Source organism: Sciurus vulgaris, assembly GCF_902686455.1.
Source record: "Sciurus vulgaris genome assembly, chromosome: 2".
In the NCBI taxonomy this organism is placed as follows: domain Eukaryota; kingdom Metazoa; phylum Chordata; class Mammalia; order Rodentia; family Sciuridae; genus Sciurus; species Sciurus vulgaris.
In genome coordinates this window covers 67905605-67977693 of record NC_136462.1, presented here as the reverse complement: position 1 = coordinate 67977693, position 72089 = coordinate 67905605, and the positions used below count along the sequence as shown (strand labels likewise).

At 40.6% G+C, this 72089-nt stretch overlaps 1 protein-coding gene across 1 annotated transcript; it reads right to left on the bottom strand.

The window, feature by feature from the left end:
- Nucleotides 1–12830: 12830 nt before the first annotated feature.
- EGLN3 (egl-9 family hypoxia inducible factor 3) lies at nt 12831–40994 on the bottom strand. The gene is made up of 5 exons (XM_079128665.1): nt 40324–40994; nt 19126–19245; nt 17425–17561; nt 15302–15375; nt 12831–14432 (listed from the first exon to the last, which is right to left on the bottom strand). The coding sequence occupies exons 1-5, from the start codon at nt 40678–40680 to the stop codon at nt 14401–14403; spliced, it is 720 nt and encodes a 239-aa protein (XP_078984791.1). The 5' UTR covers nt 40681–40994; the 3' UTR covers nt 12831–14400.
- Between the last annotated feature and the right edge of the window lie 31095 nt (nt 40995–72089).

Sequence of the window (72089 nt, the reverse complement as noted above, 5' to 3'; positions counted from 1 at the left end):
AAAAACAAAGGTTGGGGGCTGGGGTTGTGGCTCAGTGGTAGAGTGCTTGCCTAGCATGCATGAGATCCTAGGTTCAATCCTAAGTACCACATAAAAATAAAATAAAGATATTATGTCCACCCATGACTAAAGCAAAATATTTTAAAAAACAAAGGTCGTTATTAAAAAATTCAACTATATGCAATCTCTAAGAGCCACATTTAAACATAGGATATGAACCAAGTGTGCTGGCATTCATCTATAATCCCAGGAACTCAGGAGGCTGAGGTAGGAGAATCACAAGTTCAAGGTCAAACTCAGTAACTTAGCAAGAACCTATCTCAAAATAAAAGTAAAAAGGACTAGGGATGTAGCACAGAGGCAAAGCACCCCGGGTTCAAGTCCTACTACCAAAAAAAAAAGAAGAAGAAGAAGAAGAAAGAAAGAAAGAAAGAAAAGGAAAAGAGAGGAAAAAAAAAAAAACTGAGTGGTTCTATAAATATCAAACAAGAAAGATTTTAATGATGGTATGTGCCTGTAATCCCTGTACCCAGCAACTCAGGAGCCTAAGGTAGGAGGATTTCAAGTTTGAGGCCAGCCTTCACAATTTAGCCAGACCCTGTCTCGAAACAAAAAATGAAAAGGGCTGGGGATATAGCTCAGTGATAGAGGACCCCTGGGTTTAATCCCTAGTATGGTGGGGAAAAAGAGAGAGAAAGAAAGAAGGAAGGAAGAAAAGTTTTCAAACAAAAAGCATTATCAGAAAGAATTATAATTTTTCAAAAAGTTCAATTTACAAAGGTCCAAAAATCCTAAAAACATATGTCTAATAAGATAGCTCTAATATATAAATAAAAAGAGTTACAACTATAAGAAGAAAAGAAAAACCTACACATATAGTGAAAGATTTTAACTTAAATCTCAATTAAGCATAAACCAGGCAGCCAAGGTAGCATTCAGACAAGAAGAGGATAATCCAAACATACAGGAACCTGAAGTTTGGCACCAACAGATACCTTCTGAAATATCGTTATATAATGTTCTCTCATTAAGGAAAAAAACAAAAACAAAAACATGAACCCAGAAGGAAGACATGAAATATAAAAAGCCATGACAATCAAGAAGGCAGTAAAGCATCCTTTAAAAATTATTTATTATAGAAAATAATCCCAGAATTGAAATCTTGAAAGATTATCTAAGATTATCTGTACGTGAGGAGTGAATGGGATACAGAAAAAAGGAACTGAAAGCAGGCAAACATTCTTGCTTCATGCAGGAAGAACCCATATCTTTTGATTAAATCTACAACACAGGAAAAAATGTTTAGATACATGTCAAAATTTTAAGATTACTAGTAAAACATAAGGTATTCTTCCTTTTTTCTTTTTAGGATATTGTTTTGAACCAACTAGAGTTCAAAACAAGAACAAGAATAAAAGTAAACAACAAAAATCTGATCATTGACAGGAAAGAAGCAAAACAAATAAGAAAACAAGAAACATAATAAGACATGGCCTATCGATCAAACACATCAGCGACTACAACCCAAGCTTATGCAAAGGGAAGTAAAGCTTTGGGTTATTTACGAGAAATTGTCCTAACATGAAATAGTGCATAAAAGTTGAAAATAAATGCATGAAAAAATACCAGGAAAAAAATGGTAAAAAGTTGAGTATAATATTAATAGTTGCTTAAACTCTTTTTTTGTTGCTATCACTAGGAGAAAACAAAGAGGGATATTTTTTAAATTACAATCCACAAAAATAATAAGTCACAAAGTAGCTTCAAAGTACATAAAGCAAAAGGCCTTATAAAAACATAAGGAGGAGAAAATATCCGCAGTAGGCCTAACTCTTGGAATTCACTCACATATATATATTCCACAAGTTCTTTCTGACATATTAGCAACGTCCTGCAATTCATTTAGTGTCTAAGTTATTCCTTTCCAGGTCATAATTTCTACCTGTCTCTAGAATAGACTGAGAATTGGCTCCAGCTATAGGAGAAAGAGGAACAAGGGATGGTTATGGTGGGTCTTTAGAAGAACTAGCATCCCCATTCAATGCATCTGCTCCAACTGGGGTTATCATGGGGTTTTCATTCATAGGAAAGTTAGACTCTTCAGACACCAGAGGTGAGGTACTCCCACTGTCAAAGAAAGGTTGGGGTGACCTGGGGTTTCAAGGTTGTTAATTTTATCAGAATCTAACCAGATATTTCAAGTTTCTGAACCCCATTCTTTCCTATTCAACATCCTAACTTTTAATGTGAGAAACTTGAAACACTGAATTTAATATTGTGATTCAACAACCTACACAATTAAATTTTGTATCTTATTTTCAGCAAGATCAGCTCTCTGGCCACAAGGAATAATCCTTGTGGGGCTGACGAAGGAGCTCTTTGGTTCTCAGACCATGACTTGAGCTGAGCATTAAAGGATCAGGCCTTGTTATTTTCTCTCTGTAAAATACTCTAGTAATCTCTGAAAAATCTGCCCCATGTCACAATCATCACCACTGCCCTAACAGTCAGGTCAAGCTGTTGCTTGGGATCCCAAGGAATCTGCATCCATAGGTCACAATTAGCCACAGGTGAGAACTTAATTGTGATGCCACTATGTGCTGTTGATGGTCAGCATCCTGTTTCCCATTGGCAAGCAGTGGAGCACTGCACTTAAGCCCAACAAATCCCCAAAACACCATTTGCATGTATGGGCACCCAGGCAGGACCTACCTATCTTTTGGGACTATATCAGTCAAGGTCCAGACAGGAGACAGAAACTAACTAGTAATTTGAACAGGGAAGGTTCACCATGAAGAACTATGTCTGGAGAGTGTATACTGATGTTTAAGAACATCCTAGGGTTGGGGAAGTGTAGCCAAGGAAGAAACTTTGAAGGGCACCCTCCTTCACAAGACTGGAATGAAGATCTTTTGGGAGAGGATGAGGCTGAGGCTGAGTTCACTCAATGGTGGTCCAAAGCTGATCCAAGCTCCTCCTGCTAAGTCTGGATGGTGGAGGCAGGCAGAGCACATAGGATTGGGTACTGGCAATAAACATTGCTGAACTGGTTAGCGAAACCGGGAATCCTACATACCAGCCACTGGCAAGCACACAGCAACCAGAAATAGATGCATTCAGAAAAAGGTAGCGGCCCCTTCCTCCTGCAATGACCCTCTAGCGCCCTCTACTGACAAAGTTTAACGTTGCATCCATCCATGGCAAAGGAGAAAAGTTCAGAATCCAGCTCTATAACCAAAGCAATGAGAAGGGTGGATTTAAAGTTGAAAAGAAGTAAATTAATAACTATTTAACTTACTGCCCATTTCACCCCTTTTTCTTGGACCAACTACACAGCTTTCCACGGTTCTTCACCTGGAACAGTAACCAGAACCCTCATTCCCAATAGGGTGGAGCCCTGGGCAGCTTTACTAGAGCAATTAACCTTTCTAAACCGGTTATGAGGCTGGACCCCGTGCAAAGCCCTGGTATCTTTCACTCCCATTCCTCTGAGTCCTCTTTTGGCACCAATGCCCTTAACTCTCCCTTGATAATTTCATCAACCAATGCAGTGATTGCCCATTTACGTTGCACTGACTCCTGAAGCTATGACTGGGTATTGGTTCTCTCAACCACCAAACTCAGTGGCAGTATCACTGTGCCTCTGGGCAGAACCATTTTTCCTTTGGCACTAAAACCCTTAAACTAGCTGAGACCTGTTTCATGGGAACAAGAATCACTTTGTAATTGGGTTATCCTGTAATCACTAGAAGGAACAGAGACGTGGTTATAGAGGAGGAAACGGAGGCACAGAGATTTGATCACTCACAGTTTGCAGAGTTAGAAACAGCTGACCTAGAGTTTAAAACCAGGCTTGGCTCCAAAGTCCCAGTTGTTTCCTATACAGCATATTGCTTCCTACGATCTACCAAGCTGCCATGGAGTATTGGTGATTAATTAAGACAATGACAGACACAAACATCCAGTGCTCTGCCCCTTGACATCTAGGAGAATCACATATTCAATATCCTAATTTTTTTGTTTGTTTGTTTGTTACAGGGGATTGAACCTAGGGGTGCTTCATCACTGAGCCACATCTCTGGCCCTTTGTTTTATTGTATTTAGAGGCAGCGTCTGAGTTACTTAAAGCCTCACTAAGTTGCTGAGGCTGGCTTTGAACTCAAATCCTCCTGCTTCAACCTCCCAAGCCACTGGGATTATAGGCGTGTGCCACTGCGCTCATTGCCCAATATTCTGAATTTTTAAGTGAGAAACTTGAAACATCTCACAAGACACACAACACTGATAGTGGTGCTAAGCTGCCCTAGAACATCCCCACCCATACGTGTTGTTCACCATGGGGCGGCACATTTAGCCAAAGATGTCAAAACCGAGTGTCTCAATTGCATGGCTAGAGCATCCTTAGCTTATGATGGAGCTGAACCTTTTCCAGCAGACTCTTGGAATCCTGCAGCAAGAACAAGTCCATGGGTCCAGAGGCTTGGCAGTTATTACCTCACCTGTCCCACAGGTAGTAGACACTCAACCAGTTTGGCTTAAGGGTGGTGATCACAGTTTTACAGAAAAAGGTGCAGCTGGTCATAGGAGGGAGGGAGTCGAGTTTCTCGAGGGGAAGCACATGCACCTTTAAGGATGCTTCAAGCCTGGGCTCAGATATTTATTCAGAACAGGATAGCAGCTGCAAAGGCGCTGAGCCCTTTCCGATAGTTAAATGTCACCTACACCTCTCTTTCACAGCTTTAAAATTGCTGTTTTGTGATGATCTCTATTTTTGTGGCACACTAATGGGGGCAGGGGGGCAAACACATGGCTGGAATCTGGGGAGAATTCAGACCTCCAGTAAATGCAGGATCCTTTTTTTTTTTTTTTTTTTTTTTAACAAGGCAGCTGGCCATAATTTAATAGGCAAAGAAATGGCCATGATGTAATTGTTCTCCCTGAAGATGAAACTTCATAACAACATTACTTTCATTTGTATAGGTCATCACCGAGCCCAGGCTCCCATGTGGGTTTAGAGACTTGATGGGATTTGTTAGTTCTAAGTGCTTAAGTGGGACAGGTATTATTCAGCTACTCAGTCCCCCAGTGAGCCAGCAGAGGTCAAGAAGCACAGCCCACCTTGGGAAATAAGAAAAAGTGCCTTTCAGCTGCTGCCACCCGGCAGCGAGGCCCCTTCTCCTCCACCCCTTGGTCCAAACTCCCTGGGCCCAGGCCTTATCCAGCTGTGACTGGCACTGACTAAACACATTACCTACATCCCGAACCCTCAGAGCCTAGGTATCAAGGGATGAATCTGATTCACCAACCAGAGCACGTGCAAAGAGGCAAGAAGGTGTTTCCTCCATGTGAGTCTTTGGAGAGAAGACATTCACTTTTTCTACCATGACAGTAGTTATCATAGTTATATATTTATATAACAAACATGAATGTGGCACCTGACATGGCAATGTGACTGGCACTGTTACAAATATTCATTCACTAAACCTTAAAAAAGCCTTTAGAAAATATATTCTACTATTTGCCTGATTCTACAGGCAAGGAAACTGGGGCACAGAGAGGGTAAGGAATTTACTCAAGGCCACACAGCTAGTAAGTTAAGGCCTTGTTTCAAAAGTTCAGTACTCTCACTTATACCAACACATACCAATGGCATTTACCATCTGACATCCTCAGAATGGCAAGTCTGTTCTGTATTTACAATTAGAGAAAAGGCCCCTATTATAAAGAGATAGAAAAGATGTTTGGGCAGAAACCAAATAAGGGGGTATTGTTTCCTTAGAAGGTAGGCCTTTCTCTTTTGTTTATTTTGTTCCAAATTAGCAGTGACAGCAGTCAACCTCAGATTGCTCCTGTCTTCTGCAGTCAGCCAATACCACCATCTTCTCTTGCTTGCTACGAATAAGCAAGCTGGAACTAATCATACCTAAGATTTTTATCCAACCAGTTCAATACAAACTAGAAACCTGACCCAAGGGATGAGGCTGGTAAGAGGTGGAAAGCCCAGAGTGTGGATCTGCCTGGCTCCTCCCCTGGGCCTCTCCCTGGGCTCCTTCCCCTTTGCATTCTGCAAGAGACAGCAGAGCCCAGTGACAAGAGAAGAGGGGAACTCATGGAAGTGGATCCTCTGCTGAGGCCTCCGTGAGCTGCATGACAGACTGTCTTCATCAAAGTGAAGTGTTCATATATTTAGCAAAACTGAGCCATTCACCTATTAGGAGTAATTGGAGCTACTTCACTGCCCTTTTGAACAGTGAAAGTACCTGCTAGAGTTTGGATATGGTTTATCACCCAACGGTTGATGTGTTGGAAGCCTGGTTCCTAGTGCGGTGACGTGGGAAGTGATGGAAACTTCAGAGGTGGGGCCTAGTGGGAGGTCCTTAGGTCCTTTGGGGCACTGCCCTCAGACAGACGGGAATGCTGGTCTCCTGGAATGAGTTCTTGAATGAGTGGTTATAAAAGGGAGCCTGATTCGAGTGGCTCTCTGGCTTCCTGTATGGGGATGTGATCTCTTGCACTCCTGTGCAAACCCACCATGATGCCGTCTCTGTTAAACCCTCACCAGAGGTAGAGCCAATAGGGCCTCCAAATCTTGAACTTTTGGCCTCCAGAACTATGAGCCAAGAAAACCTCCCTTCTTCATAAACTCAATCACTTCAGGTCTTTCATTATAGTAATGAAAAATGGACTAAGACAATGTTCTTTGTTATCTGGAGAGGGTGAAATAAGTGTATATACTAAGACTTGAACCCAACCCTTGAATTGCTAATGACTCTGACGTCCATGAATAAACATACTAGCCATCCCCTGATTAAAAACAGAGGTCAGGTACTGCCATGAAGGACTAGCAAGATATTTGGGGAACAAATAGGATTCTTGAAACTCCTTTTGTGGGGATAAGAGACAGTGCTGTTGATCCAGCCCAGGGCTTTGTGCATGCTAGGCAAGTGCTCTGAGCTACAACCCCAGCCCTCGAAACTCCTTTATCTGCCTCACCACTGTGTAGAGCCCTAGAACAGTAATACCTATCAATTTTCTGACCTGCCCACATCCGCTTCAGAGAAACAGACCTCAATAGCCCAATAGGCTACCACTGATTCTTCCCATCCACTCTGTTGATGTACTGTGACAAGGGTGCACATCTTAAGTCATTTGATAAGAACCTTCCTTCCTGTGAAGTTGTATTACAGATGTTTTCTTTCTTAACTGTTGCTTCCAAGTGCCTATTACAATGTTACAGAAAATGCTTTGTGATCATATAGATGATGCATGACAGAATTGAGTGAGACTTGAGAAGCGACTGGTCCAATGAGAGCAAAGTGAAGTTGGAGACCGTGAAGTTCAAGTCCCAGGCAGCATTCTTATGGACGTCCCTCCCTGGGGAACCCAGACATTCACTGCAAACCCCAGCCCCCTTTTCAGGTTAAAAACTTCCTCCTCACTCTAGTGTTAGTTGGAAACGGTTCAGTCATAACCATATTTAGTCATATTCAGAGAGGGGGAGTGGCAGGTCAAAGGCTAAAAAGAAAAAAAGAATGTATATATACTTAAGTAGCTGAGATAAGTTTATTCCCAACATACTTGTCTGGAAAAGCCATGGACGGAGGTCATATGACTACAAAACAAAACAAAACCAAAGCCCTTTGCCTCCACTTGGGTGAAAACTGGCTACTTTGATTAAATCTCAATCCAAACATCATGTAAATTCACGGTGGTTGTTAGACCCTGGAAGTCCTAGTGGCTACAAGGCCATGCTAATCACTGCAAGTCACAGCTGTCATGGTTTTGTTAAAGCGGGTGTCCTTCATCAAGATAACATAAATTGACTGACAAAAGGAAATTTACAGACAGCCCAGAGGGGAAGCAGGAGGTAAGGGTGAATGGCCTGGTTAAAAACAACACAGTATGTGCAGAAGAAAGTTCTCTGGCCTTGGAAACCACACCAGGTTCTCAGCGCCCTGGCCAGCTGCTCCATCAGAAAAACTCTGGCACAAAAAAGCATAACCAGACGTTTCACTCACACCTTCTGAGAAAGCCAGAGAAGGCAGAGAAGTGTGTGAGCCTATGAAAATCAGAAGCAAAAAGGAAAGGATGTAAGGGTTGGTTAAAAATAAAACTTATCAGATGAGAATTAAGTCCTGAGAATGTTATCTCTCCCCGCAGGAGGGTGGAAAAAAAAAAATAGGCATGTCAAGGAGAACACAGGCCACAGGATGAATAAGCATAAAAATAGGAGGAAATGACCAAGCAAACGTGCCAAACGTGCTGGAGGAGGACCTTTGGAGGTACAGACTTTCCAGGATCACTCAGCTCCACCCAGAGGAGGAGCCACTGAAAATTAGAGAATTAAGAGAAGCAAAACCCCTGCAGGAATAGGAAGAAAGTGCCAGAGGCATTGTTTTGGGGGAGGGGGGGAGAGATTTCTTTCTTTCTTTTTTTTTTTTTTTCCATCTACGCCTTTCCAAATTGTATTCTTTTTCCTATGTGCTTGCATTACTTTCTCAAAAGAATAAATGTCTATAGAAAGTCCTGGGGAAATTTCTACTCACCAGCATCTTATGGCAGGTAACCTGGTCCCCAATAAATTTTTCAAAATCCAGAGTTGGTGAATACTTAAGTTCTTTCCCAGCTGCTTGCTTCTCCCCTCATCTGCCCAGGGCCATGGCCTAGCCCTGAAGGGAAGAGACTTGCTGGGAACAGCCTTCCCCACACTCTGAGACCTGTGAACCTGAGCTATTCCCAGAAGACCCTTCAAGCATGCACACCACACCATGACTTGTTCTCTCTTAAATCCCATTTCCCTGCAGCTCTTGAATGATAAATATTCCTTCCTTTCCTTAATCCCAGCTGGGTGCAGTGGTATACACTGGTAATTCCAGCGATTTGGGAGGAGAAACCAGAGGATCACAAATTCTAGGTCAGCCTCAGCAATTTAGCGAGACACGTCCCCAAATTGGAGAAAGAAAAAAAAAAAAAAAAAACTGAGGGCGTAACTCAGTGGTAAAGCACCCTTGGGTTTAATCGCCAGTACCAAAAAAAAAGACATTCCTTAATCCAAAGTCCCTTTTGCTCCTTCACACATCACACATAGGTCATAAGGGATGTGGTTTCCCATTAAGAAAAGGCACAAAACAGACCACCCATTAAATTAATTGTCAATGAATTAATTTATCCACTTCTAAAATAATTTCTCTTCACAGCTATTAAATCTACTTACAAAACTGAGACAATAAACAGCCATCCTCTGAGATGTTTCTCTAATTTTAAAAAAAGATCACAAAAATAGCCAGGTGTGGCAGTGTACAAAATCCCAACGACTAGAGGATCACAAGTTCAAGGCCAGCCTAGGCAACTTCGGAGAACTTATCTCAAAATGAAAAATAAAATGGACTGGGATGTAGCTCACTGGTAAAGCACCCTGGGACTCAATTTCCACTATGGAAAAAAAAAATCGCAAATGTCCCTTTATAAATGTTGAGAAATTTTAGCACTCAGTAACATTAAGGAGCAACTACTTCCATAAAAAATGTCTTTCCTAAGTGCTAAGTTTATCAAAGATCAAACAAATAAGATCTAAGGATGAAATGTGGCCCCTTTCCAATACCCCTTCTTTCCCAATACATAAGCCAAAGAGCAGTTTCAAAGAATTTAAGAAGACATCCTTCTACATATCACCTTAAAATAATTAGGTAAATAACCCAAGTACCTTTGAGAATTAAAAATATTTGTAAATCTGCACTCACTGTCATCAGAGGTGTATTGCATTTTCTTATCAGATGGCGAACTGTCAGCAACAGAACCCACCAAGCTCTGCCTCAAGGCCAGAGTGGGCGGTTAGGTGTGCCAAACAGAGGCAACGCTTCCTTTCCTCTTCACAAAATGCATCTGACATGAGGGCAGCAGCTGTACACTTGCCTCATTGCCCTAGTGCTGTGGCCTAATGGGAGGTCTTCAAACTGCACCCAGGAGTCCCAGTGTTTCCTGTTCTAATGTCCCTGTTGCTTAACTGATATTAGGATGGGGCACACACCAAAGAGCTTATGCAGAGCATCAACTTAAGGGGCAATGTTGAATGTAAACCCAAAGCTCCTCCATGATCCTATGAGGCTTGTGGGGAAGATCCCATTTCAAAGTCAAAAGAAAATTCAACCATGAAGCTACTTTTTATGTTTTGTTTGCAGTGCTGGGGACTGAACCCAGGGATGAGCTACCATGGATTAAATTTTTTTATTTTGAAACAGATTGTTGCTAAGCTGCCCAGGCAGACCTCAAGACCTGTGATCCTCCTGTCTCAGCCTCCTGAGTGGCTGGGATTACAGGCATGTGCCACCGTGCCCTGTCATGATGCTAATGTTTTCTTCTTGTGTGATTGTTATCAAAGAACTAACACTCCTTTCAGATGCTGGACATGACACTCTTAGTAACAAACATAATTTTGGCTATTGTCATTATTATTATGTAAAAATATCAAATAAGCATTTAAAGCTCTACCTCTCTGAACTGCACTCAGTCCTGCTCTTTTGTCTCACATCTGCTCTGCAGGAAGGAGATGCCAAAGACAACAAATACTGAGGAGCTGGAAGTCTTGAGTCAAATGCTGGTGCGCTAGTCCATCGCCATGTAACCTTGGATGAGCCACCTAGCCACTCTGAGCACACTTCCTCAGCTGTGAAAGAGGAAGAGCTGTCCCACAGTGGTTGCAAAGAATAAACATGCAAGAGCACGTAGCACAGGCCCGTGGCATAGGTATCCGAGCACTGAGTCAACCTACCCATTGTTCTCAGCTTCTGTACATCATGACTCTTTCACCTCTAACCCTGGCCTTGCAACGTGAAGGAGATAAACCATGGTAAGTCCCGCCTCTCTCTCTCTCATTCTTCTATTTTTTGCAGTCCTGTGAACTGAACTCAGAGGTGACTCTACCGCCAAGCCATAGCCCCAGTCTTTTTTATTTTATTATTATCATTATATTATTATTAACCATTTATTTATTTGATACCGGGGATTGGACCCAGAGGTGCTTTACAACACTGAGCAATAGCCCCAAATGGTTTTATTTTGCATTTTGGGACAGGTTCTCACTAAGTTGCTGACACTGATCATGAATTTGCAATCCTTCTGCCTCAGCCTCCCAAATTGCTGGGATTATAGGCATGTGCCCCCAAGCCCAGTCAAATCCAACCTTTCAAAGGACCTAAACTATTATCAGTGAAAAGCAACATAGTAAAAATTATGGTTAGATGAGGGTGACTGGGTAGTCTCAGTCTTTAATATAAACCAGTATATATCATCCAAGAGAGTTTAACTACAAATAGCTTCATCAGGAACTGTTGATTGACAGTCTGTTCTAATAAATCTGTAACTACCTCACCAAAAAAACATGGTATTCTTTTCATGCCATTCAAAAAAATTCAAGACAGAAGCTAAGTCAATTTTATATTCTTTTTATTTAAAATGACTTTACTAAGAATATTCTTTTTGCTTGTCCTGATAGTTGATAGAATGTAAAAGTACCTGACATGTCAACTCCTGTCTCACACAAACTGCTGACCCAGCATGGCATTTCCCATCATGACTTTCTATAACAACACAGGAAACTTCAAGACTGAATGGCCAAAAGAAAGTAGCCTCTAAAAAACCTGAGTTATTTAAAGATAAAAAATAAAATCATGCCTGAATGGATAATTCATGATTCAGACAGCCCAGACTATAATTGGTATTAACTACTCTACTAAAGATCTATTTAATGCACTTAGGTAAGACTTTTTATTTCCATGAAATTGAATCTTTGGTTCAAAATTTAATCTCCTACCAATGACTCTGTACAATATAGATGATGTAACGGTGAGGTAGGCTCTTAACATTTCATTGCCAGGAATATAAATGAAATTGATCAGATTATTTGCCAAATAATGTTTCTTTAGCAGAGCTAAGTCCTCCCCTAAGTGGGCTGTCAAAGAGAAGAGCAAAAAGCAGACATTAGGTATTAAACTTGTATTTTTCAGCTTAATCGTGCAGGACTCAAATTCAGCCATGAAAAATCAGTGTGCACGATAAACTGATTTGTTGTATAGTTTATTAGTTTGTAGAACGTATGTCTGGAGGCAATAAGCAAAGCCTGGGGTCAGATCTTTTGGCAAGTCAAAATATCAACTAAAATGAAGATTAAAAAAATAGAAGGCATACTATTGGAACTACATAACGCTCCTTCAGAACCATTCACTATCATTCTCATGACATTCATAATCATAGAGAAAATACAGTAACAATTTTACAGAATGTAAAATTTCCTAATAAACAAGCTTCTTTCTTTCTCTTTTTGGTACCAAAGATTGAACCCAGGGTCACTTGACCATTGCATCACATCCCCAGCCCTTCTTATTTTTTATTTTGAGACAGGGTCTTGCTAAGTTGTTTAGGGCCTCACTAAGTTACTGAGGCTGTCCTCGAACTTGCGATCCTCCTGCCTCTATCTCCCAAGTTGCTGGGATTACAGGTATGTGGCACCACATCTAGCTCTTTCTTTCTCTCTTAATTTTTTAAAATTGGTCCAGAGGCGGAATGTACTCTGTCCCATCTGAAGCTACTCTGCTGTTACTCCTACAATCCCAAGATACAAAAGGGGAGAAATGCTATTTGCTGAGTTTTCAGATTCATAGTGATCAATGAGTGACCCATTTGGAGATAAACAAATAGAAAATGACACTATGAAAAAGCATTAGAAAACTCTTAACCTACATTTATAAGTCAACAGTGACGGAAAGATGAGTGTAAAAATATTTGTGAGCCCTTCCTGCAAAAAATGGAGAAAATGAATCAAACCATTACAAAACTAACAGAGGAAACTGAGTTTATTCAACATGTATTTACTGAGCCCTTACTATGCACCAGGCACTATCTTAGGTGCTGGAGATATATTGCATTGATTAAAAACATACAAAATCCCTGTCTTCATTGTGCTTACACTCTAAAGGAAGGATACAAGACAATGAACGTAATAAATAAGTATATTACATTGTAAGTTAGAAGGTGATAAGTACTATGATAAAGCAAAATAGAGCATTTGTAAGAATGAGTGACAAATCTTATCTGGAAATTTTCCAAAACCATAGAAGGAAAAAATTAACTTCTTTCTTGAAAAGTCTAGATATCCATGCATGACCAAAGGAAAATTTCTGAGTCTTTAATGTTTACAAAATTTTCAAGCAAGAAATTAATGGGCTTTTAAAAATATGAAAGTCGAATTGAAAACTAGGAAGGGTGACTTTCAAAAAGTAGGTGCTCCACACAGAGTTCCCGAAACACTACCAACCACAGTGGGTCTGAGGAGTCAAGCTGGCTAAAGAAAGTCCAGTAGGGACAAATAATATAAATAACTCAAATAGCTTTGAGATTTTTTAAAAATTTCCATTTCCTCTTGAAAATACAGTACCCTATCCTTTTGTATTTTGTTAAAGAAGGGTGAGCTCATTAAAAAGGAATATGGGGAAAAAAAGAGACAACACCCATATTTCCAACTCCATCTTCCCTCTCCAACAACTGTTCACAATGCACACATGTTCACTGTCTATCAGCAGACCTAGCTCTTTCCACACTGTTTTCAGAGGCTAACACTAAACTACCAGGTAGACTTTTGTCAAATCCCCATTCCAACAAAACCACCAAAACAATGTCTAGTTTGGACTTCTGGGTTAGTGGCATCTCCCAAGTAAAAGGAGAAAATAAAGAATGAGTGGTGATGTCATCTTCAATCAGAAAATCATGATTTTCAGCAAAATAGGGTAGAGGCATAAAGTCCAAATTGTAGAACCAGGAAAAAGGAGTGTCCGCACCATGGGATGCTTATAAATTGATCACTATGACAGCAGCCCTTTCTAGAGGTAATATTTCATCGGGTTGTAGTAATTCTCCAGAAACCCTAACAGCTCTGGATTAACAACATCCGGAAATGGTTCAGATGACACCAATTTCTGTCTCCTGCTGTTAAGGCTTCAGTGATGTCTCTCTGTGGCATCTGTCACAAATTTCTTTCTTTGCAACCCTCCTCCTTTCAAATCAGGAAATGTACATAAAGTGCAAGTAAAATTCATTTCTGTGCTCCCAGGCTCTTGTTTACATAGCCAGTATCGCCAAATCTATCAGTTAAACCGCTGGCCAGCGAGGATGTCTGTAGGTCTTTCTGGAGTTAGCAAATGAGTTCATCTGGAGAAGACAGTATTTAAAGGTCAATGAAGTCCTGGCAAGAAAACACGAAGTACCACATACAAGACAGGGATGTGAACGATACAAGCAGTAGAAGGGAACTTATGGTCAATGAAGAGGTCATCTTTGGATCTCAACTCTTAGAAGAGAATTCTGGAACCATTACTAAAATGAACAAGGCCAGCAGATTTCAGAGCACAGTCAGTCTTCAGTGAGAGCAGATTCAGTTTTCCCTGGGTTGGGGACAGAAAAGAGAACAAAAAGGCAGGGTGTCAAATCTGTTGAGTTTAATATCACAAAAATGTTCCAGTAAATACTTCCCATTTTATAAAGCAAATGAAGCCCTAATAGAGCTTTACTAAAAAAAGAAAAAAAAAAAAAAAAAAAAAAAAAAAAAAGGCAGTCTTCTTTGGTGTTTGATGGAGTCCAAATGGGTTGCAAGCTAGGCAACATTACACACATTTCTTTATTATAAGACTTCTTAAGAGTCTTTGTTTAATATGCAATAAATTTCATCACTCTTCAAGAAAGGAATACAAGTATATAGTCATTTGTCATATTTGGGGGGCCAGAAATTTACCTTTTCATAAATCAACTTGTCAGGATTTAGTGTTTTAACACACCGTATTTGGGGGAATGCTACCTTACAATACTGGTTAGAGGAGACAGGAATGGTGTTGTCATGTTCAATTTATATTACATAGATCCTGCTTTTAAATTGAGTCACAGTGCCACACTAACATAATAAATTAACCATTTAGCTGGGTTCTATTACATTTTCTTTGCACTATATCAAAATCATGGCAAAAATTTAGTATTACCCATGACTAGTTAACACTGACAAAAGTTAATTATTTCCATCGATTATAAGCCATCACAGAATTGGTAGGCAATCTCAGGGGATGCCCTTTGCATTTTTCTGATTTTTCAAAGAGTGCTAAAGCCAATGTTTCAGGATTAAACCCAACAAGATGCCATTATTTATGAAGCTAAACCACAACTGAGATTAAACAGAGTACATTACAAAATATATAAAAAATAAAATCAAGGATTGACTTGATCAAAAGTCATAGAAAATTGTCAAACATGTACTACCACATACTAGTTAAATTCCTGAATTTCTTTTTGGCTTCTGCCCTTTCTTCAGCATCAAAGTACCAAACAGTCATAGCATATCTGTAAAAGATAAACAGGTATAAGAAAAAAACCACTTCCAAAAAAAAAAAAAACAAGCTTACTATAAATTTCACATTAAAGTCACTTACAAAACCAACAGGTAAAGGTTTACCTATTATTAGAAATCCACTCTACTTTTAATTTAAAATTAATTTATCTGGTTTCAATTCTGTTTAAATGTTTTAATGAGACACATAAGGATGCCAGGTATGGTAGTGAACACCTGTGATCTCAGCTACTTGGGAGGCTGAGGCAGGAGGATTCCAAGTTTGAGGTCAGTCTCAGCAACATAGCAAGATTCCATTTCAAGGACTGGGGATATAGCAAAGTACTACTGGATTCTATCTCCAGTATGGGGTGTTAGAATTGGGGCTGGGGGTTCTGTCAACAGATCTTCTTTCTCATGGATTTCAGACTCTAGCTTGAAAGACAGGGATTAAATAGGTAACAATATGGAAATGTGACCTATAAGGAAAAGACTGGAAAGGAGTCATCCTGCTAAAGACTGGGAGACTCAAGCTGGTGGGGAAAGAATAAAGAAAAGGAGATAACAATTGAGTAAAGCTTTGAAGAATAACTTATTTAAATCATAGGACGAGAAATTCTTGGCTTGCTTTCTTTAGTTTGGGACACTGAGGCAGAGATGCAATTGAGTAATGATGCCCTCCAGCTTTCTACTGCATTCCAATTAATTTGCTTTATCCTGTCCATGAGATAGATTGCAATAGAAGCCATTTCATGCTTGGGATTTTTTAAAAGTTTCCTTTTGTAATTATTATTCGCCACAGCAATTTCTATAGCACTTGATTTGTTTTCAAGGGTTTCTCATCCACATTTGCTAATGTCCCTGTGAAGTTAGTCACCGTGGGACTGGGAATAACCAGAGAACTCTGCCACAGAACACAGGGCTCAATTAACATACACCATAAAACAAGACCCAAGCAGATTTCTGGGGTAGACGTGGTTACCTGCTTATATAGAGCTCTATCCAAGGTGGCATTTAACATGTAACTCTGGGGCTCAGCAGGTGACTTCTGAGGGGAAATGCATGTTTTCTCTGTATTAGGCTTGTTAAGGTTTAGTTTCTGCCCTTACCCAAACTCTCTGCCCCTGCCCTCATCTGTTATTCCCAGCATAGGCTACACCCACATCACTTTCATACTGCCTGATTTTTAGCTTTGACCATAAATCAAAGACAAATGAGAGACAGAATCAGGAATTAGATTTTCATCAAGAATTCCTAGGTTAATACTAAACAATACAAAGTTGCTCAGTTACGCTGAAAATCCTCACATCCATGTACTAATAAAAAAGATTTTATAACATCTAACTGTTGAGACATGGATACAGCTAGCCCAACAAGCCAATTTTGTGTTACAGAAAGGGTAAAAAAGGAAAGAAGTCAGAACAAATTACTCTTTCTTTTCTAAGTCTCTGCTTGCAAATGGCAACTTGTAAACTCATCCAAGATAATCACATAGAACTGCTGATATGTGATAGACAATACTCTCTAGGGGTAGTTCAACATTAAACTCTTTTGTAGGGGAGAGGTCCTGGGGATTTAATTCAGGGGTACTTTGCCACTAGCCACATCCCCAGCCCTTTTTATTTTTTTATTTTAACACAGGGTCTTACTAACTTGCTTAGAGCCTCACTAAATTGCTGAAGCTGGCCTTGAACTTGTGATCCTCCTGTCTAAACCTCCCCAAAACACTGGGATTACAGGCATATGCCACCACACCAGCAACATTTAAGTTTTAAAAAGGGGAGGAAAAAAGGAGAAACGACAAAGACAGTGAGAAATCTGGAATCCTATGTGCACATCTAACAGCAAATAATTTCTTAATATTTATTTCAAACCAAAGTTTGATTTGTGTACTATAGAACCCAAAGTTTCTCCTTTAATTTTTATCTCTCCAAATAAGTTTACCCATCAGCTTTGGGGTGTGTTCTATCCCCAGATGCACAGGGCATAAGTTTAGAGAGTTCACTGGGAACTGGGCTTTGTATGACAAGCCCCAGAAGAGGAATCAAGGCCCTGGCTATTACCTGGTAGCATAAGAAGGCTGGACTTCATGTGGGTTCCTACGATCTGACCAGAAGAACAGGAGTCTGTCAAAAATGGGCTCCACATCAGCTATGAATGATTTCCCTTCTGGAAATATCCGCAGGATCCCACCATGTAGCTGAGGACCACAAGAAGGTAGGTTATTTCCTGGCTGTGTGAATAGTTTATCAATTTAGCCCCATCTGGAAACAATGTCACTTTCTAACCTCCATTCCAAATATGTCTTATCCCCCAATTTTTACTTTATCGAATTTTATTCCAAACTTAGCTAGAGAGATCTTATTCACTTCGTAACTAAGCCTTCCAACCTCCACAACCATAAAGCCCATGGACACAAAATAGGGTACTATTAGATCTCATTATACAGAATTGCCACTATATGTTTTTGACCTACCCAAGCACCCTAGCAACTTTATCTGGTTCCATCTAATATTAACAGCTTCCTAAGATATTCATCACATGTAACTTCCCCTTCAATAAGAATTTATGGTTTTCTTCTCTGTACTCCTCACTCCTATCTGACCTCGTTAGTTGAATGTAACATACTCTTTTTTCTGTACTCTCAGACAACCTTATCTGTACTTTTATGACATACATCACTCTCTTGAACTGCTTTTTCTTTTTTCTCATGTACACCCAATCTATCGTACTAGAAAAACCATATTCTAGGTTTAATGCAGGCCTCCCACATCAATGTTTCCCCACAGCACCATGCCTGACACTAGTAGAAACGCAAATATTTGATAGCTTCATACTTTGCAATTTACTATTATTGACCTGGTAACTTTATCCATAACAGCACCCCTGAAGGTTCTGAAAAAAGAGAGCTAATGGATATAGTCCTGTCGTGTTAATAAATAGGGAGGATAAGCCTTTTCACTGATTCACTTGTTTCCCAGGTTTCATTTTTCTGACTCTCAGATAAAATATCACTGCTTTATGACAGCCAGAGTCTGCCCTAATGAACAGGAAATGGAGATGCAGAAGGTTCAAAAGCCAAATAAGCTTGAAAAGTTCTCTGACTTCCCAGACTCCTAAATCATGCTCAACTTTCAGGGAGCATACAAAGTCCAGACAAGTGATTATAAGTGTGGAACCAGAATTCATATCTCTATCTATATGGTCTAAAATACAAAAATAAGCCACAAAGCCTTGGCATTCCCAAACCATAGTAAGCCATGGCAAGCGGCCACCAAATGAGACATATCACCCAGCAAAAGAGGATTGTGTGGGAAATCTCTCTTGGGGATCCAACAGTTCTATTTTTGTGGAATTCTCTCAGTGTTGCTGCTGGAAGGGAAAAGTATGTATCTTACTCTGTTTTGAGAGACATATGTCTGAATTAGATGAAAAAAACTGATTCAAAATCTTCATATTAAATTACCTTCCCTTCATCAACCACCCTGCCACGTCAATAATCACCCCACAAAATTAACTTCATATCCATTATTTTTATGTCATCAACTGTTAACACTAATTCCAAAGGTGGGGGAAGGGAAAGCATAAAGCAGAAAAGATTCAGGAGGAGATAGGGCTATTAGGAACTCAAAACTCTCCCCTGAGTTACCTGAATTCTCTTCCTAGTTGGAAGTTATATGCTCTTTTTTCTGAATTCTTAGACCACCTTATCTGCATCTTTTGTGACATAAAACCCCACAGGCACTACCACTGTTCTGAAGTACCTTCGCATCCCAATTCTTGTTCAGATAGTAGATGCAGGTGATGCAGCGGCCGTCACCATTGGGGTTGTCCACATGGCGAACATAACCTGTTCCGTTGCCTGGATAGCAAGCGACCATTGCCTATGGAGAAATTTCAAGGACATGGTTAACAAAGCTGAAACAATCCTCTCCTCCTACTGATAGACAAGTAGCAGCCTCCTTAGATGCTATGTGACATTTACAGTGGTCACTAGCTTCTTAATTGCATGTACAGTACATAAATTCAGATTACAAACAGAAGATTAACATAAATTAATCTTCAGCATGTAAGATTAGCAGGGAGTCACGCCCAGTAGAAGGTGGTCCAATAACACTCTTACAGTTCAAGAATGTTTTAAAAACCTTTCTGAAAGTAACCCATCTACCTTATCATGAGGATGACCCATCCTTCTTTAATATTCCTTAATGAAAATCCAGGTTCCGGGTTCCCATCCTCAACCCACAAAATCAGAATCACAGGTGTGGAGCTTAGGGATCATGCCTGGTGAGTGAGGGCTGCTGAATGGCAGACTCATGCTGTCTTGTTTACAAATAGACAAACACAAAGGAGGAAAAGGGCAGGCTTACTCAATACAACCTTAGATCAGAGGAAGGCAGAAGGGTCAAGAGGAAGCTATGCCCTAACTTAGCAAAATCAACTCAGGGAGATCCCTTTCAGGAAAAAACTACACATATTCTTTTTTTCAACTTTGGGGGTGGTACTGGGGATTGAACCCGGGGACACTCATCACTGAGCTACACCTACAGCCCCTTTCTATTTTTTATTTTGAGACAGGGTCTCAGTAAGTTACCAAGGCTGGCCTGGAATTTGCAATCCTCCTGCCTTATTGGGATTGCAGGTACGCCCCACCATGTCCAGCAACACACGTATCTTAATACGTGCTTCTTAGTGCTTCCATTCTTCCTTCTCATAATTATCAAATCAGGTGATAATCTGAAGTTCTCTTCCTTTGTCTAAGTGCCACCTGCATCAAACCAGATAGGAGAATAAAGCAGAAAGCCATTTCAAAAACCTTACTGAAAATTATTATTTGAGTTACCATCAGAGAGTAATGAACTTCTAATTGTTCCATGGAAAAATTGTAACAGAAAATATGTGGGGGTGAGGGGAAGCAAGGTTCAAAAAGCCTTTTCTTTACAGGACACTGCTGTATTTTAAAAATATATTTATAGGGATTCAATATGTGCAGGGGATTGGTGAACTGGTAACATAATATAAGGGCAGAGAATTTTCTTCCTATTCACTGATGTATTCTTGGCACCTAGGACAGTGCCTGACACATAGATGGTGCCCATTTAAAATTTGAAGAATAAATCAATGATTTAGTGAGTGGTTCTTTCCCTCAAGAGTAAGTTCACATTCTACCTAGATTGATAGCTCTTTCTGCCTTTTAAAAAAACCTACCTTTAAACATAAATGTGGTGAAACAGGTCATAATACTCCCTGATAAATGGCAGGCTTGCTTCATTGGTAAAACAACCAGCTGGGAAGAGCCCCAAACTGATGCACTAATGGTTCAATGAATCAGCTTCAATGCAGCTACCAGGTCATTCCCAGTAGTTGTTTGCAAACAAGGAACTAGGCATCTCACCCATTATGTACTAGAATAATAAGGCTGAATGGTAATCTGGCTTTACAATGCTCTTAAAGCTTAAATCACCATATCCCTCACACGTCGTATCCTCATGCAGCTAGCCATCCCCATATCTTGCCTTTGAACCTTGAAAATGTCAACGCCATGTCTTCCTTACAGCTGAAGTTAGACTGTAGGCTTAACATCTTTCCAAAGATGGGATTTTGAGGAGACTGCAATAAAGATTTAATAAATGATGGTACCTCCAAGTAAAGGATGGCTGAAAGGGAACTGGAGCAGACAGAAACGATAGGCCCAGTTGGAAAGGAAGAGATAAATGAAGTCATCCGTAATGAGTAGGGAATTACCCATCCCTGGAAGCAACTATTAGGATTATAAGAGCCACGACTGAGCCAATAATGAAAGTCACTTAGGCCACAAACAATTACTGGCTAAATTCCCTATCATCTCAGCCTCCCCCACTATGTCTGTCTGAAAAGAAAAAGTACTCCATCAGTGCTATAATCTTATATTCTTAAACAGCTCTACTCTAAGGAAAAGGTCAGTGGTCTGGATGTCTGCCATCTAGTTCACTCTGCAACTAATTGTGTGATCCCAGGCTCAGTTGCTTTCCTATAAAGAGGGGCTTAGCTGGGCACCATGGTGCACGCCTGTGATCCCAGCGACTTAGGAGGCTCAGGCAAGACAATTGCAAGTTTGAGACCAATCACAACAACTTGGTGAGGCCCTAGGCAACTTAGCAAGATCCTGTCTCAAAATAAAAAATTTAAAAGGTCCAGGGATTAGCTTAGTGGTAAAGTGCCCCTGAGGTCAACTCCCAGTACCCCTGCTCCTCTCCCCAAAAAAGAAAGACTTGGGTCACATGGCCTTCAAAGTCCAAAAAAAGCTAAGACTTGATCTAAGCATCAGCCCCAAGAAAAGTAAGAGTTCTTCAGGGTATTTTGAAATGCTTAGTGGCCTCAGAATTCAGTTTAGATTGAAATGCTAAAAAAAAGAAAAGAAAAAAAAAAGGGCATTAAAGTACATCCGCAACTAATTGCTGCACGTATAAAACATACATAGATAAAGAGCCAACACAAATCTAAAGGACTTATTATTAGGACAAAACCCTTAACTGTAAGCAAACACTCTGCTTAAGAGAGACGAAGAGACCATTTTTCTGGCCACAGTGAATATTCACCCTCTCTCCTGGTTCAAGAAGCCACATGTTTGAACAATAGAAGGAAATCATCGTGAGCCTCAGTGGGCCTGTTGAAACTACACTAGCCAATTGTATCAGTGAGTTTTCTGGATGAGTGCCATAGAAGATGGGTCGTACCTTGGGCGCATTCCCAACTACCTGCTGGTCTCTGACAAGGTCTAAAACTGCCAGGCAAAGGATGCACTAAGAAGCAAACCTCACTTAATAAATAACTAGTCATTGGCTTCTGTGCCAATTTGTGCACGGGGCAGTAACAAACTCCGGAAGTTGGGAAGCTTAAGTGAGTTACTATCTAAACCTGATCAAGCCTGGGAATGGACCTAAAGTGTATAATGGAAGAAGAAAGTTTTAAGGTTTTATTGTTAAAAGAACGGAGCAGGATCACAGAAGATATACAACCAATGAGCAAAAATATGAAAAAATGTTCAACATCTCTACTAATTACAGAAATGCAAATTAAAACTACTCTAAGATATCATCTCACTTCAGTCAGAATGGCAATTATCAAGAATACAAGCAACAGTAAGTGTTGGCAAGGATGTGGGGGGAAAGGTACATCATACTTTGCTGGTGGGACTGCAAGTTAGTACAACCACCCTGGAAAACAATATGGAGATTCCTTAGAAATGGTGGAATGGAACCACCATTTGACCCAGCTAGCCCACTCCTTGGTCTGTACCCAAAAGCCTTAAAATCTGCATACTACAGTGATGCACCCACATCAATGTTTATAGCAGCTCAATTCACAATAGCTCAGCTATGAAACCAACCTAGATGCCCTTTAATAGATGAGTGGATCAAGAAACTGTGGTAGATATATATATATATATACAATGGAATATTATTCAGACTTAAAGGAGAATAAAATTATGGCATCTGCAGGTAAATGGATGGAGTGGGAGAATATCATGCTAAGTGAAATAAGCCAATCCCAAAAAGCGGAAGGCCAAATGTTTTCTCTGATATGTAGATGCTGATCCATAATGGGGGAGGGGGTGTGAATGGAGGAACTCTGGATTGTGCAGAGGGGAGTGAGGGGCAGGAAGTGGGCAGGGGAGTGGAAAAGATAGTGGAATGAGATTGACATCATTAACCTAGGAATTTATATGATCACACAAATGGTATGGACTCTACATCATGTACAACCAGAGAAAAGAATAATTGTGCTCCATTCATGTACAATGAATCAAAGTGCATTCTGCTGTCATGCATTAACTAATTATAACAAATAAAAATTAAAATTTAAAAAAAAGAAGGAAACAGGAGTAATTTAATGATTATATAACAAACATGCCAAGCACTAACATTGACATACACTAGGAGGATGCCTTATTACAGGCTTTTCATTTACTAAAACTTCCTGACCAGATTAATATTTGAAATTTGTAAGAAGGTAATAACATATTAGTGTCACCTACAGTAGCACATTCAGTGTAGTCCATTAGATCTAATTCTTGGAAGTTCAGGTTAATCTACTGATCCCCTTGTGCATCACCATTCCTTCCTCTGGCTCCTGTTGTACCCACCAGGCCCCCATCCCCAGAGGCCTCTCCATAGCTCTGTACTAACAGGAAATGAGAAAAGGGGTGAACCAGGTATTCCCAGGCAGGCTTCAGACCTCTGAGTTATGTGCTCTAGACATCTACAGAGTCAAGTTCAAGTAGGAAGTATGCATGTGTTCTCTAAAAGATGTATACAGATATAGAAATCATTAACATCCAAATCCAAGTATCAGATTTGCTTCCCAACACCACTGGTGGAAAAGAAAACAGTGATTCTGCTAAGAGTTGCTGTCAGTGAACTGACTTCATAAGAAACTGTATCTCATTCAAGTTCCAAGGTAAAGTTGTAAAATAAAAGTCTAGGTTTCTCATTCCAAGACTGAAACAGAATGTTCCTGAATGCAGTTAGTTACACAGCTTCACTATATATACAAACCACTGAAAAATTAGCATCAGCAATCTCCACTGTCTATTCAGCAATGACAATCATTTTTTCAGACCCACAGGTAGGAAAGGATACATCCACCCTCCAGTTAGACTTATATTTCTCTAATAAATCATACAATCCCCAGCACCACAAATACAAAAACAAAGAAAAAAAATCACACCGTGTATTTTTATGGAAATGTATTGTACAATACCCATGAATTTGGAATCAGATTTGCTAATAGAAATTGATTTTGAACAAGTTATAATAAAGTGGCATTTCATGCAAATTTAACTTAGCAAATTAAAACATTAATTGTCTCACTTTACAAAATTGGCACTAAATGAAAATCCACTGTCTAATATTTGTCAAGAATAGCATAACTTTGGGCTGGGGAGATAGCTCAGTCGGTAGAGTGCTTGCCTTGCATGCACAAGACCCTGGGTTCAATCCCTAGCACCGCCAAAAAAAAAAAAAAAAAAAAAATAGCATAACTTTACATGCATAGTAGCACATGCCTATAATCCTAGTTACTCAGAAGGCTAAGGAGGAGAATCACAAGTTTGAGGCCAGCCTGGACACCTAAGCAAGACCCTTTCTCAAAATAACGGGTTGTGGAGAAATAAAAAAGAGACCATGCACCTTCTTTAGCCTGGAAAAACAGGCAAGCAACTCATCACAGTGGAGAAAGTAATCGCTGAAGTTTTCTAGCCAGACATGAGTCTCATTTATATTCAGGTGCCAACAGGCTAGGTGACAAACTTGCCAATGTTTTCAGTCTGAGGGCAGAGGAGCTGAAGGCTCCACTTCCGGGGACATTTTTCTAGGTGATTTGTGTTTGGCACATCTTGTAACACATATATTGAATGTGGGCAGCAAGCAGGGCAGCCCCATGGTTGCACAGCTATGTCCTGCATTCAGAAAGGTACCCACTGAGCTTCAGGGGTCCACAGGTAACTCATCGAGGTTGGGGAGGGGAACAGAGGCTCTCAATGTGTTACCAGCAGCTCTGAAATTGAAATTGTCCCATTTAAAAAGATAAAAATATAAAGCCCTTCAGGAAAGGTCAGAGTAGAAAAAAAACTGAAGAGGCATGATCTTTGCAAGTTTTGTTCTTTAAAAAAATAAAATAAAAATTAAAGCCAAATTAAGGCCAAATGTCAAATTACCTTATTTTCCATTTGGCTCTGACAAGGAGAACTCCAGAAATCCTTTGCAAATTAATTCCACAGGGCATGAAAAACTAACTGGAATTGCTTTGCTAGCCTTTTGTCGCCTTCCTTGTTCAAGGTTTGTGATCTTCAAAGATACCTTGTGGTATCCACTGTTGTCACTTAGGTAAGTTCCTACAACACAATGGTCACAAGGCTCTTTATAAGATGATAGCAACTATGCAAAGCTTTCTCCAAGGTTCAAAAAAATGTCACCAACACAAAGTTCATACTTGATGCTAGCTGGTCCTGTCCATTATATGAAGTTGAACAAAAGAGCCAGATCTCAATATGATGATCAAATGGCACTACCTTATAAGCATTAAAAAGTGCTTTAGAATTTTTATACTTTCATTCTAATTTCTCCTAGACTGGAAAATAGAAATGAGTTGTAGATAATGTGGGCACTTTAGAGAAAAAGATAGGACACTGCTCAAACTGTCATTACCTATCTTGTCATCTTGCTTGTTATCCATGTTGTTAGTTAAGATTGAGCCTGGCTATTTCCTTCCTTCTAAGGCCTCTAGTTAGAGATGGGTGAAAAAAATAAGAAGGAAATAGGAAATATGGTTTTAGGGTGGTCAATAACATGAGCTATGTCCAGCTACCACATTCCCTCTCCCAATTTTTTAGCACCTGACCAGACAATTTCAAAGATTCAGAACGTCAGTCAAATATCTGTCAGGTTGGTCATTCTTCCAATAAACCCCAAATTATTCACAAATGTGTTTTCTACCATTCTATTTCTACAATGCAAATCACTTCCACCTTCCTCATTTGTCCAAATCCACACTACAAATAATTCCATTCCTTGAATCTACATACCCAGAACACTGCTACAGATTAACCTCACCTCCTAGTGTAGAACAGGGATCACCATGCCCTTACACCTGAATTGTGTAATAATGTGGGAACCTCAGTACTTCTGCAAATGAAATCATAACCAACGCTTGGTTGCCTTGGTGAAGTAGATCTGTCTGATCTTCCTTGTCAGGCAAGAGCCCTGGGCCTAGAAGGGCAGAGAATTTACCATCTTCACTTTAAAACCTGTCTTCAGATGAACTTAGCCCTAGCTTCAGGATCATGCAAACAAGCATCAACAACTCTTCAGACTCTGAAATCTTCAATTTAGTTGTGTTGGGTCAGTGGTGGATAAATTTACCAGGCACCACAGACTCTCTAGGGTCTGAAAAACTAACTGGAATTGCTCCCACACCACCTGCAAGAAATATGCATACCCACCCACCTCCCCCAACCCCTCCCCACCCAACACACACACATACACACAGTCTGCACAAAACTACAGAGGCTTTACGGGTCTGTAAAATCTAACTGTACTAGGTCAAGAATTCTTTCCAGAAGGTCCTGCACTTCATACATGAACTTTTGAGTAAATCACCCTCCCCCAAGCAGCCTCTAAAACTCTGAGAGACTAGGAATTTAAGAGACTATTGTCATTCCTTTCTCAATTAATTCCTCTCCTTGGAGGGGATTCAGCCAGAGCCCTGCAATTAGGCACAGTAAACAGGCCAGGCAACATCGACATATCAATACAGGCTCTTTGGGTTTGGGAAAGCCGCCCTTCCCGTGGAGGCCTGGCTCTGAGCCAGCTGGGTGACGACTGAGTGACAGGGCTACGTGCGCTTCGTGAGGGTGGCAGCCAGCCCACACCCGAGCACACCGCCAGGCAGCCTGAGGAGGGAACGGACACTGGGGAGCCCTCCCTCCTCCCCATCACTACCCCAGTCACCAGAGAAATGTTTTCAACAGGGACTTCCTCACAATTACAAAATCAGCAAAAGTCAGTCAAAGCCAGGGTTGAGGATATTAAATAAGACAGGCATTTAACCATATCCTTCCTGATGCCTTTCACCAAATATTAACAGCTGCCACTTCCTGAGAACCCATGTAGCCTGGTGGCACACATCTCTAATTGCCTGGTTCAAGGAAAGGTGAGCAGCAGCCATGTCCCCTGAGTCACACTGCTCCCAAGTCCTCAGTGGAAGTCATTAACCCTGAAAGTTATTGTACAGATCTAGAAATCACCATTATATAGAAAAGCAAATTCCTGAGTAATCCTTAAGGCAATGTGGGGATAGGGATTCAACAACATTTAACTTTCTTTGATGTGAGAAAACAGCCGAATCAAAAAACAAAACTTCACCTGTAGATCTATAAAGACTTTTGAGCATAATTGAGAAAAGGAATGCTGTGACTGCAGAACTGTCAAAGGATTAAGTGTGGGTCTCTTTACATTTCTCATCTGAAATTATTTCTAAAATACTTGAAGGGATCCACGATAACTTAAACACAACTAGTAAGACAACACTTTATTAGTGGATAATATATAAAAGCATGGTTACCAATCAAAACATGTCATGAAAAATGTCTTGAAGCATACTGTTTAGACAGAAGCAACCTACATTTGCATTTCAGCACTGGGGAAAATATATCTGCTGAATGAAAGAAACGGTCCGTAGCAAGACAAGCATAGACTCAGAATTCATGAAATTCAGCAACCACACTTATATGCTGAACAAACACTTATACAGTGCTTACTGTTTCATGTGCTTCATAAATATTACCTCATTCACTCCATAAGAACACCAAAAGGTGGGAACATTTTCTCCATTTTACAGATGAAGAAGTGGAGGTACAAGGAGGCTGGATGACGTGCCTTTTCAAACCCCATGTGTCTGGCTGAGAAGTGTGAAGCCTGAGTCATTGGGCCATGTTTTACCAAGTTTTGTAGCACCTAACATTAGCCAATTTATTTCTATCCTATTTTTATATTTTTGAGGGAACTAGGACCTCCAGTTCTACCTAAAGTACAGTTATTCTTTAGTAACGCAGGGTTGGTTCCAGGGCACCCTCCCCACCAACTACCACTCCTTGCTCAGATATCAAAACCCACAGATACCCAAAGTCTTTATACAAAACAGCAAAGTATTTGCATATAACCTATTTAAGCCCTCCCCTATACTTTAAATCATCTCTAGATTACTTATAATACCTAATACAATGTAAATGCTTTGCAAATACTTGTTATGCTGAATAACGGTGAACTCTATTCATTTTCAATACAGAGCCAACTTTTAAAAAATACTTTCAATCCACAGTTGGTTGAATCTGAAGATATAAAAAGAGCCTACTATGTTTGATTCACCCTTTCTACAGTGATAGAAAAATCATAAAATGCCAAAAAAATTACAAAAATATGGAAAAATAAGTGGACCTGAAATTTAAACCGTGAACTAAAAGCTCCAAGAGGGATATTTTAACAAGAGCCAGAGGCAAAGGAAATTGACCCTGAATCCTGCAGAAAAGCACTAGTGTTCTACTTCTTGTCTGTCCAACTTATTCCCACTGCAGGGTCAACCTCAATCCCACCATAAAATCTCCACAGCCCCTACTGGGCTCCATCTGCTTCACGTACAGTAGGTCAACAGCCTCCATCTTAAACCCAAGGCCAGGCCACAGACTGAGCTGTTCTTCCCTTTCTGAGGTCCTGTGGCAGGAAGTCAGTCCCTCTCGCTAGGTCCTTCCTTCATTAGGTCAGGTCAACACCAGCCAAGGCTTTCAGACTTGTTTCAAACTCAGAAGATAAATGGCCAAAGTAGAAATAATTTTAAAAGGAAATACAAAAGCATATTTCCCCTAGGAAGAAAAAGAGCAGCACACCTGGTAAAGGAATCCCCAAGATGAGATCAATTTTCCCTGTTCAGGCAGAGCTTATTTAGGAGACATCTTAACTCTACTACTACCAAACTAATTAGAATTCATGGGATACAGAACTTTCTAAAGTCACGTTAATTAGAATTCACTGGATACAGGCTCACTAGCTCAGAGGAGGGCTGAGATCCAGAAGGCCTGTTAGAAGGGTAAAAACTAGAAGACTTTTCAAAGAAATGTCTGAAAATTATTGTGGGGAGTAGAAAAGGGGATTAGAAATAAAGGAATGCCTGGCTTTGAATTTGGGGGTGGTGGTTAATTGTCCCCCTGCTCCTTAAAGGTAGACATAAGCCCCATTATACAAACTTGGAAACTAAAAGAAGTGAGTAATTTATTGGATGGTATAGAACCAAGTAGATGAGCCAAAATTCCAAATCCCATCGTCTTTCCATCACTAAATACTGCTTCTGAAATATCAGGGGAAAAGTCTTATTCAAAAACACGTGTTATTATTTCCAGAAAGACCAAGAATGAAATTGCCTTCTTTCAACTTCAAAATAAGCAAAGATTCCGAGATAATCCCCCTGACTCACCAAACACAGGCTCAAAGCCCTCCATGCCCAAATAGGAAAAGACAAATGGCAGTCACTTAGCCACTTCTACCTAATCATACCTCTGACTCCAATCAAGCTGAATTCAATTTGTTTGTCAAGTCTTCCCCCCAACAGCCCCACAGCTCATCCTTCTCTAGCCTCCTAAGGACAGCCATCTTGCCCTGGAGGGCCAGAGACCACTTCAGACTCCTGTATCATGTTCACAGTTAGCACCTAATAGATGCTCATTAGAGAATCACCTGCTCACAAGGCACTATATTCCAGTCTGTGCTCCTCCAAAGTCACTGTGATTCGTTCTCATTCTTCCTGGGGTCTTCAGCTCACATCCTTTGCAAGACTGTTGGATTCATGCAGCATGTAAAGGAGCAATAACCTGTGGTCACTCACAAAAAAAATTTTCCCCTCCAGTTGGCACAACAGGAGGGAATCAGTTTCCAAATTTTTCACTCCAATTATAGTTCTGGAAAAGTAAGTTTATTGATACAAATAATAGAAACATTGTGTATGTGTATGTTTAACACATGGAGAGATCTTCTGAAAAAATGTCCCAAATAAACTAAAAATACCTTTTTAAAATATTTTCTTATTTTAGCTTTAGCAATGAATAAGTTTAGATCTCATCAACTGAACTCTGATTTTCTTGCTAACAAAGAAGTTATAGGGAAATTTATCACCATCCCTATTTAGCTCCTTCTTACTCAGTGGTTCTCAAACTTGAGCATGTATGAGATCACCTGAAGAACCGGTGCAGTTCTGATTTAGATTTGGAAAGAAGCCCAAGAATTTGCATTTACAGTGTGTTCACAGCTAATAGTGATGCTGCTGGTCTGGCCTCTGAGAACCACAACTATTCTGTGCCAAAACCAGGAGTTGTGTGATGCCTCACCCTAAGTGATAAAAGGTTTTAAAAAAAAAAGTCACCAGTACTAGTTAATTTGGAGAAAGAAAAGCAGGCGGGTAGAGCAGGAAGCAAGAGAAATTTCTAGGGCAGTTTCTGGCAGAGGCTTTGCAGCGTCATTCCTAAAGCTGTCAGGAAACATTCCAATTGCCACTTTCTAGCATCACTGTTTTGTGTTGGGCTCTGCCTCTGGGGATTGCTGTCTTGTCAGTCCTGGGGTCTGACTGTACGTATGTGTTTACTCTCTCCAAGAATCAAATATGAAGCACCGAGAGCACAGATGGAAAATTGGTCTTAATTTTCATTTAATTCCTTATAATCCTGGAAGTAGATATCTTATTGTACCTATGCTGTAGATGAAGAAAGTGGGCTCAGAGAACTGACCTGCTCAAGATCACAGTAAGATGAGATAAAATATAAAAATGTCCATCCTTGTGCCTACTAGTAGGTATTGACCAAATTTAAGTTAAGATGGAAAATAAATAATTAACTCAACTATAAAGAAGTGGAAATTGAGGTCCTGAGATGCCCCTTGCCAGGGCTGAGCCAGGAGCAGAACCTGGAGCTCTAAGCCTCATGGTCTTGGGCTTTTCTTGTTTCTTTGAGTCAGACTTATATATAGAAGCTGCCAGAATCAAGATGTGACACAGGTACTTTCTAGACCACAGCACAGAATTTCAGAACTGAAGAAAAAACTCACAAAGCTAAGATCCTCCTTCAGAATGGTCTCTTACAGTGTGTCAAAATATTTAAACACTCGGCATCCCATTAGAGACCATACTGCAAACTCTACTTCTTTCTCTAACATTTTATGGCTTTTTTTGATACTCTGGCATACAACAAGCATCTTTAGGGTTGGGTTTTAGGGGGTTTTTTTGTTAGTGGAAATTGAACCCAGGGTGCTTTACCTCTGAGCTACATCCCCAGCCCTTAGGATCTTCACTAAGCTGCTAGGGCTGGCTTGATCCAGAGATTCTCCTGCCTCAGTCTGAGTCACTGAGATGACAGGCATGTGCCACATCATCCAGCTAAGGATGTATGAATTTTAAGGCACTAATCTAGGCAGTAAAAGTATATACAGAATGCAACAGTCTCTGCATTCAAGGAACTTCTTCATCTGTGGGGGATAAAGTAAAGTAGCCAAAGAAATAAATGTGCTAGGGCAACCTAGACTGAGCCACCAGAGTTCTAGGGAACAGAAAAACTTCATCAGGTGGGCACTAGAAAGCACTGAAGATGGATTTTGAAGAGTAGAAGGCAGTGGGGAAACTCACCATACCTAGCTAATCATTTTCTAGCATTTCAGGAACCCGGAGGGAAGGAAGGCGGTCAGCAGGAGATTAAGTATAGAAAGGTCAGATGCGGTCAGACGTGGAAAACCTTCAATGTCTCACCAAGAAGTTCACAGCGCTGTACAGCAGACAATGGGGTAAGAGCATGGCCAGTCTGTGTTTTGTTTTTAAGAATGGAGAGTGCATGGTTAGAAGAGGGTCTGGACTTCTACACTCTCACAGAAGCACAGAAGATGTATTACAGAGAGAATGAGAACCAAAGGCAGGTGATTTATGATTAAAGCAAATCTCTTTGAAAAACTTTCTTCCTCAGGGTTTTCTACTAAGAAAGAGAAAACTTAGTTGAAAAGAAAAAGACAAAACTTGAAGTTTCATAGTGAACCTAAAACACAAAACAGTGGAAACAGCACAATGGGCCAGATTTTAACTAATAATACTACATGTTCCTGCCTCAGTGTTCAATACTTTGGGTTTTAAAAGGGTTTTGTTGCTCCACTCCAGTCACTCAAATTAACCCACAAAACGATGAAGATGAAAAAATGCTATCCCAGAACACCTCACTAACTGCATGCGGGGTACTGAGATTTCTGAGTAATAGTTCCCAGGTTTGTCTGGATAGATGAACTGGAGGAGCACAGGTGACAGGTAGAATCTTTGCTCTCCGGAGAGCACAGAGCAAGTCCTTGAAGGTCTACAAACTGTTTAAAGCAACGTTTCTCTACTACATTTCCAAGCAACACTTAAATAGAATATTAACCTGAAAACTTCAAAACGACTTTAATGTCCCTCATTAGAACCAAAAATAGATGGTGCTGACGCCTAGAATTTAGTTTCCCATTTTCGTCTTCTTCCCACTGGCAAATAATCAAGACTACTATCATATTCTTTGATTCTGTGTTTGGAAATTAATTTTATATGGCAATATTCAGTATTTTTGTTTCCAGTACTTGATATGGAACCAGGGACACTACTAACAAGCTACATCCCCAGCTCTTTTTCATTTGCTGGGACAGGTTCCGGCTAAGTTACCCAGACTGGCCTCGAATTTGAGATCCTCCTGCCTCAGCCTTCCAAGTAACTAGGATTACAGGCAAGCACCACCATGCCCAGCGACAGTCAGTATTTTGGCCTCATTTTAAAAGGAAAAAAAAAAAAAATACTTAATATGAGATAGACACATTTCCTCCAAAATTTTGGAAATGTTATCTATCATAGTACCTTCTACAGAATAAAAATGTGTCTTGACTTATAAGGAGGTATTGCCACTGCTTTGAACATATGGGACATTTATAGCAAGCAGGTACCAAATAAATCCAATACGAGATCTGAAAACCTGCATTATACAGCAGCAAACCCATGGGTCTTTAGTTGGGCTAGGGTTGGGTGTAGGGAGTGAAAAATGTGTACATATAATCACTACCAGCTCACTAAAAACAAGAACAGAAAGTCATTACAAATCAATATTGAAAGAAGATGCAAAATTAAAGTAAGTATCATACTGGTTTAAGTTAGAAATAATTGAGAGAAAGGGGATACAAATTCTATGTATAATTAACCAAGCTAACTAATCTAGCTTGGCAAACAGACACTAGAGCTTTGAATTTAAGCCAAATCAATGGTTCCTGGCAATCTGCCAAAGCTGAATTCCTTAGTCTGGCATCACAAAATGATTTGTCTGTTGTATTTACAATTCCAATGCCTCTGGATTCAACTACCCGCTGGGCACCCCTGGCAGATGCCCAGCAGAATACATCTGAACTATCATTACTGTCAGAACATGTGCATTTGACAAACACCAGAGAAAAGTGACATGCATTTCTTAGAACAATATCAGCTAACAGTTACAAAGTGCTGCTACAAAAGAATTATCAAGTCTGTTGCTGTAATAATTAACAAAAAATTAATAGCCTTGTCCGTAGTGTTAACCTGTAAGCTGCTCCCTGGTCGTCAATGGACACAGGTTAAAATGTCATTTACTGGGGCTGGGGCTGTAGCTAAGCGGTAGTGCATTTGCCTCGCATGTATAAGACACTGAATTCCCTCCTCAGCACTACATGAAAAAATAAAGATATTGTGTCCACCTACCACCAAAAAACATTTAAAAAAAATTTTTTTAAATGACATTTATTTATCCAGGGCCACAAAGTTGAACACAAAGCAGAGGCCTTACCAAACCAAACATAACCCACAGGTGAGAAGCCTCTAGGCTTTATCCTGAAGTACACATGACCTGAAAGCTTGGAGATGCTTCTCATAGGAGCTCTGCTCCTCCTGGGTAGTGTGGAACTCCGCCCCACAACCAGCTTCCAGCCTCCTCCAAAATGTCTTCCACATGTGGCATGTCTCAGGATGGGGTCATAAGATGCAAGGGTGTTTGCTATTTATACAATTAGAAGTTCCCCAGCCAGAGTCTGAAATCAGGAAAGAATTCACCAGTTTTGCTTGAATACAGTTAGAAAGTGAAATAATTCCCAACACTGAAAAGCTGAATACAAAAGTAGGCTATAGGGCTGGGGATATAGCTCAGTTGGTAGAGTGCTTGCCTCGCATGCAGGAGGCCCTGGGTTCAATCCCCAGCACCACAAAAAAAAAAAAAAAAAAAAAAAAAGTAGGCTATGTAATTTCCACCTAAGGGTATTTTTCAATATTTAGTCAAAATTCTCAAATAAAATGCTAGCACAGCTAAATTCAGCCTCTGATCCTGGGCCATAGTGCCCCTGACTCATGTAGCAACACAAGTTTGCATAGGCTCTTCTCCATGAAGCACCTGTTCCCAGGCCTGACACATACTCCAGACCCTTCCCAACACCTGCTCAAGGTATTTTCTCTCCAAATATAAAAACAATCAATGAATGATTGAGAGATTGGATGCAGGTGATTTCAGATACCTCTCTGACTCTAACAACCCTTATTATTAAAGTCCTGGCTAGTCCTTGTCACTTATACTGATCATTTAATTTTAAATAATAGAGAAATTAGAGAAAGTCCAAAGAGAAGCAATGACTAATGAGTATAGAAGTGAACTTTTTCACCAGGAAAAAAAAAGGAAAGAAAAGAAAAGAAAAAAAAAAAAAAAGGAAGAAAGAAAAGTTGGTGACAACTATTGTACCACGCTCAGCTCTCGGCTTACTTCTTCAGGGGCTTTATAGTCACTGACCTCCATCCTCCCCCCATCCATGAGCAGGTCTACCACAAGGCACAGCATTTAATGGTGTGTGAATTAAATTGATACCCCCTAATTTCTGGCTTTACTGCAAGCAGATAAGGTTGTGATTGAGTAGTCAGTGGCCCAAAATTGAGCAAAAGGAATATAAATTACACACACACACACACACACACACACACACACACACACACACACACCACTCTCCCTCTTTGTTTCCACTGTCATTCAATAAAGTGGACAAAGAACACTATGAAAACTCGTCCAGCGAAGAGTCTTGCTTCCCTGTCACTGGGGCTGTATTCCACAATTTCCTTGGATTAACTTCCTTCCTTCAAGATAAGGAACCTTTCATAGGAATCCTTCACATCCGTATAGAAAGATGTTCAGAAGTTCAAATAGTGTCCCACTCCCTAAAATACCTTATTCACAGACTTTTAAGATTTGACTTGCAGAAATATGGCTTATGGTGTCCAGACCACAAATTTGAAGCTCTGAGGACTACACCTCTCATAGAGGCTGGCAAACCTATTTGTGACATATGACTAATTGTATGTGCCTCCCACCACCCCAACCAAGGCTGTTAGGTCCTATGAGCCAAGGTGAGACGGTCAGACTTTCTCCAAGGCACTGAAAATATGAATTCTGTAAAGTTAAAGTCTCCTTTCATCTGGAACTGAAGGCTGCAATGGCCATTACGGGGCAACCATCTGGTTGGAAGAAGAGAGAGGAAGAAATAAGGAGCACGAGCACAGAAGCAAAAATAGAGGCCGAAAAACTCAAAGCACGAACACACCAGCAGGCCTGAGTATGAGGACTTTCCAGTTCATGGCTCCAGTCTTCTGAGAACACTGACTGCATTTCCTGCACTTAGATCCTGAGAGATATCCTAATCATCGCAGTACATCGTCCCACCTTCGCTTAAAGTAGCTTGCAACTAGGATAAGCACCACTAAAAAACAGACATTCCTAACATCACAGGAGAAGGGTGGGCCAAAACTGTTATTGCTGAACAGCACCTTGTAACTGCTTTTCTTTTTTTTTTTTTTTAACTTTTTTAGTTGGCAACAGTCCTTTATTTTATTTATTTATACGTGGTGCTGAAAATCAAACCCAGTACCTCGCACATGGTAGGCAAGCGCTCTGCCACCGAACCACAACTCCAGCCAACACCTTTTCTTTTATTCATAAGCTTTTTGTCCTTTCATCAGTCCTCTAGATGTGTTCCAGGAAAAAAGACTGATCTACCTGTTCACAATGCGACCCTCCGAACATCATAGTCCAGAGACATCTTGGTGTGAGATCCCAACCAATCTTGTTAATAAATACTTGTCCTAAAAATAGCAATAGGAAACACCAGCACAGCACCCCCTTTCTTCTTCAGATGTACTCAACTGACAGACTTCAATGGTACTTTTTCCCGCTTTGTTTTTTCATAAAGCTTGAGACTTAGTCAAATGTGAACTGAAGGTTCCTACAATTCAAAGGCATATATGAATGTAAGCTCATTCACTGCTGTAACCCCAAGCCCAAACACAGTACACCACAGAGCCAACACTCCCTCAGCACCTGCTGATACATGAAGGGGTGACAAGTGGGAGAATGTAAAAGTTAAGAGCACAGACTCTGGAGTCAGATGGATCTGGGTTAGACTCTCACATCCCACTTAAAGCTGTATAACCTTAAGGAAGATCAGAATTCTACTAAGAATTGTATGTACATACATTATCTATTTAATGTTTCTTCCTCTCAAAAGCTTTCCAGTGAAAGAGACATGGGGGCCAGCCTCTGTTAATTCCAGCTATTCAGGAGGCTGAGGCGGGAGGATCACAAATTTGAGGTAGCCTGGGCAACTCAATCACATCCTGTCATAAAATACAGTAAAAAAAAAAAAAAAAAAAGAAGGGCCAAGGATGAAGCTCAGTGGCAGAGCACTTGCCTAGCATGCACCATGCTTTTTTTTTTTTTTTTTGGGTGCTGGGGATCGAACCCAGGGCCTTGTGCTTACAAGGCAAGCAAGCACTCTACCGACTGAGCTATCTCCCCAGCCCCGCACCATGCTTTTTAAAGTCATTTCCAGGACTTAAAAAAACAAAACAAAAAAAAAAAACACTTTAAGGTGTTGTCTTCCCCCATTTTTACACTTGGTAAAACCTAAGCAACTTACCTAAGGCCATGAGGTTTAGTGATTCGAAGGCTAATCCCCTAACCCCTTTCTTAAACTGCTTCTTACCACTGACTATGAAACCCTGGGCAAATTATTCAAGTGCTCAATTTGTTTAAGACTGTGGTTCTGAAGATAGTATTTGTATAGTACTTAACACAGTGCCAGACAGCGCAAACCACTCAATAAAAGGTATTTATTATTATTAGAGTTAGTAACTGGTGAGTCTACAGTGAACTGCTTCAAGCAGAGGGATTTTGGGTTCCATAAATTACACGTTCTCTGGAAAACGGCCATTTACAAGATTTAGGCAGCCAAAGAAAAAGGAGCAAATTATAGCCAGTATTTATCTTGGATATGGTCTAAACTCTCCAAGAGGGTGTAACAGATAAGAAATCCTTTGCTAGCCTGAAAGCAATGATCATACTTGAAGTTAGGGGGCGCCATACTGCAGTGCATTAGAAAAAAATCACCTCCCCCCTCAGGGGGTCTTCAGCACCTTGTTTTTTTAACTCCAACAAAGTTGAAGTAGATAAATTCTGACTAATAACAACTTTTTGGCAGGAAGAAATTCTTCCATTATTTCAATTTTAGGTCCAGTATATATTCTTGTTTATTTCCAATGCCTTTGCTATGTCTTCATTAAAATATATATTACATTACTCAATGACCTTTAATAAGAGTCCAGCCAAAAAAAATGTTTAAAGTTCATTAGGATGTATGCATTCCTAAGCATAACCCCACCAAACCTAAAGTACCTAAAAAACATTTGGTCTAAACTAAATGTATATACTGGCAATTGTTGAAACAGGGTAATGGGAACTCATACTAGCCTCTACATTTGTCTGTTTGAAAAGTTTGATAGAAAGTTGCAAATAAGTTTAAAATACATGTACAAAAATTTTAGTTTTTACTGAAAATCTGCTTAAGGATACAGCAGGAAATTGGGTTTATGTACATCGCTACTCTGGGAAGCAGCCCAAAGGACTCCACTAAAGGAGAAAAAGAAGAAAAAAAGATTACATTAAGGTGAAATTAATATGTCATACAGAAATGGGTGTTTCGCCAATGCTTTAATAATGAACAAGACCCAAGGTCACAGACTTCTTTAGACAAGCAAACCAAACTAAAAAAATAAATTTGTGCCAGGAGCGATGGCGCACGCCTATAAAATCCCAGAAGCTCGGGAGGCTGAGACAGGAGGATCACACCAGTCTCAATAAAAGCGAGGCGCTAAGCAACTCAGTGAGACCCTGTCTCTAAATAAAATACAAAATAGGGCTGGGGATGTGGCTCATGTGGTCAAGTGTCCCAGTTCAAACCCCGGTACCTTAAAAAAATTAATTAATTAATTTAATTAAAAATTTACTAGTTGTTCAAGCTTGGTCTGTGTCTTGGTTCTAATTGATCAGGGAATATTCCATTCTAAAGACAAGAATGAAGAGCTTTGTGCCAAAACAGCCAAAGTAAAGCTGGAATCTGGGTGTGGGCAGATGTCTCTTCAGTAGACAGGACTAATTTTCTCTTTCCAAATCAGTCCCCTTGTGACAGAGTTAACTGAAAAGTTGTTTATCCACCCAGAAGATAACCCATGACTGAAGAATCATATCTAGAGATTCTTTTCCTTACCCTGACTTACACAGCACTTTTCATTTCATTTGAGTTAACTTCTAGCCTGAAACCCTATCCTCATCAATTAAGACAAAGCTAAATAAAAATATTTAACTCTCAAATACGTTAGTGACTCATTTTACCAGCTGACCACCCTCAGAGCAAAATGTGTTCCCAGAATGCTGCGGGGGAGGGGTGGAATTCCTAACACCTGAGTTTAGAAGAAACTCTCAAATAACTGATAAGCCATTTGCTCTTCCAGGTTGAAGCAACAAGCAACTTCATCACACCAAGGCTTTCCCTCCCCCTCTCCTTTCCTCCCTCTCCCCCTCCCCCATCCCAGGAGACCAGCAAGGTCATTCAGTGCAAAACAAAACTGATCAAAAGGCAAATGACTTTCTAAGCCACCACCAAACCCATAAGGAAAAAAACCTTCAACATCAGTCTTCTACAGAGTTCAATTCTGAACTTTTCCCAAATCTAAGTAAAATTTGGAAAGTAACATTGTTTTCTAAGATTTTTCTGTGTCCATTTACAACTATGCTTTCAGATACTCTACCCCTGCCCTCCTGGTTGGAAAGGGATACAGCAATCTATGGCTCCCCACCCCACTCACCCATCTCAACCCCCTTCACTTCTACACATTTTCAGTCTCATTAAGAGTGCTCCTCTCAGCTTGTGGGGCAAATGAGATAATAGTTCATCACAGGATAAACCTTAAATTGAGAATATTACATGTACTGTCAAAGGATGGTGCACAGAAGAGTGTTCATTTTTCCTCACGTGCTAGTAGTGCTAGTATGCTCTCTGCCTCACGGTGCTTCAAGACAAGTGTTCCATCATTCCAAGTGCTCCTTGACCAGACCATCATACAAGAGCATAACTCTCAGAACTGCCACTGGAAAACTGGATGGACTAGCATTTTAAGGAAAAAAGACTGAGTAGCAAGACGCTCCAAAGTAAAGTACATGCACGAACATCATGACACCTATATGTTCTAAATTTTTGTCAAACTACCTGTAAATGTTTCCAGGAGAAATTACTACCCAAGCAATCATTTCCCATTATGTGTGCAAAACCATACTTTCTATCCTGAGAAACTTGACTATTCTCATGAGCACTTGGTTGTTTTGAGTGGATTTTGCAATTAGTTGATAGAAAAAGGAAGGGGATGGTGTGGAGCTCAGCACCAGGCATGAATTTTCAGTCAAGTAGATGGTCTAACAGTGTCCTGGGTCCAAGAGGTCAAGGGCAGCATTGAGAAGTGAAGAGGAGTTTAAGTCATTGACATGTCAAACTCTTCCTTCCCACCCCTGCCAAATTCCACAAACCCAAATGCCACAAGGCAAAATCACAACCGACACCAGAATTCGGAGGGCTGTTGTGGGAATCCCTTCTGACCACAATGAAGGGATTAAGTGGCTTTAAAGTAGGCATTTAAGATTATGAGTACATGTGTGTATCTAATAGCCTTTCACTCTTTGAATCTTTGAGAACCTTCATGTCTTAAAATCGCACCAACAGTCACAGTTGTTCTGCTTGTGTCACCTACTAGAACAATTATTTCAAAGTCAATAGAAGGTCATCATAATGATACACCTGAGTTCCTTAACTTAACATGGACTTTCGCTCAGAGGATCTGGGGCGGGAGTGGGAGATAAGAAAGGATATAATGGGGGGAGACAAACCAGGCTGACTTTTTGATTAAAAACCAAAGTTCACTGCAGCCCAGGGAAGGGCACGTACAAGAGATTCGGAATGCCTCCGATTCCCGCGATAGCTACGGTGGGGCGCCGGAGCGCGTCCTACCTTGGACCTTTCCTTGACGTAGTATTTGCCTAGCCGGCTCCCGCAGTACAGGACCAGCCTGTCGATTAGGGACAGAAGGAAGCTGATGGCCTCGCAGCCCTCCTCATTTCCCCCGATCCACGTGATCTGGTCGCCCCGCAGGTGCCGCTTGGAGACTCCGGCGCGCGGCCCGGCCAGCTGGCCGTCCCGCAGGGCCCCGTTGTAGTGCAGCTGCTTGACACGCTCCAGGACGCAGTCTCCCACCACCTCGCCCAGGAAGTTGTCCAGGTAGCAGAAGCCGACTTCGTGCAGACAGGGCACGATGTACTCCAGGGCGATTTTCTCCAGATCCAGCCTCATGATGTGTCCCAGAGGCATCTCGCCCTCAAAGCCGAGGTCGGGGACCCCCAGGGTGCACCAAGAGAGGGAATGGACCTAAGCGAGAGCGAAGCCGAGGTACGGGGCCGGGGTTCAGCAACCTGCAGCGGCAAAGGTCCCCAAGCCACAGTAGCTCCAGAGATCGGGGAAAGTTGCTCACAACTCTAGGGAGAAGGGATCGCGGCTCAGGGACCCGAGAGAGTACTGCGGGGCTCCACGACAAAGTGCCGGACTAGCCGGAGAAGAGTCTGAGGGCCCCTTTTGGAGATGCCTAGCCACCACTGCTGCGCCGGCGGCCGGAGGCGGGGAGAGGCTGAGGTCCGGCCCCTAAGCCGGCAGACCTCTGCGCGTCACGGGCCACGCCCCTGCCCCGCCCTGGGAACGCCTCCAGGACAGCCCTTCCCCCAACCCGTCACCCCGCCTGATCTACCCCTCGCGGAGGATCCCGACGAGCTCCGCGCCAACCTCAGTTGTTTGTGACCCCGCAAGGGCTGGAGAACAGTCGGAAATTTTAGCATGCTCTCGATTTGCATATTGTTTTGCATAAAATCCCATTGCAAACTTGAAAACCTGGCTACTCTGAAATGTACATGAAATTGACATCACAGTTTACTGCCACATTCTGGGATAGTTCCCTCGCAGGCTTCTGAGCAAGAAAATAAACCCAGGAGCAAATGTATTTATTAAACAGTGGTCTCAGTCTGCCTTTCCCTGGAGCCTTTCAATTCTCCCTTTCTCTGCTATTTGACCCAGGTCAGGAGGTTCATGTCACTGAGAGAGTGGGAGGAATTCAGTTTTAACTAAAATTAACCCGTTAACATTTCCCTTAGCTTCTGCTGTGTACTTGGCCCAATATGCTTAGATGAAGGGGATATACACCATGCTGGGTCATATCTGCTGACCCCTACAAATATCGTATTTTTCTTTGCCACATATTTTCGTCCACTTATCATTCAGGTTTCTTTTGTGTGTGCATTATAGTTGTACATAATGGTGGGATTCATTGTTAAATATTCTTAATGCATACAATATACTTGGCAATATCATTCTCCAGTATTTCCCTTTTCCTTTCCATCCTCTCTCCCCCTGGTCCCTTTCCTCTATGCTAGTGATCTCCCTTGATTTTCGTGAGACTGCCCCCCCCCCCCCCAAACACACACGTTTCTTTTCCTTTTCCCTCTCTAGTTTCCACATATGAAAGAAAACATATGACCCTTGACTTTCTCAGTTTGGCTTATTTCACTTAACGTAATGTTCTCAAATTCCATCCATTTTCCTGCAAATGACATAGTTTCATTCTCGTTTATGCCTGTCATTCAAGCTTCTTACTAAGATATGATGTTCTGAAATTCTACCTTCAAAATTAATCACATGTTCATGTAACAGTAGACATGGGTATGCCCCCCCCAACCCAAAGTCACACTTGTATTCTAGGTCTCTCCTCTCACTTTTTCCACAAGCAGCTGCACTCACATGAGAGATCTGGAGACTTCCAAGAAGACTTTTTAGTTATCCACAGATAAGCTGATTGCTTTATGTATTTTTTATTCCCTTTCCTTCCAAACACTCTAGATCAGAGGGAAAAAAAATTTATAAATGACAAGCCAAGCCATTTTCATATTTTTAGTTTCACATTATTATGCACTCAGGTTTTTCATTTAACCTGAACAAAAGAATGTACTAGCTCCTCACATATTATTTATTTCATACACAATTCACTATAGCTTTTTCACTTTTACTCTTCACAGTGGCCCTCTCTATATGCCTCAGAATGGAGAAATGGAGTTAAGTTCAGGTCAAGAACAAAAGGTAAGGAGCAGGTGCACATCTGTAATCCCAGCAATTTGGGGTGTTGAGGCAGGAGAATTGCTACTTCAAAGACAGTCTCAGCAATTTAGCAAGGCCCTAAGCAACTTAACAAGTCCCTGTCTCAAAATAAAAATATTCAAAATAAAAAAGTGCTGGAGATGTGGCTTCATGATTAAGAGCCCCTGGGTTCATTCCCTCAGACCAAAAAAAAAAAAAAGAAAGAAAGAAAACAAATTTTAAAAAGCATAGCAAAATTAAGAATAATTTTATTAAAAAAAAAAAAAAAAGCATAGCAAAAGGAAGTATACTGCTACATGATAGAAGCAGAGAAATGTGGTCAAGTTAAAGCCAGCAGGATGTTCAGGAGGGGTGTCAATGGTGGAGGGTCTAAGAAACTTTGGTGAAACTTCTAGTTATATTGAGAGTAAGAGTCCTACCAAATCAGTGATGAGTTGGCACCTTTAGAATGACAGTAGGAGATGCACTTCCTTGGGGTGAAGGCTTGAGCTGGCCAGTACTCAAGGAGTTGTCATCTAAATTCCCACAGCAGCTCCTTGATGACAGGAACCCATCATCCTTGGAACCCCAGTGCCTAACACATAGTAGATGCCTAGTAAATAGTTATGAGGCTGGCACAGCCTAATAAATGCCTACTAGGGAGACCAAGGCAGGAGGATTGTAAGTTCCAGGCCAGTCTTGACACCTGAGCAATTCCCTGTCTCAAAAGGGCTGGGATGTGGCTTAGTGGTAGAGCACTAAGTTCAACCCCAGTACCGAAATAAAAATAAAATAAACAATGAGGAAGGTCTTCTCCCCACTTCTGCTTGAATCTCATGTAGTCAGGAGCCATTCTAACCCCTCCAATGATCTTCTTCGGAGATACTATGTACAACAGAGTGACCAAGGGGAGCCTGGTGTGAGATGACCTGAATATAGGCCTTGATAGGCAGTGGCTTACAGTTTTTATAGCTTTGTGGATTGCCGTTGCAGAAGTAGATATCCCTGAAGAGCACCAGATTTTTAAAAGGGGATAAACGACGCATAATCCTTGACCATAATTTTTCTAGCTGAAGGTTGTTGTTGGTGGTGGTGATCGATTTTGTCTGTTTGTTTTGGTACAGGGGATTCAGTGCCGGGATCCTTTAGCACTAAGCCACATTCCCAGCCCTTTTTAGTTTTTATTTTCAGACAGGTCTCACTACGTTGCTTAGAGCCTTGCTAAGTTGCTGAGGCTGGCTCAAACCTGAGAACCTCCTGCCTCAACCTCCCAAGGCACTGGGAGTAGAGGTGTGTGCCACCACACCTGGCTTAGCTGAAGGTTCGCTCTAGATATAACTGATACTTCTAGTAATAATTAGAAGAGAATATGCAAAGGACTAGAAACCTACAGTAGCTGATAGAGAAGGTACTGGTCGGTAAAATACAGAAATGTCCCAGAATGAACATGTTGACCCAGGATTGTAAATCCCAGTACTGGGTAATTTGATTTACTGTTCAAATAATATTTCAATAAATTCACGTAAAATTGGAACTTGTCTAGTTGTAATTAGAATGATAGATTAAAGAAGCTCTAGTGACTGATGACTTTGATTTCAAAGCGCGAGCAGTTTAGAGAGGAAGTCAATCCTGTAGTACCATCCCTGCTTGGTAAGGGTACTTATTAATTCATCAAGGACCTCTCCATCAGTTTGGTTTACCAGCACTGCATTTGGCAGAAGAGCCAGAGATACTATGACTGTCAGAGTGTATGATTATACAGAGGGGACAGACATCTGGAGTCAGGCATAGGCTCTGAGACTGAGCATCAGAGAAGCAAAGCCTATGCTAATTGTTAAGTACATTTGTTTTAATTATTTGTCCATTAATTTGTGTCATTTTAATAATGAATCTTAGTGGTCAGTTTTCTGTCCGTGTGACAAAATACCTGAAATAGTCAACATATAAAGAGGAAAGATTCATTTTGATTCATGGTTTCAGAGGTTTCAGTCCATAGTTGTTTGGCCCCATCACTTTGGGACTATGACAGTATAGTATATCACAGCAGGAAAAGTGTGGTAGAACAAAGCCGCTCACCTCCTAGTGACTAGGAAGCAGAGAGGGAGAAAGGGGCTAGGGTTCCTAATTCCCCTCAAGATGCACTCCCAATGACCTAACTTCCTCCCACTAGGTCTTACCTCACAAAGATTCTACCACCTCCCAGTAGTGCTGCAGACTGGTGCAGCACTTTAACATATGGATCATTGAGGGATATTTAAGATACAACCATATCAAATGTTAAAATCTTTTCATATTAATAATAGAAACAAATTAATATCCCTGTCATTTAGTTATGGCATCGTCTTCCAGCATGCATCTGTAGCCCAGAATGCAGCCATTTTTAAGCATGTGGAGGCGAATAGGATAAAGACAAATGTTGAACATCTTTATCTTGGAATTTGAAATAGAAGGGATCTTAGTGGTCACCACGTTCAACTTAACTCTCTTACAGATAAGAAAACAAAGGTTCAGAAGGGATAGACACTAGACACTAGTTATTTTCCTGAGAACACTTCTGCCTTCTCAGCTATTACAAAGTACACTCATTCATACACACACACACACACACACACACACTTGCGCGTGCATTTTGCTTTCATGAGTGAAATTCACAAAGCCTAAGATTAACCATTTTACAGTGAATGATTCAGTGACATTTAGTATATTTGCCATGTTGTACAACTATTACCTCTTTCTAGTTCTAAAATATTGTCAATACCTCAAAAGAAAATCCTATACCCATTAAACAGTTGCTATCCACCCTCCCCTTCCCATTCTCAGGCAACCGCTGATCTGCTTTCTGTCTCCATAGATTTTCTTACTCTGGATGTTTCCTGTAAATGGGTCATACCATAAGTGCTATTTTGTGACTGACTTTCCCCCACATTGTACTGTGTATCAGCACTTCCTTTTTAATGATTCAATAATATTTCATTGTGTGGATATACCACTCTTTGTTTATCCACTTATTAGTTGATAGGTATTTAGGTTCTTTCTACCTTTGAGCTATTGTGAATAGTGCTGCTATAAAGATGTATGCTTAAGTGTTTGAGTAACTGTTTTCAATCACTTTGGGTCCATTCTTCAGAGTTAAATTTTTGAGTCATATGGTAATTCTGTGTAGTTTAACTTTTTCAGGAGCTAAACTCTTTTTCACAACATCTGTACCATTTTGTATTACCACCACTAATAAATGAGGATTCTATCACAATCTTTTTTATTTCTGATGGAAACCCTCTATACTTCTGTGCCATCAAAGTCCTATCTTGCCTGAGGTTCCCTGCTAGCTGGTTCCTGAATATTCTTTTTGAAGTTTTTCAGGTTTTTTTGTTTTGTTTTGTTTTGTTTTGGTTTGGTTTGGTTTTTATAACCAAGGACTGAACCCAGGAGCACTTAACCCCACGTGCCCCAACCCTTTTTATTTTATATTTTGAGACCAGGCCTTGCTAAGTTGCTTAGGGCCTCACTAAATTGCTGAGGCTGGCTTTGAACTTGCAATTCTCCTGCCTCAGCCTCCCAAACTGCTGGGACTATAGGTATGCCCCACCACACCCAGCCTTTTTGAAGTTTTTGACATATCATCAGGAGGTTTATCATTATATTGAATGACTTTAGTGTGGGCAAGTGCTATATCATTGATCAAACACTTGCTACATTGATAATATGCTATAAGTTTTGTAAATATTACTTCAATTAATTCTTGGAGCAATACCAAGAAATATGTACTATTATTGTTTCCCATTGTAAAGATGACAAAGATGGAACAAGGAGAGGTAAAGGACTTTGTCCCAATTTACACAGAAATTATTAAACAATCTTCCCTTTACAGGACAAAAGGGTGATTCCAATGCAGTAAAATTGAATGTGAGGGGGACCATGCTAAGCCATGGGTTTGGCATAGAAATATTTTTGCCTTAAGTATTCTCGTGTTTTGTTTTAAGTACCAAAGATTGAACCCAGGAGTACTTAACACCTGAACCACATCCCCAGACCTTTTTATTTTTTATTTTGAGACAGAGTCTCACTAGATTGCTTATAGCCTCACTAACTTGCTGAGGCTGACTTTGAACCTATAATCCTCCTGCCTTAGCCTCCTAAGCCACTGTGATTACAGGCGTGCACCACCACACCTGGCTTCTTGTAACTTTTAATTGGAAAATTTCACCTGTGATGACAGTTTTAATATTGCTTCCTTACTTATATTTGGTGAAATAGGGACATAGGCAAATTTAACCATGAATTATTTAGTTGAGTACACTGAGTCATTTTTTCAAACTACAAATTAGGATCTGCTTCTGGCTCCATTCCAATTATGGCCCAGATTTTGGAGGAATCAAAACATTCAGTGTGGTATTGGTCTGCAGCGAACTATCACTAGCAATGAGTTGTACCTCAGTCCACTGGAGAGGGTGCTTCACCCCTCAGGATGCACCAAGTGAGTTCATTTAAATTCAGCTAGTGAAACAAGTCAGAGCCTGAAATGAATTCATGGTCTTGAGCTCATTGGTATAAACTGGGTTAAAAGAGGAAGTATCTGATTAGGTTCCGTTCCCCAGGGAATTGAACCATCCTATTCTTTCTCTGCTCTAAGAGGATAGCAAAGAAAGTGACTTTCTACATGGACCCTTAATTGTTTCTGAGTTTATAGACAAGATTTAGCCTCTCCCATTTGCTCTTTGATAATTCTGGTCGTATGCTGATGCTGGGAAGTGTGAAATCAGGAATATTTTCTAATTCATCTTTTTTTAGGAGAGGTTACCAGGAATGGAACTCAGGGGCACTCAACCACTGAGCCACATCCCCAGCCCTAGTTTGTATTTTATTTAGCACAGGGTCTCACTGAGTTGCTTAGCGCCTCACTTTTGCTGAACCTGGCTTTGAACTTGTGATCCTCCTGCCTCAGCCTCCTGAGCTGCTGGAATCTAATTCATCTCTTTTTTAAGTTGAAAATGTCTAAAAAACCTTTGCATCAATCATAAAAATACCGCAGAGAACCTTTTAGCTTAATTCCATAAAGGCTTTTCCAAGGTGTCTCTATTCAATAGCAGTTTACATTTTAGTGTATCTTTTTGAGAATAAATTTATTTTATGATGGTTTCATATTTAAGAGGAAAACTATGAAGATTTATAAACAGAGTTCCCACATACACCACGGCCAGTTTCCTCTATCAATATCTTCCATTATTATGGTAGATTTGTCATAATTTATGAATGATTATTGATACATTATTATTAATCAAAGTCCTTATTTTGTTTAGATCTCCTTCCTTTTTTACATACTGATCTTTTTCTTTTTCAGGAGCCTGTTAAAATTGGGCAGAGATTGAAATAAGATCACAGTGTTTTAGCCAAGTATATACCAAGTCAGTCTTCCAGTCCTTTAGCTCCTGTAGAAACTGATCTGGAAATGCCCAAGGTAGAGAGGATGGGTACCTCCAGAACATACCATCTCCCTTTCCTTTCAGCTTGTTTTGTTGACTGAGAGGTGGAAGCATTGGGAGGTGGTCTCTGTAAGACCAGGGGCCACTGCATTTCTGGTAGCTGACCTCCCCGTCTCCTCTCCCCTGGTCTGGAGGTGGGAGCAGGGAGTACCAGGTCCCACCAACCTTGGGTTTCACTGTTCTATCAGATCTCTGTGTTGGTTGACCTATTTGCCTTCTACCTTGCTTCAGAGGAAAAAACAGTCTAAAGCAATGGTCTCAAGAGTCCATCAGAATCACCTGGTAAACATATTAAAACACAATCGCTGAACTCCGCCCCCAAGTTCCCATTTCAAAAGGCCAGAGGTAGGGCCCATCATTTGCATTTCTGATCAGTTTCCAGAAACTTGTTTCAGTTGGTCTGGAACCACATTTGAGAATCACTGTTCTAATCCAACCAGTTCATCTCATTACCCTGGTGACTGTTAGTGGTCTAGGGGTGGGCCTACACCAGGCAAATCCAGAGGTATACAACCATACCTATAACTCCAGCTACTCATGAGGTTGAGGAAGGAGGATTCCAAGTTCAAGAACAGCCTGAACAACTTAGTGAGACCCTGTCTCAAAATAAAAAATGAAAAGAGCTGGGAATATAGCTCAGTGGTAGAGTGCCCCTGGGTTCAATTTCCAGTATGAAAGAAAGAAAGAGACAGAGAGAGAAAGAGAGAGAGAGAGAGAGAGAGAGAGAGAGACAGAGAGAGAGAGAGACAGAGACAGAGAGGATAAAAAGAGGGAAGGAAGGAAGGAAGGAAAAAATTATTTTGGAGCTTCAAAAAAACAGCCCATAGCTGGACTCACCCCAGATGAATAAAGTAATATTTCTGAAGATAAAACATCACTTTAATTCTTATAACAATACCAAGAAGGGGCTGGGTTGTAGCTTAATGGTTGAGCACTTGCCTAGCACATGTGAGGCACTGGGTTCGATCCTCAGTACCACATAAAAAATAAATAAGTAAAATAAAGGAATTGTGTCCATCTACAACTAAAAGATAAAAAATAAAATAAAATAAAAACTAACAATACCAAGAAATAGGTACTATTATTTTTCCCCATTGTGAAGGTGACAGAGATGAGACATGTAACATTCCATTTAAACAAGTAAATAAAGTACATAATAATTACATAAATAAAATTAAAATTAAATAGCAATAAACAAATAATAAAGCATCCTGCAGGGGTAGTGAGAATCACTGGCCTGCTTGAAGGGAATTTATATTGAAGTGAGAAGTCTCTTTCTTTCCTCAACATGAAGAAAGGAAACAGCCCTGTGGCCTCTGGCACCATGAAAGGAGCCTCATCTGAGGACCAAGCCAACACAGAGGAAGGCAGAGCAGAGTGTTGAAAGAACCTGGGACCTTGCTGACATCACGGAGCTGTTTATCTTTCAGTTCTTGAAGCCTGTCCTACCTCAGGACTTCCAGTTATGAAAGATAATTACATTTCCTCATTTTTGAAGCCAGTGTAAGTTACAGTTTTTGGCAACCAGCACTCAAAAGCAATCTAACAATGAGAGATGTGTGGTCGCCCTGTAGTGGTAATAAACTATTTCTGCTCTTGAAGACACCTCGCCTAGGCCTCTGCCTCCTACTTGGCTTCTCCATCAGAACTCTGACTCAGGAGAGACCAGGCAGACCAGAGCCATGGATGTTTCTGGTGCAGTCTGCAAAGTTTCTCTCCATCTCCACACTGCATGTTTCCAGTCAGAAGTTCTAAGAACATTTCCCCAGTGGGGAAAATGAATAGAACAAGAAAAGACCTTATGTTTAAAACAATGGTTAGTTCTCTCTAAGTAAGCAAATATAATAGTGAAATAGGAGGTTATGATTATATTCTTCACAAACTATCTTCTTAAATCACAAATCACTTTAAGGCAGTAATTACTTTTTTGTATTTATAAGTGAAAAATGTTGATAGAATATAAATACTCAACACTGGAAGCTACTCAGAACAAAGCAAATGTCCAGCAAACCTATAACATACAAGGTTAGAATCTGTGCATGTGTGTGTGTGTGTGTGTGAGACAGAGGGATGGGGAGTGGGGAGGATGAGAGAGAGAAAGAGATCATTAATAACAGTTTCTGGGTAATATGGACGTTCTTTTGTTTTTGTTTTTGGTGGTGCCAGGAGTTGAACCCAGAGGCCCTTTATCACTAAGCTCCAGTCCTTTTTATTTTATTTTGAGACAGGGTCTTCCTAAGTTGCTAAGGCTGGCATCAAACTTGTGATCCTCCTGCCTCAGCCTCCTTTGTTGCTGGGTTTACGGGTGTGGGACACTATGCCCCACAGCTGTTCTTTGTGTTTTCTAATGGGTACATTTTACTTATGTGGAAGGAAAGAAAGAAAGAAAGAAAGAAAGAAAGAAAGAAAGAAAGAAAGAAAGAAAGAAAGAAAGAAAGAAAGAAAGAAAGAAAGAAAGAAAGAAAAGAAAGAAAGAAAGAAAGGAAGGAAGGAAGGAAGGAAGGAAGGAAGGAAGGAAGGAAGGAAGGAAGGAAGGAAGGAAGGAAGGAAGGAAGGAAGGAAGAAAGAATTAAAAGATAACAGGATTGTTTTACCCACTTAAAAACAAATCTTGAATTCCTCTGTGTCCTTGCCTTGGTTGAGCTAGGTACCTTCCTGACACTCTATGCACTGCTTCATTGGAAGTGGCTGAAATTCTGTGAGTTGCATTTCCCAGATTCCCTTGCCAGCTGGCCTATTTGGTGCTGCCAATGGGAAGTACTGATGGGAAACTGCATGAAATGAGAGATCAGCCCCTCCCCCAGTTTTTTGGGTTTTGTTTTTTCAGCTTCTGTTGGTGGCTAGGACAGGCAGCCAGTAGCAGCTGTGGGAGTTCGGCAACCTTCACCAGCTCCAGCATCAGATCCAGCATCAGCATCAGTGGTTCGGTCAATGGCCTCTGGGCTCTGAACCCCTGGGCTGTGATGACATCATACCTCCCTCATTCCTCCAGTCGTAGAAGTGGCAGGAACTTCCTGCAGATACCCATCTCTAGGTTACCACATCTTTTTGTTGTTGTTGCTGTTCCTCCAATCTTTGCAATATTTCTATTTCCGATTCCTTTTGCTAAATTCCCTCTATTTAGGGGTTGGGGTTATATCTCAGTAGTAGAGTACTTGCTTAGCATGCATGAAGTCCTGGGTTCAATTCCCAGCACTTTAAAAAGAAAAAAAAAAAAGCCCTCTATTTCAAATACCTATAGTGGTTTCTATTTTCCCAACTGGGCACTCACTGATATGCTTGTATATCATCAATGCCTACATTGAATTCAGCAAATTCTATCAATTCTACTGCCACTCCTGTCTTTATAGCCATTACCGATCTGGCTCACCACCATCTTCACTTGGATGATTGCAACAGACTTCCTTCAGACCCCCTCCTTGTACACTTGCCCCACATGAACTCATTGTCTGCACAGATGCCAGAGCGATCTTCCTAAGACCTAAGTCAGATGCCCTCGTTCTCCTTTGTGAACCCCCTGAGCTTCAAATAGAATTCAAATTCACCAACATGGCCCACCTATATGAACACTTGCCATCTTCCCTCACCGTCTTCCTTCACTGTGATCCAGTCTCATCACTTTGCTTTCAGTTCTTAAAACAGGGCAAGCCTGTCACCACGTCCCCAATGTCACTAATGTGGCATCTTCACCTTGAAATGTGCTTCTCTCTACCCTTCCCAAAGGCGTCTTCTTCTCATTTCCTAAAATCGGACTTCCTTGCCATTCTAACAAACAGGTGTACCCACCTCAGCTCCTGCTCATTTTCTTCCTAGTTCCTATTAACACTTAACATTTTTGTTGGGCTGTCTATTTTTGTCTAAAATGGGTCTATTTTATCTTATCCAAGAGCATGAGGACAGGAACTAGTTCTCCACAGTATTTACAATGCCCTGCACTGTGCCAGACATAATCCCTACCCTTATCTTATTCATTGGAAGAATGCTCTGCACATTTAACTGTTTCCATATTCATGAATAGGAAAATGTGTTAATTTCAGTAAATGCTGCATAGTTGGATGTTCAAAGTGTTTTGTTTTTTTTTCTTCAGAGAAAAAGTCACAAGTTCATTAAAATCTAAAGAAAAGTAGGAAGAAAAATATTTTTAAAATGTGGAAACGGAACAAATTGATAGAGCTGAAAAAAAAAATACTTCCTGTCAAGTTGTAGCAAATTATTTTACCAAATCTGATTTGGTATACATCCTTCTGTTCACAAATTTGCTTTTGCCTCAATTGATTTAACTCCATTAACTAAAGCTGTCTCAGTTCTCCAAGATGGTTTCTAAGACTTTTTTTAAATTAATTTTTTTAATTTGTTCTTTTTAGGTACACATGACAGTAGAGTATACTTTGAAGTATTATGCATATATGAAGTATAACCATTCTTGTGGTTGTACATGATGTGGAGTTACACTGGTCGTGTATTCATATATGAACACAGGAAAGTAATGTCTAATTCATTTTATCTTTCCTATTTCCACCCCACCCTTTCCCCTTCATTTCCCTTTGTCTAATCCAATGAACTTCTATTCTTCCCTCCCCTACCCCTTAGTGTGTGTTAGCATCTGCATAACAGAGAGAACATTTAGCCTTTGTTTTTTGGGGATTGGCTTATTTCACTTATCATGATAGTCTCTAAATTCCATCTATTTACTGGAAAATGCTGTAATTGCATTCTTCTTTATGACTGAATAATATTCCATTATTTATAAATATACCACATTTCCTTTATCCATTCATCTGTTGAAGAGCACCTAGGTTGTTTCCACAGTTTGGCTATTGTGAATTGAGCTGTTATAAACACTGATGTGGCTATGTCACTGTAGCATGCTCATTTTAAGTCCTTTGGGTAATTACCGAGAAGTGGGATAACAGTGTCAAATGGCAGTTCCATTCCAAGTGTTCTGAGGGATTTCCATACTGCTTTCCAGAGTGGTTGCACCAATTTTCAGTCCCACCAGCAATGTATGAGTGTACCTTTCCCCCTACATCCTTGCCAACATTTATTGTTACTTGTATTCTTGATAATTGACATTCTGAATGGAGTGAGATGAAATCTCAGTATAGTTTTAATTTGGATTTCTCTAATTGTTTCTAAGATATTTTTAAGGCTATATGACTTTCCCTAATAGTTAGATCTCATTCTTTTTTTTTTTTCCTCCAATTCTGGAAATCAAACCCAGGACCTCGTACATGCTAGGTAAGTGCTTTACCATTTAGCTATCTCCCCAGCCCTTCTTGTTTTATTTTGAGATAGGGTCTCGATAAGTTGTCCAGGATGGCAACTGAACTTACAATCCACCTGCCTCATCCTACTGAGTAACTGGAATTATAGGCATGTGCCATCATACCCAGTGGATCTCATTCTTGAAAAAATTTTAGCTCTGACATTCTTATGTCCTTCAATTAGACATTTGTTCCAGTCATTCATTCATTCATTCATTCATTTATTCATTCAGCCAACGAACATTTTCTTGCATACTGCTCTGTGTCAGGCACTGTACTTGGTACCAAATGCATAGACAAAAATGGCCAACAAAATTCCTAGGCTTCTGAGGCCTTCATGCAAAAGGAAGACAGTCCATAAATAAGCACGATAATTTTGGGTAGTAATTATGAATTGTGAGAAAATAAAATAACTGAATATGATAGGTGGTAGACGGGCACCATCAAGTCTCTGGTGTTTGAGAAATCTTTCCTGAGAAGGCAACATTTGCCTTGAGGCCCAAGTTTATGAGAAGGAACCAGAAGGGTCACAATAAGACTTGAGAAGATTTAAACATGGTGAGATTATGGTGTCTTCCTTCCTTCCCACCCCAAGTAATTCAAAATAAAAATAAAAATCATCAACCAAGTCTTAAAAGAAGTGCAAAGAAGGTCAACAAACTTCTGATTATTCCCCAGTGGCAAATACTTGAATACTTTAATGGAAATATCTAAAAATCAAATTCTTTCCAAATTATTTTGTTTTTAGGTTCTTTGCTGATTTTCTAAATATATGTCTAACCAGTTTACTGAATTCTCTAGTACTTTGGACCAAAAAATCTGAGGAAAGAACATTCCAGAATTCCAGAATGAGGGCAGAGCAAATGCAGGCTTTGACATTAGAGCTGGTGCCAGGATCAGGAGCACATGGGACAAATGAAACTTTATTGGAGCAGACATGCCTGTTCTTTTAGATATTATCTGTGGCTACTTTTGTACTAGTACAACTCAGAGTGAATATCTCCTTAACTTTGCTTCTTTCTGGCCTCATCCTTGTCTACAGAAAGTTTGTTGACCCTGGGTATGTCTGTAGGGCTTTGTTTTGTTCTTTGCAGTGCTGGGGATTCAACTGAGAGTACTTTGCCACTGAACTACATCCCCAGCCCTTTTATTTTTTGAGACAGGGTCTCACTTGTAAGGAATCCCACAGAAATCATGCCGGACACAGGAAATCACATAAGGGAGTCTATTAAACAGAGTGTCTCCCTGCAGGGTAAGAGAGAAAATGAGAAGAAAAGAAAGAGAATGAGAAAGGGCATGCACTAGAAAGAGTGTGAAAGCCAGGAGGATAGAGAAAGTGAGGAGGACAGACAGAAGGATGAGAAAAGATGGCGGGGTAGCTACAGGAAACAGTTGAATTCCGCCGGGCTAACAGGGGACCAATATTGGAGAAGGATACTTGCAAGCTGACTGATGAACCAATAGCTAGCTAGGATGTTCACAGATTGACAAGTGGTTGGGAGGCAGGGAAAATGGCTGCACCGGAAAGGTTGGGGGAGCAGCTTTGTACATTACATTCCCCATTTCTGTTTTTATAAGAAAATCTTTTGCTCTCCAGTTCTTTCCAAAGCCTTCTCTCTCCTTCCTGCCTAAGTGACTGGGGCTGGTTTTGCAGGTGAGATGTAAAAAGTCCATTCTCCTTCCAGACTTCCAAAGGCAGATGGTTTTCATGGACTTCATTTCCTCGATTTGACTGATTCCCTATTTCTACACTAACTGCTTGTCCCCAATTCTGACTTCATTCACCCCTCTAATTTTAGGAACTCCTTCACTGCTGTAGGGAAAGGGGGTGATGACCGATCTGGCTTCTTCGAGTTGGAAGGGGGCAGTGTGGGGCAAGCAGTTTGGAGTTCCCTTTTTGGAAATCAGGTCAATTGAGGGGTCCATGGTAGAAGTCCGGTTGGGGAAGAACAGGTTGTAAAGGCATCTTGGGGATGGGTGCTTCTATGAGAGAAGAACAAAAAGACATGAGTACTGAAATGGGATTGAAACAATATAAATGTTGCAGAATCTGGAACATGCCAATGAATATCATAAAGATGACGGAAGTCAATAATTCCTCACCAGGGGCTGGAAAAACTGAGAAGTTGTTCCCATAACAAGGCCTAGCAAAGGCTGGAGAGGATAAGGCCTTTATTTGGGAACTTTAACATTGTCCAGGTTATCAGGAATGTAAACACAACATTTAGTAGAGATCTCTATACTTCTGTTACTAGCAAACATAGATTAAGCCTACCTGTGTCTATAGGCTTTAAACTGACTAAAACTTCTCACTCTGGCAGTTTCTCTTGATAGTTATCAGGCACATTTGTCTAAGAATCTCTTTTGTAGCTTTATTCTAGTGGGATAACACAAGTGTACATCTTAAGTTACATTTAAGTATTATTTCTTTTAAATGCCCAAGAATGGCTATATTTTGGTTTTAACTGTTTTGCTAGGTGTTTAAGATGAAGTTGGTCAAAGTGACCTGTTCCTGTCTGTTAAAGAGTCAGCTGAGTTCCCCAGGGGTCACTCAGAGAGAACTTAAGAGTAGCTTCTTAGCTCCATTAGTGCCATTGGTTAGGCAGGGTCTCCTTGATGAGGTGGCTTCCCTTGAAAGCACCAGAGATGTCTCCCTTTTTCCTTGCAGCAGGTGCACTGAGTGGCTTTTCCTCTAGTGGCCAGGAGGTTGATCAGGAGGTTGTGTGACCCAGAGTTGCAAACCTCCTTAGAGAAGTCTTCTTGTTCCCTGGGTTCAGGCTGACTTTGAGGGCAAGACCCAAATATGGACTTTTCTTGACCTCTGTATTTAATCTCAATCTCTAAGTTTGATCTTAACTGTAAGCTCGGACGGGCTCGGCAGGCTCAACGACTGGACCAAATGTAAACTCAGCGGGTCTCAGCGGGCACAGTTAGCAGCCAAATAAAATGGGACAGAAAGTGGGCAAAGCAAGCTTTATTGGAATTTGACTCTCGGGCAAAATTCCCAGACCCCTGGGGTATAAGGACCCAGAGAAAAAAACAAGTGGCCCTGGCTGCCCAGGGTTTTTATAGACTAGGATGGGAGGGGGTCCTGTTAAATGACAGATGGGTGTGAAGGGTCAGTGGAACTTTCCATCCACCTTGCTGCAAACTTTCTGGTCACCTTTGGCGAGCTGGTCTTTGTTCCAGCTGCTCAGCTTTGCCCACTACAGTCGCCTAATATCTGACCTAACATTAACCATCAAGCAAGTCAGTCTCACCAGTCATAAAGTAAGAGTACTGGGCTTTAGTTCCGATGTCTATAACTTTACAGTTATTTACCACCGTTTATCTAATTGGGGTCTACATTATCTGTCCTATAGGTGATGGCTTTTCAAGTTAATCTATGGTGTACTTCTGCAAAATATCAGGCAACAGTTAGAGTTTACAAGGAAATAAAAAGTGGAATCACCAACAGTAAAACATTCTGTTTGTGCAATAGCTATCTTGAAATTTGGCTGAGTTATTCATTATATTCCCTGGTTGAGATCACAGTAATCTTTACAACAAACATCAAACTTTTGAACACAACTTTAAATGAGTTAAAGTCTGGCTTACTTTGGAGCCATTCTAACATGCAGCAGGGTTGTGAGGCAGAGCCTTATCTCAGGTAAGGTGGGGCTTCCTCTTTTGCCATGACCAGCATGACCAAATTCTCAAGTTCAGTGAGGGACAAAGGAGTATTAGAAAATAAACACAGAAAATAATCTGTGTTTATAAACACAGATTTTGAAGATTAAGCCGAGATCAGATGGAACTCTGTTCTCTGATGGAAATGAAGTTATGTCAGTAATCTTTATATATGTATGTAAGCATTATTCTTTGTTTTCAGGAAAGTTATAGAGACTAGGGCATTAACGTAAACTTTTTTCAGAGCTGCAAAGTGCAATGTTGGAGTTCTGTGTAGCTCTTAAGGAAGTCCACTCTTCAAAGTTACTGTAAGGTGGGCAGGAACCAGAGAAGGGAGCTGATGAAACACTGGTTATCTAGCAAAAGAATTCCTTCCTGCCCAAGAGCTGTGTGCCTGCGATCAATGTACTGCCACAGCAGTTAGGCGTCTTGTGCCCCTGCACAGGAGCACTCCCAGGCACCAGGCATGCCACAGCCATGAGGTCATCAGAGACCCCAGTCTCAGTCACTGTTGTCCCATTTTTGCTACTGCGCATTACACTCTTTCTTAAATGTCATTATAAGAAGTTTACATATATTGACTTCTGAGTCTATATGAAAATTAGTTAACACAATTTAACATTATATCTAAAACATGAATTAAAGAAAGGCTGAGAGAGCTTTTAAATTTCCTTTTGTGTGGCAAAGTGGTAAAATGCTTTCATGCTTAACCTTTAAACAAATCAGGCTCTCAACTTTTAGAAATACATTTAACAAATTTTATATATACCCTATTGATGACAGGTCCTATATAGAACATTAAGTGATGAGTTAAAATTACCATTACAGACAAGTTTAATTTGGAGAATAGTAGCTTGATAAATTTTCTGCTTTAAAGGCTTGTATACCTGGAAAATATGAACACATTTAATATACAAAGAATAATGTTTTTAAATATGTTACTCCATGGGATAACTTTGTAAATTAATTAGATGTCTCTAAGAAAAGCATTTGAGTAATCCCATACATGTCGACTCTAATTCACTCATCTTATTGTAAAAAAAAAAAACAGGATATCAGACAAGTGTACCAACAGTATTTGCTGTCTCTTTCCTGTTGAAGAAAAGCCCTAGAAAAATTGATGTTAGACATTTTATAAACAACAATATTTTATTACTGTGACCATCCAGAGACTTGTGAGTTAATTTTAAAGACATTTTACTTCTATTAGTTTACCCAATTTAAATTGAACCTCTTTAAATCACATGAATTAAAAATATTTGGATCCATTTTTAAAATTTTAATTTTTATGCGTGCTTATATTTAACACAAAAGTAAAGGCCTTGTAATATTTATCTCCATTGCAATGTAACAGATGTTCAAAAATAACTCTAGAGTTGGATAAAAATAACTGATCAGAAGAAAAATGATATTGGTTATTAATTAAAGCATGAGAAAATGAGAAGGAGAGAAAAGGTGAAAGGGAGAAAAGTATTCTGAATTGTAGCCCAGGAGAAATTTAAAATGGACACTTTTTTCCTTGGGTTTGAGACTGGTTTCCCACTGAGCCTTCTGGTTTCCTCCATTTACATTTCAATGTAAGCCTTGACTGAGATCTGGATCTGAAAGGGGCTAAAATGTTCTAGCAGAAACTTGATGCTTAGGTTCTTTTAACTCTTTTTCCTGGTTAGTAATTAATTTAGGTTTGGATGCAGAAAATTGTCAAACAATTATCTCCCACTACTTGTGGGGAATGGGGCTGCTTATATTACATGGAGAAGCAGGGGAAGACGGAGAAGCAGGGTCTGGAGGCGCTTGAGCCTGCAGGAAGAGCCAAGAAGCAAGAAAGAAGAGACTTGAAGATAAGGAATCCCTTTCCATCTGCCCGCTCGCTCACAAAAGCTGTGTGCCATTACACAAACGGATTTTGATGGCTTTAAGTCGGGGGTCGGGCGAAGGGTTCCCAGGGTTGAATCTGCCAGATTGGAGGACCCAGATCCCATGGTGGGCACTGATATAGCCCAATCTGTGGCCAGGGCATATGCGGCCATTTTGGATTGATTATCTAAAGGGTACTGTGGTCAAATATAAGCCAGGAGTCAGGCAAAGAGTTCCCAGGGTTGAATCTGCCAGATTGGAGGACCCAGATTCCATGGTGGGGACTGATACAGCTGAGTCTGTGCCCCAGCGTCCCGAGGCCAGAGTAGTCGACTGGACACAAGAAGGCAGCACATAGATGGTGTCGTCACACAAACATCAACGTGTGTGCTGGGCAAAAGCGAGAAGAGTTGAGGACCTGATATCAGGATTTTCGATTGCAAATGCGAGTATGAGATGAGCCTCAACCCTGAGAGAGAATCTCCACCATAAAATCAGGAATCCACCCAGCAGATAAGACTGACTATAGGGTCCAGCCGTAACTATAAAAGTGGTGGCTGGGGGCACCCCCACCCCTCAGCCGCCTCGAGGGTCCCAGATAAATCAGCCTAGGGGAAGCAGCCTAGGGGAAGCGGCCTAGAGGACTCACCAACCTGAAGTCCGGTGATGAAGCAGAGCAGAGCGTCTGGGCAGAATGGAAGGTGGGGCTGTGTCCGGGGGCACTGGGGCGTCAGATGGGGTTCCACTCGCTTAAGAGACAGTGGACAATCCCATCCCGAGTCACGGCACCAATGCAAGGGATCCCATGGAAACCATGCTGAACACAGGAAATCACATAAGGGAGTTTATTAAACAAACAGAGTGTCTCCCTGTAGGGTAAGAGAGAAAATGAGAAGAAAAGAAAGAGAATGAGAAAGGGCACGCGCTAGAGAGAGTGTGAAAGCCAGGAGGATAGAGAAAGTGAGGAGGACAGACAGAAGGATGAGAAAAGATGGCGGGGTAGCTACAGTAAAACAGTTGAATTCCGCCAGGCTAACAGGGAACCAATATTGGAGGATACTTGCAAGCTGACTGATGAACCAATAGCTAGCTAGGATGTTCACAGATTGACAAGTGGTTGGGAGGCGGGGAAAATGGCTGCACTGGAAAGGTCAGGGGGAGCAGCTTTATACATTACATCACTAATTTCCCCAGGCTGGATTTGAACTTTTGATCCTCTTGCCTCAGTTTCCTGAGTCACTGAATTACAGGTGTGTGCCACCATACCTGGCTGAATGTATGAATTTTTGAGTGTGGTCAGGAGTTGTTCAACAATCTTCAGCTGTGTAGGACATGTCATTCGTTTTCATTTTTGCAAGGTGACTTTGGTAGCAATTAAGAGAATGGATGAAGTGGGGGTATGTGGCAGAAGCACAGAGACCAGGAGCTTCTGGAAGCTTTGATTGTAGTTGCACAGGGACAAGGGCTGGACTTGCTCAGAAGCTGTAAGCTTCAAATCTATGGAAGGGGTCGATCTCTGTGGTCTTCTTTCTCTCCCAAGAGGGTGTCCTTCTGAATAGTATGCAACTTTTAAGACTGCTCCCTTCACATACCAGTCTGAGTGGTAGGTTGTCACCTTTCTTCTGACAGTTATAAATCAGGGTTCTCGCTACCCTTTCCTTGGATTCTGTTAATTTGCTAGGCTGACTCACAGAACTCAGGGAAATGCTTCAATTTGTGAGCAGACAGACCAAGAGATGGATAGGGCAAGGCATGGGGGCAGGGGACAGGGTTTCCATGTCCTCTCTGGGTGCTCTATCCTCCAGCACCTCTATGTGTTCAGTGACCTGAAAGCTCAATCTTGTTCAAGAGTTTTTATAGAGCTTAATCTCCATCACCCCTCCCCCGCTTTCCTGGATGTTGTGGGTGGGGTTGAAAGTTCCAGCTCTCTAATCCTCTCATCCCTGGGTCTTTCTGGTGATTAGCCCCATGCTGGCCCCAAGCTGAGGCTTTCTAGGGCCCAAAGTCACCTCATTAGCATAAAGCCTAGCATCCCGTAATCTTGAGGGTCTTGCTATGAATAACAAAAAGACACATTCATCACTCAGGAAATTCCAAGGGTTTGAGGATCTCTGTGACAGGAACCAGGGACAAAGACCAAATACATTTCTCCTACCACAGAGGCCTCAGGGATTAATCCTGTATCTGGGGAGTCACTGATGTGCCTTTGCCCGACTTCAGGTCTTTGGAGGAAACTTTGGTATCCCATTAGTTCCAAACATCTTGGAAGTCCCTGGGGGCTCTGCGGGCCATCAGAGTCATAGGGAATGCATGTGGCTGCTGCTAAGTTGCCCAGCTTCTGGTGACAAGTTGCTGAAAATGCTGTGGTCTCAGCTCAGAGTTCTGCTGCTGAGACCCCTCCACCACCACCAGCCCTGCCCTGCTCCATGGTCCTCATGAGAGGACATAGGAAATTTAAAAATCCTTTCTGGGCTCTGTGGATGCCCCTACCTGTGTGGGGTGCCCTGCTCAAGGACTGAGTCCTGGTTTCAGGCAGGCTGGTTCCCTTCAGTAAGATCCCCAGGGCCTCTTTGCTAGCTGGAGTTAGCTGCATTTCTGCAGCTTACTTTCACTTGGCACCTGTTTTCTTCTCCAAGAATCAGCTCCTACTGGGAAGGGGAGAGTAGTCTGTCTGTGGGGGGCAATGGAGGCTGAGGCATCTGACAAAATGTCCTTGATTGATTGGGAGTGACTGGTTTCTGCCGCACTTTTCTTTGTTCACGTTCAATATAATTGTATTCAAGGTTCAATTCAATTTTTTAAAAAATAAATTGCTTTCACCTAAATCATGCTGAATTTGAATTAAATCTTCAGTGAGGGGACTGCCTGAAGGTGCCTTCCCTTTGTAAGTGCGAAGACAAGTCAGATGATGACAACCTCAGAGGCACCACAAAATGATATTAATAATAAAAAGAAAACTTTATAGAGCAATTTGACAATCTTTATTCATTAAAAGGAAGGGAGATTAGAAAGTAAATGGGATCATCTTTTACTAAATCCAGTGGGTGCCTCTCCTGAGCCTGCCCTTCCGTTATTCAAAAGTTCTCTGCTTCCTTTGCTTTAAAAAAAACAAAAACAGAAACAAACTGGACTGCCTGCCTCCAAGGAGGCTGAGGTGCTCAGGGAATGAGCTGGGAATGTCTCCCGTGTACAACTATCATCTTGATAAACAGGAGATGAGGAAGAATGGCTGTACTTCAATCAGAGGTCAGAAAAGCCAAGGGTAGGAAATGATCCTGACCAAGGCTAGGTTCTCCCAGTCCCTTTGGAGCACAGACACTGAGAGAACTAGGCTGATAAAGGACGGGAGGTGCTTAAGGAGCCTTTGCAATGCAGAATTCTCTGCTTTCTTTCTTTTTTTTTTTTCTTTGTCGTGCTGCGGCTTGAATCCAGCTGTGCTCTACCACTGAGTTACATCTCTAGCCTGTTACCAAAAGGTCTGTCCTTGTGGCCTATGCCAATCCAATAAACGAGGACACAGTTTTAAGAAAAAGGAAAAAGAAGTTTTATTGCTTTGCTAGCAAAGGAGAAACACAGGGGACTCCTATCCCAGAGGCTGTAATCCTGCCCATCAAGAGGAACAGGGGACTTTTAAAGAGGTGGTTCAAAGGCTCCATTCCACATGCTTTCTGTTGGAGTTGGAGTTCACCTGTTAATTTGGGAGATAGTCATTTCTGAGATGTTTTGGTACCATGCCCCAAGTCCGGATTACTTTGTTCCTGTGGTGGGTGTGTGCTCAGGGACAGATAACTCTGCCTGGACGGGGAAGAAAGGTAATCCTGTTTCCCCTGAGATTAGGGAGCAGAAGGGAGAAAAGAAGAGAAAGAAAGTCTACTTTAAAAATAAGTTGCAGTGGCAGAGCAACAAGGACTATATTCAAAGCATAAAGTGGACCACTGTTAAAATCCCTTTTGTTTTATTTTATTTTGTTTTAGATAGGGTCTTGCTAAATTACCCTTGCTGGCCTCAAACTTGTCATCCTCCTGTCTTAGCCTCCAGAGTCACTGGAATTACAGGTCTGTGCCACCATGGCCAGCTACCATGCAGATTTTTTAAAAATGTCATCCAATTTAGCCTTTTAAGTGTGGCCTATTTTAGCTATGGTCGTCCACCATGGCTCTTCTAAAAAGGTGTCACATGAATGGAAATCTAAATTTCATGCAAAGAGCAGGAGACAAGCACTCTATTCAGAAGCCTCTGTGGCAGGAATGTGCTTGATGTGTTCCAGGAACTGAAAGAAGTCGCAGCAAGCCCAGTACACAAGAAAGAAATGGCAAAGGATGATGTACCAGAGCTAGACAGGGCCCAAATCGGGAAGGATTTAAAGGCTGGGGGAGGGGAGGGAAAGAGGGTGAGAAGATAATTTTAGGTTCTAAATATTATTAGATGAACATTGTCATAATTATCCTAGTCCAGAGTGGAATGGGCCCTAACAGTGTTCAGGGAGTTTCCTGGGGCTGGAGTTGTGGCTCAGTGGCAGAGTGCTTATGTAGCATGCATAAGGCACTGGGTTCAATTCTCAGCACCCCATATAAATAAATGAATAAAATAAAGGTCTATCAACGTCTTTTTAAAAAAAGTGCCCAAGGGAGCTTCCTAACCATGGAGTTTTATTGCAGAAAGCTCGGTCCTTGTCCCCAATGCCAATCCAATAACGAGTACACAGTTTTGAGGAAAAGGAAAAAGAAAGTTTATTGCTTTGCTAGCAAAGGAGAAACACAAGGGACTCCTATCACAAAGACTGTGACTCAATCCATCAGCAGGAATGGGGCTTTTAAAGAGGTGATTCAAAGCCTACATTCCACGTGTTCTCTTTGGGAGTTGTAATTCACATGTTAATTTGCAAGAGTCATTTCTGAGATCTTCTGGTACCATCCCCAAAGTCTGGATTACTTCATTCCTATAGTGGGTGTGTACTCAAGGACAGATAAATCTGCCTAAAATGGGGAGGAAAGGTAGTCCTGTTTTTCCTGAGATTAGGGAGGAGGAGAGATTAAGAGGAGCAGGGAGAGAGGAAGAGAAAGAAACATGTCCATTTTAAAAATAAGTTGCAGTGGTAGGGCAACAAGGGCTATATTTAAAGCATAAAGTGGACCACTGTTACAGTTTTCTAGAGAGAAGTGTCTTCACAGCTGGGTGAAAATGAGATAGGAATTTGGGAATGCAGAAAAAGAAAAGGGAAGTGCCCAAGCTGAGTATTGTGGCACATGTCTATAATTCTAGTGACCTAGAAAGCTAAGGCAGAAGAATCACAAGTTCAAGGCCAGTCTCAGTGACTTAGGGAGACCCGTCTCAAAATAATACATAAAAAGGACTGGGGATGTGGCTCAGTGGTAGAGCACTCTGGAGTTCAATCCCTCGTAGTATGGTCAAAAAAAAAAAAAAGTGCCAAGGGGAGCCCAAGTTCCATTGGAACATTGGAATATAGGAACTGTCCGTGAACTTTTGAAATGCAAAACAACTCACAACCCAGCCCACATCCTTAGACCAAGTCCTAGGCTTGTGCCCTTGACTCACCTCTTTGCCTACAAAAGGTAACATGATTCTGGCAATATATAAGACACACCCAGGCTCTAAATAATATAACCACCCTGACTCCACCTCTATTTCAGACCCTAGCTACAGTCCCTGTATAAATATTAATATTCCAGACCAACAGGTTTCTGTCTTTCCATCTGGAGATGGTCCACATTCTCCCTTCAATGTCTATTCCCTGCTGTACCCCAAAAGTTTCTCACGCTCCAGATGGCTGGCATTCTTCCTTTAATGAGTGTCTGCTTTCCTAAGTAAATCTCTTTCTCTGACTGATACATGCTGAAATTCTTTTCCATCACATATGCCAAGGACTACTTGTTCTGAGCTGTGGCCCCCTCTCTGGGAACTTCTCCAGTGATAAACATTGTAACAGAAACTCAAGCCTTCCATGGGGGTTGGACTTATTGACATTCATATCATTTCTAAGTATATCTAAGAGATTCTGAGAGTTTCTCTGATACCTATGCCCCTGTCTTTCTCTTTTCTCATGGCTTTTCTCTTCTTTTAAGTTTATTTTTTATTTTTACAAACTGGATTTTGATTCATTGTACACAATGGGGTACAACTTTTCATCTCTATGGTTGTACAGGATGTAGATTCACACCATTTGTGTAATCATACATGTACATAGGGTAATGATGTCTCAGTCCACTATCTTTCCTTCCCCTGCCTCCTCCCCCCACCTCATTTTTCTCTTCTTTTTTATTCTTAAATATACTTTCTTTCCATTAAACTCTTTCATGTGGCTCCACTGACAGCATTAAAGGCCACGGTTATGTAGTGTTTACTTGGAAATATCTTCCACTTTAGGGACACCTGTTTCTATCTAGGACTTGCATGTATGTGACACTGAAGCCCTTTGACCCAGGATTCCTGAGGCAGGAACCACATTCTTTCCCTCCTTTGTTGTAGTCTGATGCAGATACGTGGACCCACAAGGTGCTTAAAAAATAAAAAATAAAAAGGTGAGGCTAATAGTCATTTACAGGCTGCAGCGGCTGCTTTTTACAAAATGGCACACTGGACACAGAATAGCTTCTTCTTAGTAGTTGAGATCCAGAAATGGTGCTGACCTGAGGAGTCAAGATAGGAAATTGATTCAGGAGCCTTCCCTGTATATGAGTTAAAGCCATGATTATCAATGGGATCATAAAGGCAGAATGCAGTAGAGAGGATGCAGAGAGGCATGAACAGACCTGGGAGACCGTTCGCTTATAAGCGCTTTTTAATCTACACAAGATTTAGAGAGAGGCTAGGTAGGATCTGACACAAGATGGAAAAGAAAAAAACAGGAAAAGAGAACAGAACAGAGACTGCCCCTGGAGCCTAGAACCAGAGCTGAGGCAGCCCAATACAGAGAGGAAAGAGAGGGGAGTGCACATGGACCGAGCACCACTTCTAAGCCTGAAACTGAGATTTTGCCTCATCTAATTTCACAGACACTCCGCAAGTAAAGAAATTGGTATCCCAATTTTATAGTTGTAGCAAGTAAAGCTCCAAAAGTCTAGTGGTTTCTCCCAAGGCACAGAGCCAGGAAGTGGTAGAGCTGGGGATTTAGACCCAGTCTGCTTTCGTGACTTCACTCTCTTCCCTCCATCAGTGAAAAGTGAAGTTCTCCTGGTATCACCAACCATTGGCTGATAGCCCAGGGAGACACAAACAGGTCTCCAGGTAAGGGGAGGGTGTGCTTTCAGCCATGTAAATTGGGCCAGCAAATTTGCTCTGTTCTTGGGGGAAGAAAGGAAAGGTGAGTTGCAGTTTTTACAGTTCTCTTGCCTTCTCCTGAACCCCAGCCAAGTCAACATCACATCTGTTCTAGGCCACGTTTATCTAAATAATATCCCAGTGATTCCTCAAAGGAATGCATCAAGGTACTTAGTTTGGATGCACCAATTTCTTTCCAATTTCCTGTTTCCCTGGGACCACTTCCTCTTGATACATTTCTCTTCTGCATACAACTACCACTGTAGTTTGGAGAACTGGAATCTTATATGAAGAGAGAAGATGCCCAATAGGGGAAAAAAGGCCTAAAATGCTTTTTAAAAATCTGCCATGGATCTAGTTGGAGATGAAAGTACTCCTGTTTCAACACAATGCAGTACAATTAGCGATTAAGCATTAAGATTCCTAACTTTATGATTTTCTCAGTTTACAATATGTGACATCTGCATATATGAACAAAAGGAAACATTTGCAAGTTAAGGGGTAAGCAGTCAAAAATGCACCAAAAAACATAATAAGTTGATTTTCTGTTTTTAAACAAATCCACAAATCTGTTCCATGCAATAATTAATTAATTTTACTCCTGGTTTACCACATATTGTCTTTTTTCTTTTTTCTTTTTTTTTTTTTTTTTTTTTTGCAGTGCTAGGGACTGAACCCAGGGCCTTGTGCTTACGAGGTAAGCACTCTACCAACTGAGCTACATCCCCAGCCCTACCTATTGTCTTCTTACCCATAGATATATAATTTACATTTGTAAAAACTATGTTTTTTTTCTTTCTTTCTTCCCTCTCCCCGCAAGTACTAGGGTTTGAACACAGGAATGCTCTACCACTGAGTTACATTCTTCTGTTTTGAACCAGGGTCTTGCTAAGTCACCTATGCTGGCTTCAAATTTGTAATCCTCCTGCCTCAGCCTCCCAAGTTGCCTGATTATAGATGTACACTATGGTGCCTAGTGGAAGCTGTTATAAAACGAGTTCAAATTAAAAAAAAAAAAAAAAACCTATAAAACAGGGAATAGTGTCTATGTAAATTCTGAATTTAAAGTATGCTAAAAAACAGAGAATGTACTAGTACTAGTTGACTTATGCTGGACCCTTAGGAACTATTTACTTTCTATGTCCTTGAATTTCAGTCTTTTTCTTGTTCACTATTTTTTTTTAATTTGTTCATTTTAGGTATATGACAGTAGAATGTATTGAAATATAATACATGCATGGAATATAACTTATTCTACTTAGGATCCTATTCTTGTGGTTGTACATAATGTGGAGTTTCACTGTTGTATATTTACATATGAACACAGAAAAGTTATGTCTGATTCATTCTACTGTCATTCCTATTCCATACCCCTCCCTTTCCTTCATTCCCCTTTGTCTAATCCAATGAACTTCTATTCTCCCTGCCCTACCCTGCCCCCTTGTTGTGTTATCATCTGCATATCAGAGAGATCATTCAACCTTTGGTTTTTTGGGATTGGCTTATTTCACTTAGCATGATAGTCTCCAGTTCCATCCATTTCCTGACGAATGTCATAATTTCACTCTTCTTTGGTTGAGTCATATTCCATCATGTACATATACCACATTCTCTGTATCCTTCATCTGTTGAAGGGCACCCGGGTTGGTACCATAGCTATTGTGAATTGAGCTGCTATAAATATTGATGTGGCCATGGCTCTGTAGTATGCTAATTTTAAGTCCTTGAGGTATAGATCAAGGAGTGGAATAACTGGATCAAATGGTAGTTCCATTCCAAGTGGAATCCCCAGGCTGCTTTCCATAGTGGTTGTACCAATTTGCAGTCCCACCAGCAATGTATAAGTGAACTGTTTTCCCCACATCCTTATCAACATCTATTGTTACTTGTATTTTTTTTTTTTTTTTGCGGTGCTGGGGATTGAACTCAGGGCGAGGGGAGCACTCTACCAACTGAGCTATTTCCCCAGCCCCACTTGTATTCTTGATAATTGCCATCTGACTGGAGTGAGATGAAATCTCAGTGAAGTTTTAATTTACATTTATCTAATTGCTAGAGATGTTGAACATTTTTTTCACGCCATTCATATTTCTTCTGTGAAGTGTCTGTTCAATTTCTTTTCCCATTTATTGATTGGGTTATATTTATTTATTTATTTATTTATGTTTGGTCTAAGTGTTTTTTGTTCTTTATATATCCTGGAGATTAATGTTCTCTGAGGTGCAGGTGGCCAAGATTTTCTCCCATTCTGCAGGCTCTCTCTTCATGTTCTTGATTGTTTCCTTTGCTATGAAGAAGATTTTTAGTTTGATACCATCGTGTTATTGATTCTTGATTTTACTTCTTGTGCTTTAGGATTTTTATTGAGGAAGTGGGGACCTAAGCTGACATGATGGAGAGTTGGGCGTTTCTGGTTTAATGTCTAAGTCCTTAATCCACTTTGAGTTGAGTTTATGCAGGGTGAGAGATAAAGGTTAAATTTCTTTCTACTGCATATGGATTTCCAGTTTTCCCAGCATCATTTGTTAAAGAGGCTATTTTTTCTCCAATGTATGTTCATGGCATCTTTGTCTAATATGAGATAACTGTATACATATTTGGGTTTGTCTCTGTGTCTTCTTTTCTATTCTATTGGTATTCATGTCTGTTTTTGTGCCAATTTCATGCCATTTTTGTTACTATAGCTCTGTAGTATAATTTAAGTTCTGGCATTGTGATGCCTCCTGTTTTACTTTTCTCCCTAAGGATTGCTTTGGCTATTCTGGGCCTCTTATTTTTCCAAATCAATTTCATGACTGCTTTTTCTATTTCTGTGAAGAACATCATTGGAATTTTAAGAGGTATTGCATTAAATCTGTATAATACTTTTGGTAGTATGGCCATTTTAACACTATTAATTCTGCCTATCCAAGCACATGGGAGACCTTTCCATCTTCAAAGGTCTTCTTTAATTTATTTCTTTAGTATTCTGTAGTTTTCATTGTAGAGGTCTTTCATCTCTTTTGTTAGATTGACTCTCAAGTTTCGTTTGTTTTGTTTTGAGGTTATTGTGAATGGAATAGTTTTCTTAATTTCTCTTTCAACTGATTCATCATTGGTGTATAGGAGTGCAATTGACTTATGGGTGTTAATTTTTATATCTTGATACTTTGCTGAATTTGTTTATAATTTCTAGAAGCTTTCTGGTGGAGTGTTGTTTTGTAGTTGTTATTATTTTGTTTGGTTGGTTTTTCTGGTCTTTCAAATGAAAAATCATGTCATTGGCAAATAGGGCTAATTAGAGCTCTTCTTTTCCTATTTGTATCCCTTTAATTTCATTCTTTTGTCTAACTGCTCTGCTAGAGTTTCAAGAACAATGTTGAATAGAGGTGATCCCTGTCTTGTTCCAGTTTTTAGAGGGAATGCTTTCGATTTTTCAATTTTTCTCCATTTAGAATGATGTTGGCTTTGGGTTTAGCATATATACCTTTTACAATGTTTCTACCATCCCTATTTTTTATATTGTTTTGAGCAAGAAGTAAAATCAGAAATCAATAAATAGGAAGGTATCAAACTAAAAATCTTCTTCATAGCAAAGGAAACAATCAAGAACATGAAGAGAGAGCATACAGAATGGGAGAAAATCTTGGCCACCTGCACCTCAGAAAGCATTAATCTCCAGGATATGCAAAGAACTCAAAAAACTTAGTACCAAACATAAGTAAATAAATAAATAAATATAACCCAATCAATAAATGGACAAAGGAATTGAACAGGCACTTCACAGAAGAAATATGAATGGCCAAAAAATATGTGAAAAAATGTTCAACATCTCTAGCAATTAGATAAAATGTAAATTAAAACTACACTGAAATTTCATCTCACTCCAGTCAGATGGCAATTATCAAGAATACAAGTAACAATAGATGTTGATAAGGATGTGGGGAAAACAGTTCACTTATACATTGCTGGTGGGACTGCAAATTGGTACAACCACAATGGAAAGCAGCCTGGGGATTCCACTTGGAATGGAACCACCATTTGATCCAGTTATTCCACTCCTTGATCTATACCTCAAGGACTTAAAATTAGCATACTACAGAGCCATGGCCACATCAATATTTATAGCAGCTCAATTCACAATAGCTAAGCTATGGTACCAACCCGGGTGCCCTTCAACAGATGAATGGATACAAAAAACGTGGTATATACACGATGGAATATTTCTCATTTACTATTAACCAATATGGTCCCAGTTCTGCCACTAAGTTGGAGTATGTCACTTCCTCTCTTTGGGTCTCAGGATCCTCACCCATCATGTGAGGGGCACAAGATTCATCAGATTCTCCCAGATACCACTTTATATGGTTCTATGTAAACATTACATTCTACCACCTTTTCCTTCACTTTATGTGCTAAGCCAGAGCTGCTGGATTTGGGAGATGTTATGGTTTGGATATGGTTTGAGTGTGCCTGCCAAAGGTTCACATGCTTAGTCCTCATTGTGGCAGTGTTGATGTGACAGAAGCTTTAAGATGTGAGGCCCAGTGAAAGGTGGTTAGGTCGATGGGAGAAGAAATGTTGCCCTTGGTAGGAATTTATGCACTTCTCAAGGGGTCCAGTTAGTTTCCTCAAGAGAAAGTTGTTATGAAAAGAGCAAGTCTGGCTCCTACATCTCTCTAACCTCTGCCTCACCATGTAATCTCATATGCAATCTCACCATTGTGATACCACCTCTATGAGGCCCTCACAAGAGGCCAAACAGATGAGGCTATCTAATCTTGTATTTTCCAATGCCAAAACTGTGACCTAAAGAAACTTCTTTTCCTTATTGAATACCCAGTCTCAGGTATTTTGTTATTAGCAACAGAAAATGAACTAAGATGTAAGCAATGCTAGAATTCTGTAGAAGATGAAAGTACATCTGGTCTGCTGGTGCTTTTCTTAAAGATACATATACTCTGTTACTCTGTCCATAAAGCATCTGTTATAATTTGAAAGTTCATGTGTGAGTTAATATAAGAATTTTCAGAGGTGAAATGATTAGGTTATGAGAGTTGTAACCTAATCAGTGAATTAATCCACATTTATGGGTTAACTGGGTCATAATAGTAGGCAGGAAGGGTGTAAATAGAGCAAGTAGGTCATTGGGGGCATGGCTTTGGGGGTTATATTTTGTTCTTAGTGAGGGGAGCTCTCTCTGTTTTTGATTGTCATGTCTTAAGATTCCCTCTGTCATGCCCTTCTGCCATAACATTCTGCCTCACCTCTGGTCCAGAGCTGTGCAGTTGGTTCACCATGAACTGAATCCTTGAAACTGTGAGCCAAAATAAACTTTCCCTCCTTGAAATTGTTCTTGTAAGGTACTATTGTCATAGTGACATAAAATCTAACTGAAACAGCATCCCACCATCAACCAAACTGGAGTCTTTCTGCACTTTGTCCTCAAGCCAGGAACAACTTCTGTCTCTATAACTTGACTCTGATGTCATAAAAGTTAATTATGTTGTGAACCAAAAGACCATGGCTCATTTTTATTTAGGACCTAATCTAGCCAAATTATAAATCATTGCACATATAAAATTACCTAGAATTTGGTTCTTTTTTTTAATTGCTCCATTTTTTTAGATTATAATTATTTTTATTTGTTCTTTGACTCTAATGATAATAATGGGGAAAAAACTGTTCATAGAACCTACATTTACATAGGTGTCCATTTGGTGAACTTTGACAGGTTTCCTCAAGGCAAAACACACTTGAGAAAAAGAAGTTTGCCTTTAATTCCTGTTTTAGACATGTTATAAACTTGCAAATTTATTTCCCAGATGATTCAATCTGCCATCTCTAAATCTTTAGGGAGAATTACAGAAATGGAGATAAAATCTTGGTAATTTATTCAATTTTATCACTTCTACTGATCCCATAAAAAGACTCCATCTGTCAAATTATCTTTTCTTTAAAAAAAAAAAAAAGCTTTTCATCATTTTCTTCATATGGGTATGTTGAAAACGAGTAGTTTAAGTATCTGTGTCATGAAAACTATTGACGTTCCAATAAAATCTGTTCTCTTTAAATT

Bases quoted from the DNA above. Each gene is read 5' to 3' on its own strand.
- EGLN3 (XM_079128665.1), bottom strand. From the start codon at position 40,680: ATGCCTCTGGGACACATCATGAGGCTGGATCTGGAGAAAATCGCCCTG. The intron at 15,376-17,424 runs GTAATAGCCAGG...TATCTTTTACAG, and splicing joins CAGCCTTCTTATGCTACCAG to ATATGCTATGACTGTTTGGT. The intron at 14,433-15,301 runs GTATGTGGTAGT...TCCCCAACCCAG, and splicing joins GAAATTCAGGAATTTAACTA to GGAAAACTGAATCTGCTCTC.